The sequence below is a fragment of the Bos grunniens genome, chromosome 7 (genome assembly GCF_055505025.1).
Source record: "Bos grunniens cultivar Pamir isolate PY7600 chromosome 7, Bosgru_T2T1.0, whole genome shotgun sequence".
Lineage (NCBI taxonomy): Eukaryota > Metazoa > Chordata > Mammalia > Artiodactyla > Bovidae > Bos > Bos grunniens.
In genome coordinates this window covers 45,673,571-45,743,682 of record NC_141171.1, presented here as the reverse complement: position 1 = coordinate 45,743,682, position 70,112 = coordinate 45,673,571, and the positions used below count along the sequence as shown (strand labels likewise).

Here is a 70,112-nt window from a genome sequence, read left to right as displayed (position 1 = left end):
CCAATGTGCAACTGAACTGAATTTCACAGGCTAATGAGTTGGAGAATTATTTCAACTCTTGGAGAAGGGACAAACTTCCAGGAATTGGACCACTGCCTACTTTTTGGTTGATGGTTGGCCTTGTTCTGATCAGTTTATATTCTGTCCTTGGGCTGTGTCATTGATTCAAAGGTTGTGCCCTCCTACCCTTTCCTTCCTATTTTGGTTTTGGACATGTATGACTTAACATGGCTTCCTTGGTATCTCAGCTTGTGCAGAATCCACCTGCAATGAAGGATTCTGTCCAATAAAGGACAGAAATGGTATGGACTTAACAGAAGCAGAAGATATTAAGAAGAGGTGGCAAAAATACACAGAAGAACTATACAAAAAATATCTTAATGATCCAGATAGCCATGATACTGTGATTACTCACCTAGAGCCAGACATCCTGGAATGTGAAGTCAAGTGGGCCTTAGAAAGCATCACTACGAACGAACCTAGTGGAGGTGATGGAATTCCAGCTTAGCTATTTCAAATCCTAAAAGATGATGCTATGAAAGTGCTGCAGTCAATATGCCAGCAAATTTGGAAACCTCAGCAGTGGCCACAGGACTGGAAAAGGTCAGTTTTCATTCCAGTCCCAAAGAAAGGCAATGCCAAAGAACATTCAAACTACCACACAATTGCACTCATCTCACACACTAGCAAAGTAATGGTCAAGTCTCCAAGCTAGGCTTCAACAGTTTGTGAACCAAGAATTTCCAGATGTTCAAGCTGGATTTAGAAAAGGCAGAGGAACCAGAGATCAAATTGTCAACATCCATTGGATCATAGAAAAAGCAAGAGAATTCCAGAAAAACATTTGTTTCATTGACTACTCTAAAGGCTTTGACTGTGTGGATCACAACAAACTGGAAAATTCTGAAAGAGATGGGAATACCAGACCACCTTACCTGTTCCCTGAGAAACCTGTATGCAGGTCAAGAAGCAACAGTTAGAACTGGACATGGAACAATGGACTGGTTCCAAATTGGGAAAGAAGTACGTCAAGGCTATATATTGTCACCTTACTTACTTATACACAGAGTACATCATGTGAAATGCTCGGCTGAAAGAAGCACAAAATGGAATCAAGATTGACAGGAGAAATATCAATAACCTCAGATACGCAGATGACACCACCCTATGGGAGAAAGTGAAACCAAAGAGCCTCCTGAAAGTGAAAGAGGCGAGTAAAAAGCTGGCTTAAAATTCAACATTCAAAAAACCTAAGATCATGGCAAACGGTCCCATCACTTCATGGCAAATAGATAGGGAAACAATGGGAACAGTGAGAGACTTCTTTTCTTGGGCTCCAGAATCACTGCAGTTGTGACTGCAGCCATGAAATTAAAAGATGCTTGCTCCTTGGAAGAAAAAATATGACCAATCTAGACAGCATATTAAAAAGCATAGACATTACTTTGCCAACAAAGGTCCATCTAGTCAAAGCTAAGGTTTTTCCAGTGGTCACGTATGGATGTGAGACTTGGACTATAAAGAAAGCTGAATGCCAAAGAATTGCTGCTTTTGAACTGTGGTGCTGGAGAAGACTCTTGAGTCCCTTGGACAGCAAGGATCCAACTAGTCCATCCTAAAGGAAATTAGTCCTGAATATTCATTGTAAGGACTGATGCTGAAGCTAAAACTCCAATACTTTCACCACCTGACATGAAAATTGACTCATTGGGAAAGACCCTGATGTTGGGAAAGATTGAAGGCAGGAGGAGAAGGGGATGACAGAGGATGAGATGGTTGGATGGCATCACCAACTCAATGGACATGAGTTTGCACAAGCTCCGGAAGTTGGTGATGAACAGGGAAGCCTGGCGTGCAACAGGGGATCACAAAGAGTTGGACAGGACTGAGCAACTGAACTGAATGGCTTAATTTTTGTTATTCAGTCGCTGAGTCATGTCCGACTTTTTGTGACCCCAGGGTGGTGCTAGTGGTAAACTTTTGGGGTCCTTCAATGGACTGGGACCTGGCGGTCCAGAGGCAGCGGTAAGAAAGTGAAGGAGAGAGTCCTGGTTTACGCAGAAAACCAATAAAGCCCTTGACACACGACTTGCGTCTCTCACGAAGGCACCGGGCGCCTTCTTGAGAGAGTCTTAGAAGCCCAGGCAGGAAAGTGAGCAAGACGGGTTTCTGTGCTCCAAAGAATCAGCTGAGGAGAGAGAGAGAGAGATAAAGAAAGAAAGACAGACACGGGGACCCAAACTCTGATGGAGCAAAGGTGCTTTAATGATTTCTCTGTGAGTATATAAAGGCTGTGGTACAAGAAGTTTCTTTCGACAATGATAAAGATCAGAAAACCAAATGTACAGCACTGTCACCAAGGGAACAAGGGATTAATAATGGTCACAAGGTCAGGAGACAATCCATATCTCAAGAAAGGGGATTGAGACTAAGCAGTTTTGTCATAAAGAGAATGTTTACTAACAGAGATTCAAGCTTGTCTCACACAATGATCTCAGTTCCTGGGAGCAGCATGCTGTTCTGCTTAAAAAGAAACGAAGGACTTGTGAGAAACAGCACATAGGAATCCTCCTGTTAAACATTCCCTGACAGTAAACCCACCTGCCAATGCAGGAGGCATAAGAGACACAAGTTCAATCCCTGGGTCAGGAAGATCCCCTGGAGGAGGCCACAGCAACCCACTCCAATATTGTCTGGAGAATCCCATAGACAGAGGAGCCTGGAGGCCTCATACAGTTCATGGGCTCAAAAAGAGTCAGACACGCTTGAAGCGACTTAGCATGCATGGACTACAGCATGCCAGGCTTCCCTGTCCTTCACTATCTCCTGGAGTTTGCTGAAGTTCATGTCCATTGAGTTAATGATGCTATCTAACTATCTCATCCTCTGTCATCCCCTTCTTGTCCTGTCTTCTGTCTTTTCCAGCATCAGGGTCTTTTCCAATGAGTCATCTCTTTGCATCAGTGGCCAAAGTATTGGAGCTTCAGCTTTAGCATCAGTCCTTCTAATGAGTATTCAGGATTGGTTTCCTTTAGGATGGACTGGTTTGATCTCCTTGCTGTCCAAGGAACTCTCAAGAGTCTTCTCCCACACCACAGTTCGAATACATCAGTTCTTCAGTGCTCAGCCTTCTTTATGGTCCAACTCTCATGTCCATACATAACTACTGGAAAAATGATAGCTTTGACTAGATGGACCTTTGTCAGCAAAGTGATGTGTCTGCTTTTTACTTTTTTATTAATATTTTGTCTAAGTTTGTCATAGCTTTCCTTCCAAGGAGCAAGCATCTTTTCATGGCTGTAGTCACCATCTGCAGTGATTTTGCATCCACTATCGTAGTATGCAGTGCTCTCACTGCCCCAAATATGTTCTGTGCTCCACCTGTTCACAACTTCCTCACCCCACCCCATTCTGTTACATGCTATCTAAGTGTGATAATTTACTTTTCTCCCTGCTGGCCCAAATTCATTTTTGATCATACCGAAATGATCCTGGTATTCTATACTCTTTAATTAAACATCTGGTATTTTGTACAGGACCGTTGGAAACTAGTCAGTTGTTTAGGCTTTAACAAGGAGAGTAAGTGGAAGCTTCTGCTTGCTTTTCATCACTTAACAACCTCTCCTTTCTGAAGACCATTAACTTAGTTGATATTTTAATACTCATAGTAAATTCAAGCAGTAAAGATGTATACAAAAATCTCCCCCACCTTACATCCTGTGAGGTTCTTTTAATGATTCTAGATACCTCCACAAGCATACATACCAGCATGTGCCTTTTGTATGATGGTCATGCTATATCCCTCATGATAATCATGAAAAGTAAATTGCTTCCCTGGGAGTAACTTGGGTTTGCTTTACAATTGTCCTTCATCATCTCCTGGAGTTTGCACATAGTATTCTGTGTTACTCCTGGCCCTTTTCAAACAAATGGTCACAGACACTTTGGTACACTGCTTTGGTTTAGCACATTATCCAGGTTTTAACATCTTGGATATTGTGCCAACTGTATGCACTTCCAGTTATTTCACAAGTAACAATAGTGAGCTGGTGAACGTATGCTGGGCCTTTGATGTAGCTAAGTTTTAAACAGGGAGGCAAAATTAAGTTAATTCACAAGGTGTTTGTTCTGTTTTTTTTTTTTTTTAATATTTATTTTAAGATGTTTGAATATGGTAATAGTTGGGCACAGTTCCAACATAGCGTGTTTGTGAAGCCCTTGAGAATTTCCCAGGAAGCAGAGCTTTCAGTTTGAGAACTGGGACAGTTGGGCACCCCAATATGGGGTTCTGTACCTACCTCTTGTGCATACATAAAATCTCTCCTGCTCTTAGCAGAATCAAGGCTCTGCTTTGGCTGTCATCTGGGTTTCTGGTGGAGGAGTGCAGGAGGGGAGATGGTAGCTGGATGGATACATTCACACCTGAATCCTAAGTCCTATTATTGGACTGGTCAGCAGGAACCAACCTATATTTAAAAGCCTGTGTCTCTAGGGTTTACTGACTCCCAGCATTGCAAGCCTTGTTCTTTATTAATGCTCTTGTTTATAAGAGAATTTCAAGGCTCCCCAAGTCTTGAAGCAAAGGAAAGAGATACTTGTCCAAAGGGGAGATGAGAAGTAGGAGTATCACAGACAAGTGACAGGATGGCCTGGGGATGGGGGACTTAGGAACCATTTTGATGTCATTGCAGCACAAGGCTGTGTCCTTTCCTCATAAGACAACTGGATGGTGAAGACAGTGGAGAGTATACTGAGGCAGGCCTCCTGATTGCTGGTGTGTTGTCCTGCATAACTGTAGCTTTGAAGTTTCTTCATTAGATACTTCTCTTTTGTTAGCCAGGAGCTTCTTAAAATATAACAGACTTTGAAAGGGCAAAGAGATTTAAACACTCATTCAGCAACTACTTACTGAGCCACCTGTTAGGTGCCAGGTATTATTCATTTCCGTTCAGTTCAGTAGCTCAGTCGTGTCTGACTCTTTGCGACCCCATGGGCTGCAGCATGCCAGGCTTCCCTGTCTATCACCAACTCCTGGAGCCTACTCAAACTCAGGTCCATTGCCTCGGTGATGCCGTCCAACCATCTCATCCTCTGTCGTCCCCTTCTCCTCCTGCCTTCAATCTTTCCCAGCATCAGGGTCTTTTCCATTGAGTTGGTTCTTCGCATCAGGTGGTCAAAGTATTGGAGTTTCAGCTTTAGCTTCAGTCCTTCTGATGAATATTCAGAACTGATTTCCTTTAGGATTGACTGGTTGATCTCCTTGCAGTCCAAGAGACTCTCAAGAGTCTTCCCCAACACCAAAGTTCAAAAGCATCAATTCTTTGGCGCTCAGCTTTCTTCACAGTCCAACTCTCACATCCATACATGACCACTGGAAAAACCATAGTCTTGACTAGACGGACCACTATGCACCTGCCTTTTTATCCCCTATTTCTTATAGGCAAGACTCCAGCCTCCATGATATTCCCTGAGTTCCAAAGAGCAGATTCAAACAGTTCCTAATCAAGGGAGGTGGTTGTTATTTAATCGCTCAGTTGTGACCAACTCTTTATGACCACATGGACTGCAGCATGCCAGGCTTCCCTGTCCTTCACCATCTCCCAGAGCTTGCTCAAACTCATGTCCACTGAGTTGGTGATGCCATCCAACCATCTCATCCTCTGTTGTCCCCTTCTCCTTCTGCATTCAATCTTCCCCAGCATCAGGGTCTTTTCTAATGAGTCAGCTCTTAGCATCGGGTGGCCAAAGAATTGGAGCTTCAGCACCAGTCCTTCCAATGAATATTCAGGATAGATTTCCTTTAGGATTGACTGGTTTGATCTCCTTGCTGTCCAAGGGACTCTCAAGAGTCTTCAACACCACAGTTCAAAAGCATAAATTCTTTGATGCTCAGCTTTCTTTATGGTCCCACTCTCAAATCCACACACATGACTACTGGAAAACCCAAGAAAGTGAAAAGTCACTCAGTCGTGTCTGACTCTTTGTGACCCCATGGTCTGTAGCCTGCCAGGCTTCTCTGTCCATGGGGATTCTCCAGACAAGAATACTGGAGTGGGTTTCCACGCCATCCTCCAGGGGATCTTCCCAACCCAGGGATGGAACCCAGGTCTCCCACATTACAGGCAGCTTCTTTACCATCTGAGCCACCAGGGAAAACCCATAGATTTGACTATAGGGACTTTTGTCCATATAGGCAAAGATCAAGAGAGGAGCAGCCACAAAACCACCTGATTAGGAGACCTGACCAGCTAAAACCCTCCACCCTAACACCCCAGTCTTGTCAGAAACCCCACCCACCCTTTTAAATTTTGTAGAAGAGAATGCCAGACTGTTATTCCCTTGATCCTTATCACATAACCCTACCAGACTATGTAACCTTTCCTTATTCCTGGGGTGGGGGTTTGGGATGGCACAGTTCTTGAGGTTCTACCCTAGTGTTTTCCCCTTTGCCTGGCAAATAAATAAATCCACTTTTTCCTTCTCCTCCAAGACTCTGTCTCTCTATTTCTGTGCACCAAGAGCCAAGATTTGGGTAGCAGCAACATCCCCATCTGCAAGGAGATTAAACCAGTCAGTCCTAAAGGAAATCAGTCCTGAATATTCACTGGAAGGACTAATGCTGAAGCTGAAGCTCCAGTACTTTAACCACCTGATGTGTAGAACTACTCATTGAAAAGGACCCTGATGCTGGGAAAGATTGAAGGCGGGAGGAGAAGGGGGACTACAGAGGATGAGATGGCTGGATGGCATCATCACCTCGATGGACATGAGTTTGAGCAAGCTCCAGGAGTTGGTGATGGGCAGAGAAGCCTGGCATGCTGCAGTCCATGGGATTGCAAAGACTCGGACATGGCTGAGTGGCTGAACTGAACTGAATATCCCCAGAGATTTTTGTCTTCACCTGCTGGGACAGAGAGGTTGGGGGCAGCAGGACAGAAGCTGCTGAATGATAACCTGTTATAATCTAGCATGGGATTTTCTGACCAGAGCCTGTGGCTGAACCTGAGCAAGCAGAACATGGCTAGGGAAACTGACACAACTATACTGTAGGGACTCATACAGATGTCAAAGGGACTGTAGTTACCGCCAGAGGATCCCCTTCACTTCCTGAGATTTCTTCTCAGTCATCAGGACTGACACAGATTGCCAGCACCTTCCCTCCAGAACTCTGATGACCTTGCCTGTTAACACCAGCACAGTATAATCAGACAAGATCTCTTTCCTTCCTCCTGCCACCAGCTCCATCAGCTTATCTCTAATTTTAATTTCCTCAATTGGATTATTCTCAGCAGCATAAACAAACATGGCCCATTATCTTCAATCCTAAAAGCAAACTCCTTTCACCTCATAGCCCCCATAAGTGTCTGCTCTTTTTCTCTACTCTTCTTAGCAAAGCTCCTTGAAAGAAATGTTATCTATTGTTTTCATATTATATTCTCTTCTCAGTACACCACTTTGCTGAAATGATTAACTTTATTAAGATTACTTATATACTGCCAAGAACAGCAGATATTTTTCTGAATATTAAATTTCAGTTTCTTACATTTGAAGCAAGTGATCTAAACAGTTTCCTGGAAATAATTTATTCTTCCACCTTTACTCAGTTGGAGAAGGAAATGGCAACCCACTCTAGTACCCTTGCTTGGAAAATCCCATGGACAGAGGAGCCTAATGGGCTACAGTCCATGGGGTCGAAAAGAATCAGACACGACTGAGCGACTTCACTTTCACTTTACTCAATTCAGTTCAGTCACTCAGTCGTGTCTGACTCTTTGCAACCCCATGGACTGCAGCACGCCAGGCCTCCCTGTCCATCACCAACTCCCAGAGTTTACTCAAACTCGTGTCCATTGACTCGGTGATGCCATCCAACCATCTCATCCACCTTCAATCTTTCCCAGCATCAGGGTCTTTTCAAATGAGTCAACATCAGGTGGCCAAAATATTAGAGTTTCAGCTTCAACATCAGTCCTTCCAATGAATATTCAGGACTGATCTCCTTTAGGATGGACTGGTTGGATCTCCTTGCAGTCCAAGGGACTCTCAAGAGTCTTCTCCCACACCACAGTTCAAAAGCATCAATTCCGCCCCCTCTCCCCTACTTCAGCTCTTATTTTCTTCATGGTGCTTATCTGCTTAACAGTCCCTTATTTGTGCTTGTCACATTAGAAGATAGACTCCCTGGTGTCAGAAGTCTTCTTCTTGTTTACCACTGCCTCTAACATGGTGGGGTACAGCAGAAGCTACAGAGTATGAGATAAATACTCACTGAAGAACTGACACAGTCCATACACTGGCAGTTTTCTGGGCCAGTTAGTGGGTCACTAGTCACAGATTCTCTTGGGGAAATCCTTGACACTCAGTGGCCTCTTGGCTGATTGGCCTTTCTGCCTGGGCATTCAGTAGTCACAAACTGACACCTGCCTTGTAGGACCTAATCAAACCACACTTGCCTTCACTTCACTGATGTCTTCCTGAGTCTGGCTCATAGAATGCTCAGCATCTCAGGGCCTGGGCTGGAGCTCCACAGGCCAACAGCTAGCAGGCTAGGCTGCAAGCCTTTCAGACAGATTGCTCTGTCTGGTAGTCTCTGTCCCAGTCAGCTGGCTCCAGATTCTATGCTGGTACTGGGGTCTTCTGATCCCCCACATAGGCAAACAGTGGGAAGACACAGCTGGAGTCTGTAGGTCATGCCTGTCATAGTTTTGTCATTTGCATAAGAAACTTTGATGCCCTGCACTGCCCTGCTCCTGACTGAGCCTAGATGACTCCTGCTGCCAGGACTTGCTGTGTGTGAATTCAATTTCACAGACTGACACTGTGGTCCACAGGACTGGAACAACCACAGTGTGTGTGAAAAAGCTGTCCCAGCATTCATGCTCTAGTAGTCAGACCAGGGATCTGGACAGGATTCTGGGTCCAGAGGGGAGAGAGGGCAGGGCAAAGAGGACAAAACTTGGAGGGGAAAGGCTCAGTAAAGATGCTCCCCTTGGACAGCCATCTGGGCCCTCAGGCACTATCTGCTGCCTAAATCTAGTCAGTGTTGGCAGTTCTTGGGGATTCAAGACCAGCCTGTTGTTGTTGTTCAGTTGCTCAGTTGTGTCCAACTCTTTGTGACACCATGGACTGCAGCACGCCAGGCTTCCCTGTCCTTCACCATCTCCCAGAACTCATGTCCACTGAGTCGCTAATGACATCCAACCATTTGGTCCTCTGGCGTCCGCTTCTTCTCCTGCCTTCAATCTTTCCCGGCATCAGGTTCTTTTCTACTGTATCAGCTCTTTGCATCAGATGGTCAAAGTATCAGAGCTTCAGCTTCAGCATCTGTCCTTCCAATGAGTTTTCAGGATTGATTTCCTTTAGGATTGATTGGTTTGATCTCCTTACTGTCCAAGGAACTCTCAAGAGTCTTCTCCAGCACTACAGTTCAAATACATCAGTTCTTCGGTGCTCAGCCTTCTTTACGGTCCAACTCTCACATCCATACATAACTACTGGTAAAATCATAGCTTTAACTATATAGAATTTTGTTGGCAAAGTAATGTCTCTGCTTTTGAACATGCTATCTAGGTTGGTCATAACTTTCCTTCCAAGGAGTAAGCGTCTTTTAATTTCATGGCTGCAGTCACCATCTGCAGTGATTTTGGAGCCCAGAAAAATAAAGTCTGACACTGTTTCCACTGTTTCCCCATCTATTTCCCATGAAGTGGTGGGACCGGATGCCATGATCTTCATTTTCTGAATGTTGAGCTTTAAGCCAACTTTTTCACTCTCCACTTTCACTTTCATCAAGAGGCTTTTGAGTTCCTCTTCACTTTCTGCCAGGGAAAACCACTAGACCATTCAGGTATGACCTAAATCAAATCCCTTATGATTATACAGTGGAAGTGAGAAATAGATTTAAGGGCCTAGATCTGATAGAGTGCCTGATGAACTATGGAATGAGGTTCGTGACACTGTACAGGAGACAGGGATCAAGACCATTCCCATAGAAAAGAAATGCAAAAAAGCAAACTGGCTGTCTGGGGAGGCCTTACAAATAGCTGTGAAAAGAAGAGAAGCAAAAAGCAAAGGAGAAAAGGAAAGATATAAACATCTGAATGCAGAGTTCCAAAGAATAGCAAGAAGAGATAAGAAAGCCTTCTTCAGCGATCAATGCAAAGAAATAGAGGAAAACAACAGAATGGGAAAGACTAGGGATCTCTTCAAGAAAATCAGAGATACCAAAGGAACATTTCATGCAAAGATGAGCTCGATAAAGGACAGAAATGGTATGGACCTAACAAAAGCAGAAGATATTAAGAAGAGATGGCAAGAATACAGAGAAGAACTGTACAAAAAAGATCTTCACGACCCAGACAATCACGATGATGTGATCACTGACCTACAGCCAGACATCCTGGAATGTGAAGTCAAGTGGGCCTTAGAAAGCATCACTACGAACAAAGCTAGTGGAGGTGATGGAATTCCAGTTGAGCTATTCCAAATCCTGAAAGATGATGCTGTGAAAGTGCTGCACTCAATATGCCAGCAAATTTGGAAAACTCAGCAGTGGCCACAGGACTGGAAAAGGTCAGTTTTCATTCCAATCCCAAAGAAAGGCAATGCCAAAGAATGCTCAAACTACCGCACAATTGCACTCATCTCACACGCTAGTAAAGTAACACTCAAAATTCTCCAAGCCAGGCTTCAGCAATATGTGAACTGTGAACTTCCTGATGTTCAAGCTGGTTTTAGAAAAGGCAGAGGAACCAGAGATCAAATTGCCAACATCTGCTGGATCATGGAAAAAGCAAGAGAGTTCCAGAAAAACATCTATTTCTGCTTTACTGACTATGCCAAAGCCTTTGACTGTGTGGATCACAATAAACTGTGGAAAATTCTGAAAGAGATGGGAATACCAGACCACCTGACCTGCCTCTTGAGAAATCTGTATGCAGGTCAGGAAGCAACAGTTAGAACTGGACATGGAAGAACAGACTGGTTCCAAATAGGAAAAGGACTTCGTCAAGATTGTATATTGTCACCCTGTTTATTTAACTTATATGCAGAGTACATCATGAGAAACGCTGGACTGGAAGAAACACAAGCTGGAATCAAGATTGCCGGGAGAAATATCAACAACCTCAGATATGCAGATGACACCACCATTATGGCAGAAAGTGAAGAGGAACTCAAAAGCCTCTTGATGAAAGTGAAAGTGGAGAGTGAAAAAGTTGGCTTAAAGCTCAACATTCAGAAAATGAAGATCATGGCATCCGGTCCCACCACTTCATGGGAAATAGATGGGGAAACAGTGGAAACAGTGTCAGACTTTATTTTTCTGGGCTCCAAAATCACTGCAGATGGTGACTGCAGCCATGAAATTAAAAGACACTTACTCCTTGGAAGGAAAGTTATGACCAACCTAGATAGCATGTTCAAAAGCAGAGACATTACTTGGCCAACAAAGGTCCATCTAGTCAAGGCTATGGTTTTTCCTGTGGTCATGTATGGATGTGAGAGTTGGACTGTGAAGACGGCTGAGCACTGAAGAATTGATGCTTTTGAACTGTGGTGTTGGAGAAGACTCTTGAGAGTCTTGGACTGCAAGAAGATCCAACCAGTCCATTCTGAAGGAGATCAGCCCTGGGATATCTTTGGAAGAAATGATGCTAAAGCTGAAACTCCAGTACTTTGGCCGCCTCATGCGAAGAGTTGACTCATTGGAAAAGACTCTGATGCTGGGAGGGATTGGGGGCAGGAGGAGAAGGGGATGACAGAGGATGAGATGGCTGGATGGCATCACTGACTCGATGGACGTGAGTCTGAGTGAACTCTGGGAGTTGGTGATGGACAGGGAGGCCTGGCGTGCTACGATTCCTGGGGTTGCAAAGAGTCGGACACGACTGAGCGACTGATCTGATCTGATCTCACTTTCTGCCATAAGGGTGGTGTCATCTGCATATCTGAGGTTGTTGATATTTCTCCCGGCAATCTTGATTCCAGCTTGTGTTTCTTCCAGTCCAGCGTTCCTCATGATGTACTCTGCATATAAGTTAAATAAACAGGGTGACAATATACAATCTTGACGAAGTCCTTTTCCTATTTGGAACCAGTCTGTTCTTCCATGTCCAGTTCTAACTGTTGCTTCCTGACCTGCATACAGATTTCTCAAGAGGCAGGTCAGGTGGTCTGGTATTCCCATCTCTTTCAGAATTTTCCACAGTTTATTGTGATCCACACAGTCAAAGGCTTTGGCATAGTCAATAAAGCAGAAATAGATGTTTTTTTGGAACTCTCTTGCTTTTTCCATGATCCAGCAGATGTTGGCAATTTGATCTCTGGTTCCTCTGCCTTTTCTAAAACCAGCTTGAACATCAGGAAGTTCACAGTTCACATATTGCTGAAGCCTGGCTTGGAGAATTTTGAGTGTTACTTTACTAGCGTGTGAGATGAGTGCAATTGTGCGATAGTTTGAGCATTCTTTGGCATTGCCTTTCTTTGGGATTGGAATGAAAACTGACCTTTTCCAGTCCTGTGGCCACTGCTGAGTTTTCCAAATTTGCTGGCATATTGAGTGCAGCACTTTCACAGCATCATCTTTCAGGATTTGGAATAGCTCAACTGGAATTCCATCACCTCCACTAGCTTTGTTCGTAGTGATGCTTTCTAAGGCCCACTTGACTTCACATTCCAGGATGTCTGGCTGTAGGTCAGTGATCACACCATCGTGATTATCTGGGTCGTGATACAATGGATGTTGACAATTTGATTTCTCGTTCTTTGACCTTTTCTGAATCCAGCTTCAACATCTGGAAGTTCTCTGTTCACGTACTTTTGAAGCCTAGGTTGGAGAATTTTGAGTATTACTTTGCTAGAGTGTGAGATGAGTGCAATTGTGCGGTAGTGTGAACATTTTTTGGCATTGCCTTTCTTTGGGATTGGCATGAAAACTGACTTTTCTAGTCCTATGGCCACTGCTGAGTTTTCTGAATTTGGTGGCATACTGAATGCACCACTTTCACAGCATCATCTTTTAGGATTTGAAATAGATCAGCTGGAATTCCATCACCTCCACAAGCTTTGTTCGTAGTGATGCTTCCCAAGGACCACTTGACTTCTTGCTCCAGGATGTGTGGCTCTAGGTGAGTGATCACACTATCATTGTTATCTGGGTCATTAAGATCTTTCTTATATAGTTCTTCTGTATATTCTTGCCACCTCTTCTTAATATCTTCTGCTTCTGTTAGGCCCATACATTTTCTGTCCTTTATTGTACCCATCTTCACATGAAATGCAAGACCAGCCTGTAGCGCAACCCTATACCTGTCCCTGCCTTCACAGGGTACAGTCTGCCCACTCTGAGCCCACAGGGGCACCTACATGTTCCCATAAACTTTCCTTCCGGGAGAGAGAGTGGAACAGAGAAGAACCTGTGTTCTTCTGGGAAACCTTGATTTTTCTGCAGTGAGTCAGCCAAACCTAGGTTCAAATCTCACCTCCCCGCTTGTCTGCTGAGTGGCTGGGACAATTTTCATAATCCATCTCAGTCTTATGGGCAGGCCCACTCTGGCTTGACAGTCCTCCAGTCGAGCCTGTGCCCACAGCTCTGTGATGGTACTTGGTACGAATATGGATCAGGACATTTTCTCCTGTACCGTTTAAGTTGGATGCCCTTCTACTGAGAGCTTCCATGGCAACTTCCAGCGGGTGGGTCCATAGCCCTCCAGGGGAGACCCAGCGCATGGATTGGCTGTAATAGAATCAAGGAAGCCGACTAGTGGCCGTTCCCATAGTGTTGCCTAAGGCCTCAGTTAGATACTTCCACCCTGGGCAGATGAGACACAGGGGCCTTGCAAAACTTCCCACTTTCCTTCCCATTGTTTTTCAGTACTTTTGCAGACTGGCTTGTGGAAGGTTGGGTACCACGTGAAGGACAGGCTGTGGGCATGTGTGCTCAGTCACTCAGTCATGTCCGACTTTTACTCCATGGACTGTAGCCCACTAGGCTCCTCTGTCCATGGAATTTTCCAGGCAGGAATACTGGAATGGGTTGCCACTTCCTCCTTCAGGCAGTCTTCCTGACCCAGGGGTGGAACCCACATCTTCTGAGTCTCCTGTACTCTTTATGCAGATTCTTTACCACTTGAGCGATCTGGGAAGCCCTGAAGGGGAGGCTACAGGGGCTTGAAGTTCCATTTGGACTTGACTCTGGATCCATGCTAAGCACACAACATCCATTTTCATATACCGCCCCCCCCCCAACTTTTAAATTGTTATGACTTGTATACAATACACAAATATGATTATAGCTCAGTAAATTTTTATATGTGCATACACCTATGAAACTACCACCTGAATCAAGTTAGGTAACTGCCAGCATCCCAGAGCTTCCCTCATCAGTACCTGCTTTTCCTGGCAAAGGGAACTATTATTCTATCTTCTCTCACCAACGTTAGTGTTTGCCTGTTTTTGGTCTTAATTTCAGTGGACTCATAAAATAAGTACTCCTGTGTCTACCTTCTTTTGGTCAACATTGTGAGATACATCCATGGTTATATAAGAGGTTTCTTTTTCATTGCTGTTTAGTGTTCCATTGTACAAAGATATAACAATTTATTTTTTCATTTAACAGTTGTTGGATTTATTATTTCTATTTTTTTCCTCTTAAAAGTTACTGGGAACATTCCTAAACATATCTTTTGATGGACATGAGGACTTACTCATGTTGCAGATTAGTCCAGAATTGGGATTACTGAGCCACTAGGTATATGCATGTTTAGTTTTAGTAGATGTTGTCAATTTTCTGAAATATAGCAATTGGTACTCCCACCAGCAATGTGTGAGAGTTCCATTTGTTCCACATCCTTGGTAATACTTGGTATTATCATTCATGCTTAGCCATTCTAGTGATTGAAATAAGTTTCATAAAAATTCTGTGAGGTAGGTATTACCAAAAGCCCCATTCTACAGACATCGAAACTGAGGCTAGAAGGGAAGCCACAAAGCCCACCCAGATCACACAGAATGTGAAGAGCAAGTGGGCAGCAGCGGATCTATATGATTCCTGTGCACCCTGGCTGTATGAGATTTTGTCAGAAAATTTGGGTGTGCCAAAATGATAGGTCTCTTTTTTATATATAATTTTATTTATTTATTTATTTTTGGCTGCGCTGGGTCTTTGTTGCTGCTCTGGATTTTCTCTAGTTGTGGCGAATGGGGGCTACTCTCTAGTTTTAGTGTGTGGGTTCCTCATTGAAGTGACTTTTTTGTGGAGCATGGGCTCTAGGCCACTCTGGCTTCAGTAATTGTGGCTAATGAGCTCAGTAGTTGCGGCTCTCGGGCTCTAGAGCACAGGCCTAATAGTTGTGGTGCATGGGCTTTTTTGTTCTGCAGCATGTGGCATCTTCCTGTACCAGGGATTGAACCCACGTCTCCTGCATTGGCAGGAGAATTCTTTGCCACTGAGCCACCAGGGAAGGCTGATGGCTCTCATTACTTTCTATAGTACCTACTTCCATTTGACAGCAAAAATATAACCTGTTCATTTCAGACGGTTGTATGATCATTCAGTCATTTCAGGGGTCTGCTCAGTCAAGTTGAGGGTTTTGTCCCTCTTCTTCTATCCAGGGTCACAACTATATCCTGAGCTTATGTGATCATGGCATGGAGTGGGAGTTGAGGGGGCTGGAGATTGCCTGGTCCTTGGTCAACATCCATCTTCAACCGCTCATCGAGGCAAGTAGACTTGACCTCTACTAGCTGTGAACTGTCATCCTTGATTTCTACTGTGCCCACAGATGTCTATGTTTGTCCATGGTCTCTGGCTTGGATTGTTCAGATTCTTCTAGGTTCATTTGGTTCTGTTTATTACATCCCACAACCTACTGTCTGCCTATCTAGGCCCTCTTTGAGCAACTTACAGACCAAGCACAGATTCTCTTCACTCTCAGAGCTCCCAAACCTTTTTGGGGGGTCCTATTCTCCCCTTATCCCTGGGTAGAGGGGATTGGGGGAGGAAATGAGAGAGTCTCTTCTCAGAGACCCACCCCAGTAGCTAACTGTAATGCTCTCTTTGATATAATTTTTCCCCACCCCCATTCTTTTGGAAAACTGACTCTGGTATTATCATACCTTCTTCCTGACTCTGCTATTGCTGATGTAAAATATAAGATATGAGTCCTTCAGCCTCTTGGATTTTCACTGCTCCAAAAGAATTTTCTTGCTCTAAACAGCTTTGGGTTTCAAGAGTCCATTTTGCAAATCAAGATCCAAGAATTTCACTCTTTTTTTCTTTGCATTCAGCACTCTCTCCACAGGAGTAATAAGGAAGTCTTATTTTAGGTGATTTTAGATGGAAGACTTAAGAGTTTGACAACAGGGAAGAAGGAGGGGCTAAGCAGAGGAATGTGAGGCTTAGAGAGGTGAAATAACTTGCCTAAGGTTACATAACAGTCAACAGTGGCTGTGCTCACCACTCTATCAGGAGAGCAAGACTGAGAAAGTTGACACAGCAGGAGAGTACAGCCAGTGGATCTCTGACCATGAAGACTGTGTTACTTCTTAGCTTACATGCTGTCCTATGGGCTATAGGTAGTTGTCTGAGAAAGGGAATGTGATTGAATTCTGGGCAGGAAAATCTGATTTTAGATCCACTGAGAGGGCAGGTCTTCATAGGAATGCTGTCAACCCTTTTCAGCAGTGAAACTATTTACAAAAGGAGATCATCTCTAGAAATGAATTCGCCATAAAAACCAGATTTTCCCACCTGGACTGTTTGAATCCCAGGGCTTTAGCTTCCCTGGAGGTATAATATGCTGGGTATGGTTAATCAGAAAATATTCCTGGCATTTGAGGATGGGGCTAAAATTCAATATCTGGTTACAGAAGCATAGCTGGTGCTGGAACCTCAGCCCTGCTCTGCAGTAGCTTTGTGACACTGGAAAAGTCCTTTCTCCTTCAAAGATCCTTTTTGATCACATGGTGTGTGGAGTAATTGAAGTAAGCATGAGACCTCAGCCTTCTCGATGCCACTGTGGAATCAGCAGAACTCCGCCTCACACCCCCATATTCCAAGGGGACTGTGTGGAGGCCAGTCCTTTCTGATCTGGTGATTATGTATATGTGCTAAGTTGCTTTAGTCGTGTCCGACTCTATGCAACCCTATGGACTGCAGCTCATCAGGCTTCTCTGTCCATGGGATTCTCCAGGCAAGAATACTGGAGTGGACTGTCATTTCCTTCTCCAGTGATTATGTATAAATGAGTGGAAATTCGTGTTCCCCAGCCTGTAGCTCACAGTCCTGCAACTGTCTTATCTCTCCTGAGTGGAGGGTAAGGTTGATTCAGAAAATGTGAAGCTAAATGAGTCACCCTTGACAGACACTGCTGGCCCCTTCTTAGCAGTGCTTCATCACTGAGTTCCTACCATAGTGGTTTCTCAACTTACCCTTTAAGAATCACTTGAGAGAACTTGTTCAAAGGCAGAAAAACCTGCCCCCAGGGAGTCTGATTCATTAGATCAAGACTGGACCCAGGAATCCTCATTTTTCTTGACCTGATGCCAATTTTTTTGAAGTAAAGAAAATTTTGAATATGTCATACATTTATATGGATCAAAATCCAAAAGGTAGAAAGGGCATAAAGTGAAAATGACCCGTACCCTCTTCTCTCTTCACCTAGTTCCCCTCCCCTGAGGCAAACAACTACTTGTTTATCTTTCCTGAGATAATCTATGCAAGGATAGCTGTAAGAGTAATAAGATCTGCATTTAAAAAACAAGACTTTCAGGGAGTTCCCTGGTTAAGACTTCACCTTCCAATGCAAAGGGAGCGTCCCTGGTCAGGGAGCTAAAATACCACATGTCTCCGGCCAAAAAGCCAAAATAGAAACAATACTGTAACAAATTCAATAAAGACTTTAACAATGGTGTACATCACAAAAAATTTAAAAAAAAAGATTCTCTTTGTGATTCTAATGCTGAGGGAGCACAGACATACTTGGAAAAAGCATACTCTTACTTTATGCCAGGCCCTGTGTGGGATCTTCAGATTAGATGTGTGATTGGCACTGATTAGTATGCTCAACAAGACTAGCCGGTGCCACCTGGTATGCCGTAAGCAGGGGAGCAAAGGGACTCCAGTGGGCCTTGACTAGGAGACCAGAAACTGGAGCTAGTGAGGGCAGGGTTGTGCTGTGACAAAAAAAGTATGAGGCCTGCAGGTCCTTTGATCTTCCTGTCATCAGCTGTGGCACCTGGCAGACACTGGATACCACAGCTTGCAGACAAAGACCTGGTAACCCAAGGAGCTGCTTGGCCTCCCTGCCCAGTCCCATCCCACAAGAGCTGTGGGCCTCTGCTTTCTTTAGGGGCCCCTGTGTGGAAGTGTCTTTTGTCTCTTTGGCGTCAAGAATACCAGTCACGTGCTTGTTGGTTAGGTGAGCTGGCGCCTTGTCTCCTGGGGTGGAGTGGCTGTTGTTCCCTAGGCAGAGCAGGGTAGGGTCAAAGTCCCTGACTGGCGAGGGTGGGGGTGGGAATTTTCAGACTTATCCCTTTCCCTTAAGGGTTCAGTTCAGTTCAGTTCAGTCGCTCAGTCGTGTCTTAAGGGTTGGGTTCATCCAAAGCAAAATTATCAGGGAGCATCCCACACAAGTGTTCAGAGCGGGTTGGACTCTGGCTGCCTAGTTTGCTGCAGAGCTCTTCCCCATTCCAGTCCTCACCCCCACCCCTCAACTCCCGCCCCAGGCTCAATACACTTATGCAGAATGGATGTTCACCGGTTGAGACCTCCACTCTAGACTTGGGCTCTCCCTGGTTATTTTGGACTAGAGGCCTCTTCAGAAGTCCTTGGCAGGAAATAACGGGTTAAGAGTATCAAAAACTCCTTGCACTGCCTCGTTCTGAACCTGTTCCCTCACAAATAAAAAAGGGAATAACGATATTTCACCATATGGATTATTGTGAAGAGTGAGGTAACTCATGTTAGGTTCAGGGGAGGGCACGGAGGCCCTAAGCAGAATCTCACAACGCTGCCTGCCAGCTCCATTCTGAGTCCCAGTTTCCCTACCCTGAAAGGGAGTCACAGCCCCTCCCAAACATCACCCACCCAAGAACACCTCTTCCTCCCTCAAACTCCCCTTCCCCACCTCTATCCCCACCCTTCTCCTCCCAGTTCACTCCCTTCCCCCTCCTTCCCCTACGCCCGTGGCTTTTAGGCTTTTCAAGACCTGGGTCTTTAATTCAGTTTAGGACACCCCCGCCTGAAGGACCCCTGCAGACCGTGATTTACCGCAGCCAGTTCGCCGTTCCTGTTTTGAGGAGAGCGAGCCGAGCTTTCGAGGAAGTGGGTGAGAATCAAGGCCCGCTGGACCTCGCCCAGCCGCGTCTCCACCTTGCCCGTCCCGTTGGCCTCCGCCTGCCGTCAGGCGATCTCGCCGGCCAGCCCCGCCGGTTCTGTGACGTCACGGGCCCCAGGGTCCTCGGCGCCTGCGCCCGCTCCTATAAAGCCCGACGCCGCGCCGCCCCGCCGCGCTGTAGTGGCCTTGTTCTCCGCTTTTCAGTGTTGCTGTTTGACGACGTTGCCCTGCTCACTTCAGCCTCCGGTCCGCCATCTCCTTGAGACCTACCACCGTAAGTGGACGCCGACGGGGCTGGAAGGGGCGGGTTGCGAGCTGGTGGTCATACCGTTAGGGCTTTGGCCAGGAGGAGGCGGGAGGCACCTGGGCCTGGCCTCACCTCAGGCCTGGTGGAACAGTTGTCGACCCCCATTCTCTGGGAGGTGCCAGCGGGCCCAGTTCTCCCACCCCTCGGTTCGACTCGAGGAGGCGGCCTCTAGTCGCGCGTCTTCACGGCGCCCCGGTGAGTGCCCGGCGGGCGGGAGGGAGAAGGTGCGAGTCGAGCCTGGGATTGGGCCTCCTCTCCACGGGGCGACCATCAGCCGCCGCGGTGTTCGGCTGCAGGCCCAGTCTGGGGCCGGGGGCCTCCCTTGTCCGTAAGCCTGCCGGCCCCAGGACCCAGGGCGAGGGTGGCGGTGGGGCTTTTAATGGAGTTCCAGGGGTTGTCGTGAGTGTGGGCGTGTGTCCATGTTTATTGTTTTGGTGTCCGGAGCGAGCGTGGCAGTGGTAGTCCGGGAACGCTGGATTCTTGGTTCACATCCTTTCTCGCCCGTGTATCTGGCGTCACTAGTCACCGGTCCTACCTAACTGCTGGGACCGAATCTTGACAGAGAGCCGCCTGCTCCTTCAGAATATTTCTGTTTTACCACAGCTAGGGATTGCTGAAACGGTTGTTGTAATAGCAGATGCCATCGTCATAGTGGTGTGGTTTTTTAGGTGCGTTAACTCCAGGTGCCTGGCTTTTTTTTGAAAGGATATTCATTCCCTGCTTTGGTTCACTTTTTAATGGAGACTTCACGCTTAGATTTGGGGTCATGAATTTTTTTCATCAGAGCCTTATTATAGTAGAAGGTTTCTGTGTTATAGAGCAATGCAGGTTTCATTCTACCCCCTAAAAGGTGTTAGAATTTCGAGTCACTTAAAACAGGCTTTTCCCTCTTTTTCCTCTATAAAACCTACCTCATAGAGGGTGATTTAATTTACAAATACCGGAGCATAAGGAATTGAAGGAATAGTCTTGAAAGCATTTCAAACAAAATTTCATCCATTATTAAATTTTGCTCTGAATTCCAGATGTTTGACCCTAAAAAAATTTATTTGAGTATCAAGTTTAGTGTTACAAAGGGCATCGAATTACAGATTAAGCGATTGCTTCCTTGCTGTTGAGTAAGATCTCAACTCTTTTAAAAGTAACCTAATACACGAATTTGACTGTGAGTAAGCAGATCTTGCTGTTTATCGAAAGTTATTTGAAATATGCTTAAACGTAATTTTATCAGCTGTTTTGCCGGACTTGGGGTTGTCTAATAATTTTCACTCCAGTACATGGAAAGTAAAAAAAAACAACAAAGAATGTTTCATAATTAGAAATTGAACTCACATTAAAATACTTCTTTTGGGGATACCTTTTGTTAGCACCTTGTTACAGAGAAGGTCCTCTGCTCTGGGTCTTTACCCATGGAACTTGACAACTGCATTATTGGCAGGTACTGAGCAACATGGAGAAAACAGACATATTTGTGAAATGAAAAATGAAATCTGATTCTCTCCAACCATGGATGAGGGAGAGCTGGGTATTTCAATGGCTTGTTTTAAAACAACTTTACCTTTTTGCTTCCTTGTGCTAATTTGTCTCTTTGGGAAATGGGGATACTTATCTGGGGAAAGCAGAATGAATATTTTAACTGTTTTAATGGGTTTTAAGTCTTGGGACCTTAACAAAGGTTCAATCGGTGTTTTCAGTGTCAAATTCTATGTTTTTAAGTTGTAATGATGTCACAGGATTGAAAAATTTATACTTGAAATTGAAAGAGGTCTTGAATTTTTAGGGTCAGGTATTGCTACCATTACCCTCTTCCCTGAACCACTCACCCAAAAATCTGAAGATGGTAAGAAATTGCTGGCTTAGACGCTTAGAACGTTTCAATTTTAAAGAGGTTTTTTTTAAAAAAAATTTTTGTCAGAATTCAGCTCTTTTGAATTGTTTAATTTTATGTAAGAGGTGTCCTTTTCCTAATGACTCATAATTAACATTGAGTTAATAAATTTTTTTTGGAGCAAATAATAGGTTATTACTCTGAGGATTTTGGAAGATCTTAAATTGGGGATACCTGGACAGTCAGTAATAATGAAAGATAAAAAGAAAATTTAAGTTAATTATGTTTAAGTCATTAGGACAACATCTTCTCATTAAATATTATATTCACTTGTATATGGTCTTGCATTGATCCAAACATAAGTATATCCTGATCTACTCTTTAGATCTGAACTCATTTTTCACTGAAAAGTCTCACTGCTGGGAAAATTACTATCTTATTTGGTAGCTTTGGGAGGGATTGGGGGCAGGAGGAGAAGGGGACGACAGAGGATGAGATGGCTGGATGGCATCACTGACTCGATGGACTTGAGTCTCAGTGAACTCCGGGAGTTGGTGATGGACAGGGAGGCCTGGCGTGCTGCGATTCATGGGGTCGCAAAGAGTCGGACATGACTGAGTGACTGATCTGATCTGATCTGATCTCAGGTGTGCAGGTGGTTAATAGTGGCAGTTAACTATTCAAATAGGGGTAGTCAGTGAGAGCAGAAAGGCAGAGTCAGTAAGTCCATTTTAGATGTATTTTGCATCAGAATTATAAATTATTTATTCTAAATCTTAAACCAGTGAGAGCAGGTGTGAAAAGCTTCTGTACCTAGGAGTTATACTTAGAAAAAAGGTTTCTACCTTTGTGTGCTAGCCTGTGAATAATCAGAGTGTTTACAGTGTTATATACTATAGGTCCTTAGGATTTTATGGTTAATGAGTTGGAAGGGCTCTAACAGGCTACAGTTGATGAAATGCCATATAGAAGTATTACCTCTTTTTCAAATTCAGTATGATACCTTTTTTTAGATGCCTTCAATTAAGTTGCAGAGCTCTGATGGAGAGATATTCGAAGTTGATGTTGAAATTGCAAAACAATCTGTGACCATCAAGACTATGTTGGAAGGTAAGTTTATTAGAAAACCTGGGTCAGGGGAAAGGGGAAGAAATATGTAGTTTGATATAACCTGTAAACATAGTCTGGAAGTAACATTCTGTCAAAATTGCTCAAGGGTATGAAGAGGTAAAGTTTTTTCTTTAAAGTATTAACTACATCTATCTGATAGAGGTCATTTTTTCAGCATTTTCTGAGTTAGTTTTTTCTCTTATTAAGTAGATAATATTGTAGGCTATTAATAATATGGAAATGATTTCCAAGACTCAGATAATGGCTCATTTCTCTTCCAAGTAAATTTGCATTCACATTTCTAATGGCAAAAACTAAAGCCTTTGTAAAAAGATACCTTATATATGGTAGTTAAATAGAACACCTTGTTTCAACAGAGGGAGTAAACTGAGTAGATTGTAAACCAAGTAAAAAAAAACCAAGGTGTTTTTTTTAAACCAAGTTTTCCCTTTTATTTTGTCATTCCTTTGAAACTGCAGAGCATGAACACTACATAAAGAAGGCAAGAAAACAAATCCTGAAGCGTTTTAAAACTTTTACTATTAACATGGATCTCTTACTAATATCATTGGGTTGGTAGACATCAATAATATATGGAGATACACAAATCAGTTTCTAGAACTGGTGGAGAAAAATACTTAGAGTGGTAAAAATGTTCTTTAGTACAGTTGTCCCCATATCTGCAAGGGATTGGTTTCAGGACCCTCTGTGAATACCAAAATTTATGGATACTCAACGGTCACATGATATAATTAATGCATTAGTCCAAGCGGTGCTATGGAAACATCTTGGCTGCTGTTATTCTTTAGGCTTGTGGAGAGTATAGTGTGTAGTCCTAGTGAGGTGATACTTCAAACTAGTAAAGATGTTTTGGCAGAGCATTCTGAGGTAAACTGAGACAGGATGTGTTTAAAATTCGAGGTTTTTTTGTTGGGGTTGTGATTGTGATGCTGTACTTGATAGAGCTGAGTAACAAGTTTGAGGGGAATGGAAAGTAAATGACTTTGAGCTTGAACATGTTGTGTAAGAGATTCCCTCAAAAGATCTTTGTAATAACCTACTGGTCAATTGACTGTTGGCTCTTGGTCCCTGAGTTATAGATCACTGGAGATCGACTTACTTTGTATGGGGTGTGTGTGTGTGTGTGTAAGTAAATGAGATTGGCAAGTGGCCATATTGAGGCAGGGTGGGGTGTTAGGAGTGGAAAAGTCAGAAGTGGAGAACCTGGAATAGGATTTGTGAAAGCCAAGGGAAAAGGGAGGATTATCAGATTGAAGACTGATTAGGATTTCAGAGATAGTTTAGACTTCTAACAAGTCAGATACTAGGTGTGGTAGAGATGGAAGCTGAGAGGCAGAAGGTTTGTCTTCTGTTTTTTTTAAAAGAAAATAAAATCTGAACATACTTTGAGATTTTTCAGTTTTTTAGTTTGGCAATTGACAACAGTAATGTGGCACTTAACTATGTGGTTAACCAGTCCTGTACACTGGTTAACTTACATGGATTACTTCAGTTAAGTTGTAAACCCCTTGATACATCCCACAATCACTGTTCACCAAGTACGTGTTGAATGAATGAACTGTGGTATGGTCACATAGGAATGTGAAAGCTAACCAAGTATTCCTAAAGGCAGATGAGTAAGGCTTTATCTAGAAGATGGAGAAACTGATACCAGAATTACTGCCTAAATACTTGGCTTTGGCAATGAAAGTGTTCTTTACTTCATCTTAGTTGGTGCCTGGCACCCTAATCGGTCCTTTGCTGCTTCAAAGAAGTATTTGCCAGTTAGAACGAACATAGGACTTCTTGGGTTTTCTATGTCAACTTTGATCATGAAGCAAGTGAATAGTAGACAGCAACAGTTCATTTCTTCCCATAGTCTTTGGGCTTTGGAGGTGAATGGCTTCATCTAAAGTACCAGTGGTTTATGTAGAAATCTAGTCTCTTGAGGACTGGAGTGAATTGAAATGAAATCTAATCACTGTAAAATCAGAAGTAAAAGTGTCATGTGTACACATGAATTGACTGATTTCTTCAGGTCCAGGGTGTGGTATCAGGATACAAGTGTTTTTCAGACATTCTTGAAACTAAATAGCTTAAAGGAATGACTGTTGGTACTTGAGCCTTCTGTTAGCAAAAAAACATTGCAAATTCTTGGTTTAAGTGCTAGAGAAGTGGATCATTACAATTATAAGGCCCTTATTTCTAACATGAGTTAAGGCTTCCAAATAACATTTGTATCTTCTAAACAAGCTGGGTTTCTGCATTTCCTATAATATGTTCACTTCCAAAACCACATGTATATTACATAGTAGAACTTCTTTCTCTCGCCTCTGATTTAAAAATATTTCATACTAGTTCAAGAAAAGGGTAAGTGGTTTGATCCAAATTGAAATATTGTCATTTTGTAGTTTTACTCTCAGATGGGATCAGGGAAAGGCATTGGTGGAGAGCAGAGGGGAGATGAATGAATGCATGCATACAGGAAAATAGGATTCTTTTTGAATCTACTCTCATCTTTACCACTTGATTGGAGAAAGCTCATTGAGCTCCATGTTGTCAGGTGCATCATTTCAGTTCTCATCTATACTTACTGAGAGCTTCTGCCATTTGATCAGTCCCTTCTAGATTTGACATTCAGCATACTTACTACTTTCCTCACTCACATCCTAACTCCCCATTTTTAAAGCCTTCAGTTCTCCAGGATTTGCTTAATCATTGTACCTCTTCACTACATCAATACTCATTCATTCCTTGGTTACCTCAGCTAGTCTTATAGTGTTAAGAATGATTTACGCATCAATTCCCACCTACAGTTCTGATTTCTTTGGATATTTGTAGCTAATTCTTCACTGCCTAGGATAGCTGTAAATTAGGGACCCAGAAGTTTGAGCCGTGTCAGCATAACTGATCCTGTGAAACAACCAGTATAGCAATGCAGTAACTTTTGACTTAATCTTGGCACTGTTACACGTTTCTTTGGCAACTCTGGAAGACAGACCCATTTGGTTTGAAAAACATTCTTTCTTAGAATCTGAGTAACATAACAGAAGTTTTTTCTTTGGAGCTCAGCATCCACTTTGGTAATCTGAAAGTTATGATGACATCTGGAAGCCTGTGTCCCCAACGTGCCATATGATGTTTAGTTGATACATTCAGAGAAACTTTTCGTCCAAAGAAATACCAAACAACTATTCTACCAAGAAACTGAGACACTGCTGTTCTTTGGAATAAGGTTTCATACTGAGATAATTCTGATATAAGATGCCACAAAAGAATGCTTTAAAGCTTGGGAATAGGAATAACATAATTTGGGAAAATCATTCACTTCCTGAGTCATTCCAGAAAAACCCTATCTTTTTAAAATTTTTGCCTTACAGAAATGATGAAAGACTTTTTTGTTATAGAAACCTGTATATTACTTTAATATTGAATCATACCAGTAAGTGTGGAGCTGCCTGCATTGTTTTTGTCAGTGGCTGCATAATCTGTTGTGTGTATGTGTGTGTATGTACATATTTGGGCTTCAAATTTTAACATAACATTCTGAGAAATAAAACAATAATTCACATTGTTTTATTTTCCTAAATGATCTCCGTCTAGAGAGTTTGGTATCAAGAGTAAGGGTAGGAGTCTGGCTTTTATTTTTTCCCAAGTGGTTGCCAGTTATCCCACTTATTAAATCACTTTTCCTAATTAAGAACTCTACTTATATAATATTCCTGTATTTGTTAACTCACACATTTTTATATAGTTTTGGGTAAACTTGTTTTAATAAGTAAAATACTTTTTTGAGTCTTTCAGATAAACTGGTCTTGCAAATTACTTTTTTGAAACAGCCTGATTGTTATAATGGAATTAGATAATAATGGCAACTCCCCACTTGTTTTCTTAGATTTGGGAATGGATGATGAAGGAGATGATGATCCAGTCCCCTTGCCAAATGTTAATGCAGCAATATTGAAAAAGGTAAGGAAGCAAACTATACACGTGAATACATACGTATCCTTTTTTTAATTAGCAATATCTTGGTGATCTTTTTATAGAGATATATAGTGTCCTTAAAAAAAAGCTATAGTAAGATTATGACTAAGGTATTTGTTTTGTTAACCAACCCTGTGAATATTTAAGATGTCTTTTTCATTAGCAGATTTGAATTATTGATATATGATAGTATAATGTTAGCAAAAAGGAAAATATTTTTGATTGCTTGTCTACTAAGTGGGTGTGCCTCAAAAGGAGTTTGAGAACATGATACGTGCTTTTTTTTGGTTTGTTTTTTTCTCAGTTGATCACCTTATCCTATGCATAAACATCCATCTACATATTAGTGTTTCAGGGAGTGTGGCTTCTTAATAGAGCCTGCTGTGTAATTAAATGCTCTTCTGAAGAAACGGCATCCAGTTTCCATATTAGGGGGAAAACTGGCTAGGTTTAGAGATGGGAATAGTTGGTTCCAATTGGTCCCTTCTTAAGGAGTTTTCAGAGTCATTAACCATACACAGTTGGATTTTATGTATTCTCTTGAGCTTGGCATGAGATGCAGCTATACTGCATATTTTTCCATATTCTCACTGTGATTGGCTGTTACCAGTCTTTTTAATGTCCCTAGTGTAGGTAAAAAGTGTCTTAAAATCACTATTCTGTGTTTTGTGTATGAATTTGACTCTACTGGGTATCTTTTAAAAATGGGATCATAGAATATTCTTTGTGTCTGGCTTATTTCACTTAGCATAATGTTTTCCAGGTTAATGCGTTTTATAGTCTAATAGACTTTGTAGGAGTTCTTAATGAATTTTTTTGACCACATGCTTTTTGTTCAATCACAAAGTCGTGTCTACTCATTGCAACCTCTTGGAGCCTCCAGGCTCCTCTGTCCTACACTGTCTCTTGGAAAGAGAAAGAGTTCGTTGCTCAGTCATGTCCAACTCTTTACAACTTTGTGAACTGTAGCCTGCCAGGCTCTTCTGTCCATGGAATTTTCCAGGCAAGAATACTGAAATGGGTTGCCATTCCCTTCTCCAGAGACCTTCCCGACTCAGGAATTGAACCCAGATCTCCTGCACTGCAAACAGATTCTTTACTGAGCCATCTGGGAAGCCCACTATCTCCTGGAGTTTGCTCAAATTCATGAGTCAGTGATACTATCTAACCATCTCATCCTCTGCCGCCCCATCCTCCTTTTGCCTCTTTAATCTTTCCCAGCATCAGGGTCTTTTCCAGTGAGTCAGCTCTTCCGCATCAGGTGGCCACAGTATTGGAGCTTCAGTTTCAGCATCAGTCCTTCTAATGAGTATTCAGGATTTATTTTCTTTAGCTAATGAATATTCAGGGTTGATTTCCTTTAGGATTGACTGGTTTGATCTCCTCTCAAGAGTCTTCTCCAGCATCACAATTCAAAAGCAGCAGTTTTGCTGGCAAAGTGATGTCTCTGATTTTTAATACGCTGTCTGGGTTTGTCATAGCTTTTCTTCCAAGGAGCAAGCATCTTTTAATTTCATGGCTGCAGTGATTTTGGAGCCCAAGAAAATAAAATCTGTCACTGCTTCCACATTTTTCCCTTTTATTTGCCACGAAGTGATGGGACCAGATGCCATGATCTTAGTTTTTTGAGTATTGAGTTTCAAGCCAGTTTTTTCACTCTCCTCTTTCACCCTCACCAAGAGACTATCTGTCATTAGAGTGGTATCATGTGCATATCTGAGGTTGTTGATATTTCTCCCAGCAATCTTTATTCCAGATTGTGATTCATCTAGCCTGACATTTCACATGATGTTCTTTGCATATAAGTTAAATAAGCAGGGTGGCAATATACAGCCTTGTTCTACTCCTTTTCCATTTTTGAACCAGTTGCTCCATATCTGGTTCTAACTGTTGCTTCTTGACCCGCATACAGGTTTCTCAAGAGACAGTAAGGGGATCTGGTACTCCCATCGCTCTAAGAATTTTCCAGTTTGTTACAATCCACATTCTCAAAGGCTTTAGTGTAGTTATTGAAGCAGCAGTAGATGTTTTTCTGGAATTCTCTTGCTTTCTCCATAAGGCAGCGAACGTTGGCAGTTTGGTTCTTCTGCCTTTTCTAAATTCAACTTGTATTTCTGGAAGTTCTCAGTTCACATACTGCCGAAGCCTAGCCTGAAGGATTTTGAGCATAACCTTGCTAGCCTGTGAAATGAATGCAATTGTACAGTAGTTTGAACATTTCTTTGTCATTTCCTTTCTTTGGGATTGGAATGAAAATTGACCTTTTCTGGTCCTGTGGGCTTTGCTGAGTTTTATAGATTTGCTGGTTGAGTGCAGCACTTTAACAACATCATCTTTTAGAATTTGAAATAGCTCAGCTTGAATTCAATCACCCCCACTAGCTTTGTTCATAGTAATTGTTCCTAAGGCCCACTTGACTTTCAGACTCCAGGATGTCTAACTCTAACCACACCACCGTGGTTATCTGGGTAATTAAGACCTTTTTTGTACAATTCTTCTGTGTGTTCTTGCCACCTTTTCTTAATCTCTTCTGCTTCTGTTAGGTCCTTACTGGTTTGCTGTTATATAAGATCTTCCATCCTCTAGGGTTGTGATTGTCAAGCTTGGCTACTAACTATTCAAGCTGACGTATAGCCAGTCCCTGTGTAGGAATGAACTTGCCCCAGCAGTTGGAAGTACCTTGTTATAAAATGCCACATAAGAATAAACTTTTTATGTTGTAGGTCATTCAGTGGTGCACTCACCACAAGGATGATCCTCCTCCTCCTGAGGATGATGAGAACAAAGAAAAACGAACAGATGATATACCTGTTTGGGATCAAGAATTCCTGAAAGTTGACCAAGGGACACTCTTTGAACTTATATTGGTATGTTTTTAATGCATAGTATAGGATATTTTTGGCATAACCTTTAGCACTTTTCATTTGTTACATTCATTGATACTGAATTTTAACTTTAAACTTGTGCAGTGCTATATTTAAACTTACGTATCAATAACCACGTTAAATGTAAATGGTCTATGGAGAGGGAGAATGGAGAATTAAATGTTTAATGAGGACAGAGTTTCAGTTTAGGAAAGTGAAAAATTCAGGAAATAGAAGACGGTGAGAGTTGCACAGCAGGGTGAATGTAGTTAGTGCCCTTGAACTGTGCAGTTAAATATGGTTAAAGTAATATGTTTTGTATTATGTGACTTTTTACCAGAATAAAAAGATGTAAATGGTCACCACAAGTAATTGGATAGAAAAATAAGACTTAGCTATTTTTACCAGAAAAACTCACTTTGAATATAAAGACACAATTAAGTTTATAAACGGTGGAAAAAATATGCTAACAGTAATAACCAAAAGAAAACTAGAGTGACTATATTAGATTTCAGGGTGAAGAATGAAAGGATTAAAGAGGTTCACTATATAATGATAAACGATCTGTTCATTATTGAGAGGACATAGGAATCCTAAATGTTTTTGTACTTTTAAGAGCAGAATTTCTAGAAAGTGAAACAAAACCAGTAGAAGGATAAGTATGTAAATCCACAATCATAATTGTAATCTCAGTTGAGATCTCAACATCTGTCTCTGGTGAAACAGATAGACAGAATCCACAAGGATGTAGAAGATTAATGACAGCAGAATATGCTTTGAAGTGTATACTTCCAAGATAGACCTGTTTTGGGCTTTAAGATTTAACAAAGTCTTTAATTTCTTAAAATTGACTAGCTTTTTAAGCTGAATTAGATGTTCATTTTAGTCACTAACTTTGGATTTGATTTAAAGCATCAAGTATATAATAAAAATGACAATTACTTTACAGGCAGCAAACTATTTAGACATCAAAGGTTTGCTTGATGTTACCTGCAAGACTGTTGCTAATATGATCAAGGGCAAAACTCCTGAGGAGATTCGAAAGACATTCAATATCAAAAATGATTTTACTGAAGAAGAGGAAGCCCAGGTAGGTAGCTAACAGCTTGTTCTTAATCAAATGCTTTTAAAGAAACTAAAAACCCATAGCATGCTAGGAATAGAGGTGTTTATATCAAGAAGTCTTTACCTTACTTGAGGGAAAATAGGTCCCTTTGGTATGCTAAAAATATACTGGTGTCTTAGCCTAAGCACTTAGATGATACTGATCTTTTATAAGCATAACAACAATTAGTTCTTATAGTGCAGTTTGATGTTTGTTCCTTAGCAGTTACTAGTTTTGGACCTGGGACCTTACATGTAAACCATCAGTATTTTACTTCAGAGGAGCAGGCCCTATGGATTGTATGCCAGGATAACTAGCGTACTGAGAAGAAATGAATAGATCAGAATGATTTTGTTGACACAGGTCATGACTAAAGCTGTAATTGCCAATTGTCTTTGCTTTTTTTGATAATTTCAGCAGGGCACAATAAAAAAACTCAGGAAGGAAAGAATGGCAACCTGAAAGTATACTCTTAATCTGTTTTTTTTTTTTTTTTTTTTTTTTTTTACTAGTTTTCAGTCTGTCTTTCTAACCTACCTCACAGGCTATTGATGAATCATTAGGTAGTGGTTTTAGTAAAGACTACTTAAGGTACTTCCTTATATGTGTCTCTTCTAGGTACGCAAAGAGAACCAGTGGTGTGAGGAGAAGTGAAATTTCGTGTCTAATGCTGTAACACTGTAAGGATTATTCCAAATACTAGTTGCACTGCTTTGTTTATAATTGTTAATATTAGAAAAAGAGTCAACAAATGCAGCAGCAAGTCAATTGTATCAGCAGAATGTTGTCCTCATTGCATGTGTAGTTTCAGTACAGTTCCCAAACTTAAGGCCCAGTTTCTTCTAGTGTGATTGAAAGTTTCTTTTCTTTGCTCTGAATAAAATTGAACTGTGGGTTCCCTATAGAAAGTGGCATTTTGGGCTTTCCCTTTTTGTAAAGCAATTTCTGCCTAGTTTATTGTCCAGTTAATTTTAGTTCAGTGACTTTTAAAGTTGGCGTTGTAAATAAAGCAACTTGCAAAAAACCTTCTGAAATAGAATTTAACAACGTATTATCTTTATTCAACTGGAAACTGGATAAAGGCTACTTGAGGTAAATGCTTTGAGTGGGGTTATCAGAGTGTCTTTAATCTTCCTGGAGGAGTAAGTACCCCTGGTATTCATTAGCCTGTATGTAGCAGGGCTTCCTTAATTGGGTCTGAGGGCTTATTTTTGCATTTTTAATCCTCTCAGCTTTGAAGGCTCAGTTACTACTCAGTTAGTGGTTTGGGAGGAGATATAATAATTAGTTTGCTAGCTTTTCAGTTAAAAAAGATAGCCTATATGGTGTGTCATCTTTTTATAATCAGTGATCCCATGTGGGGGAAACTATTCATACTACTTGCATGTAGAAAATAATTTAACCTTTAATGTTAAAATGTGTGGCATAACCCAGAAAGCATCCATCATGAATGCAAGATACTTTCAATAAAGTTACCTAGTAGGTAGTAAATGGTTTGCTTTTTGTGTATTTAAATGTTTCTCTTTACTTAATATTGAAAGAGTTAAATTTGTGTGTGGTTGTTTAGTTGGAAAAGACTTGGAGGCAGTTCTTGTCCTAGTTCTCTGGAGGCTGCTTACATAACTAAGGTTCTGATAGACTTCTGCCTCTTCTAATTGTCATTGATACCATTCAGGGGAACCACTGGCTCAGTTTTTTACTGGTGTACTCCAAACTGCTCTGCTCTGGTTTCCAGCCTCTCAACTACAGTTGAATTAAGTTTTTCTTGGTAGTTTGAGATAGCTCACAAATTTTTAATTTTCTGTCTTCCTTGTACTCCCTGTTCTTCTTACTTTAGAATTATCTGTATTCACATGTAGTTTTAATGTGTTCCCTTCGTGTAGCTCTTGTGGCTCAGATCATTACTAAACAGTAGTTTGCCTTTATTTCATCTCTTATTTGTCTCATATCTACCTCTACAATAGTGTGTGTGTGCTCAGTCATATCTGACTCTTTGTGACTCTATATAGCCTGCCAGGCTCCTCCGTCCATGGGATTCTCCAGGCAAGAATACTGCAGTGGGGTGCCATTTCCTTCTCCAGAGGAATAATTGACACACCAAAGACTATACCTGACCAAAAAGCCTAAAATATTTACTCTATGGCCCTTCACAGAAAAAGAATGCCAACCCTTTGATTACTTCTGGATCCCTGATTCCCTTTACTCAGGAATTAAGCTATTTTTCCATTTGTGCTGGTTTTAGTGGGGAAGGTAGCAGCATTCAGTCTAGCTAGAGTATCTCATTTCTATTTCCCAGAAGAGAAAGGTCTTTCTGAATATGTAAGATTGAGTGGACAGACAATATGATTGTTCCCTTCCTGACTTTCTGTAGACCTTGACCACAGTCTTTAAATCATGATTAATAGAGATCTAACAGCTCATCTAAGAAAACAGGCAATTTACGGACACTATTAAGAGGCCCTTCAGTTGAAGAGGCCCTTCAACTGGCTGCAGCACTTCCCTAACCTTTTCCCTCTTTCTGCTGTATACTCATTATTTCTTGAATGTGTCTACCAGTTTTCCACCCTCTCATTTTTATCCAAAGAAAGTGAGGGGCCCTTTGCCACAGCATAACAGCAAACCTGTCAACCTGTCTGCCTTCTCATTTCCGAGTTATTCTGAGCAAATACTGTAGTATGAAGTCAAGCTGTGAGGCTGGAGTCCTGCCTCTTAGGACCTATATGGTTTTGGATAAGTTGAAAACAGTAGCTCCCTGCAGTGTAATGCTGTTGGTGAGTTGTTGGTTAAGGATATATGCCCTCTAAGAATTCTTAACCTCTTTTGAAGTGCTATTATTAGCTTGCCTTCATAAGTCCATCTTTAATATACAAAATAGATATTACTTAGTTTTGATATTTTTCCAAAGATTCACAGAGGTATCCCTTATAAAAGTTAGAGATCCCAGAGTGGCATTATACTGTGATTTGTTTATTCTACAGTTGTTCCTACATACCTGCTGCTGGAATTAAGCAAAATCTATATTGTAACTTGTTGGACCGCATGATGTCATGCTAATTCTTAGTCTGGAACTAGCTGGAGAAGGATGGTGGCAGTGAGTCACTGGGCATGTGACTCAGGGCATATGAAGTTTTCTTGGTAGTTTGAGATAGCTCACAAATTTAATTGTCTCCTCCCCTTTTTTTTCTCTAATTCATGGGGGCCACTAGGCATAGACTCATTCTTACCCCTTGGACAGAATTTGCCCTTTCCAGTTAACTCCATTCTATACAATCCCATACTATTCTTCAACATCTCTTTGGACCTAGGCTGGGCTTTTATTAGTGGGACTGTCCCCATCTCTGTTGTACCTCTCCCTGCTGTACTCGTTGAATATATTCAGTTATGGCTCCTCTGAGACCCCCACTGCCCATTGTGGACAAGCAGACCAATATAGAGAGCCTGAGGTCCATGGTAATTTGAGGTCTGAAATAGGTGATTAGAATAGTTGGGATTGGGGAGGTGACACAACCTAGGAACCTGTTCTGCTTTGGTGACTGGCTCTGTTTCAAGAACCCATGTGTGTGTGAGCGTGCTCAGTTTTGTCTGAGTCTTTGTGACCCCATAGACTGTAGCCCTCCAGGCTCCTCTGTCCAAAGGGTTCTCTAGGCATTTGCCGTGCCCTCAGGGGATAGGCATCAAACCCCAGTATCCTGCATAGGCAGGCGGGTTCTTTACCACTTGCACCACCTGGGAAGCCCCTATGGTGAACTCTTAAAGCTCTCTGGAGACTTGACAGTTACACTAAAACAGCTTTTCTAACCTGACAGAAAAGGCAGTTTAGCTTTTTTAATATAATGAATTAGTTTTTGGTTTCACATCTTATAGGCCTGGCAAGTCTGTGTTACCCTTGCCCACTCTTTGTGCAGTTTTTTCTCCCTAGAATTGCATGCAGGAACTAATAGCCTTTCTTTTTTAGAACAGTGTAGAGAACCATTCTGGCCTTCTTTAGCCAGGCTTACTAAACACTGAATAAGGTTGGGCAGCATAGCTTCTGGGCTGTTCAAAGTGTAGTTACAGTTCTGAAGTTAAGCCACAGGGCTTCCTATAGAGGGGGAAATGTCAATTTGGGAGGCTTGGGGAGATTCTGCTAGCTTGCTGGGCGGAGCCCTCACCGAGTGTTCTAAGCCCAGGAGGGCAGGGGAGCAGCTTTAGCAGGGGATGGAACAAAGCTCTGTATTTCAAGCAAATCTGCCAGTTGTCTAGGAATCTGTAAGGGAAGTTCGGGTGTCTCAGAAATATCTCAGAAAATGACTAGTTTTTGGCTGGAAATGAGGTGGGACTGCTGTGGTATTTGAAATTGAATTTGAGGCTACACTCTCAAGTCACCCTGTGGCCTCACAGGAATGTGCTGGTATGATCTCTGAGGATTTGAGTTTCCTCTTTGAAGTCAGGTTTTTTTTTAAATTTTTATTTTTAAGGCTGGTTCAATTTTAAGAATGTTGCCAAAGCTCTCCTCTTTACCCTCACATACACAAAGAGTGCATTGTTATGTGTCCCGTGTGCTCTTAAATAAGACACCAGATCAGATGCAGCAGCCCGGTCTTGCATAAGCCTTGGTTAAAATGCAGTTTTTTGAAACAACTAGGCCAGTAGCCAGAGAGGATTTCTTTAAATGGGACAGATGTCAAGAGAATGGCTGGTCTCCTCTAGCACCCAGAAAAAAGCAAGTCTAGGATTACAACTTCCAGTGGCCTACTTCAATGATACTACCCTGGAAGATGACTTTATATTTTTAAACATAAAGTCCAAAAAATTAACTGCATTAAGTGAAAATTGTAAAACATGATGGTGGCCCAGCCGCTGGCTATTGTGATACACTTCTTGGTCAACATTTGTATCTAATGGTTGACTGACCTTTTGAGCTGGCTCTGTAACTTCAGAGGTTTTGTATAAAATGAATACTTCAGGAAATACATCACGCATCTTGTCGGTTTTTGGGAGGAAAGGGTGCTTAAAATATCCGTCTTTTGGATTTTACGAGAATACCAACTTATAAAAGATTGCTTTGTGTTCATGTTTTCCTTAGAATAGGATATGCACTTGTCTTCTCTTTGCCTTCAGAGGGAAATTAAACCCAGTGATGTGTGCCTGTTTCTGGTTGGGTTGACTTAGGGGCTGTGGGTGGCAGTTTCCAATCCATCCCCATATAAGCAATGGATGCAGGTTGGCCTGTGCCTGCATCAGTGTGAGGTCAGAGGACTAGCGGGGTTAAGAGCGCAGCTTGGAATAGGGGCTGTACACCTAGCATGAGCTCTCTAGGTTGGAGCAGGCCCCAAGTCCCTTAAGGAGAGGTGACCAGAGTAAATCCCTGGCTCAAGGTCTTGAACATGTGTAACATAATAGAGAAGAAACCCACAGTTTTGTGACTGTGGAAAAGAAACAAGTGGCATACTGTCAGTGAAACAGCTTATTGTTCAGAGGCAGGATTTGAAAAAGAAACCCAGTAAAAAGTATCTTTATTCTCATATCAAAGTTTTTCTGTGATATGCATTAACAATACAAAAATATCTTGAATATTACAGTGGTCATTTTTCTCTCAAGACTTTTTGAAGCACTACACTAGAACATACGATCTTTGGATTCTGAGAAGTCAGTGGCTAAAGTAGGAACTAGGCTTTTGTTGAGGGGTGTGTGTGGGTACAAGGATAGCCCTTTATCTTTGGATTCAGGCTACGTACAGTGAAGTGGAGGCAAGAAGAAAACAAAACTAAATTAAATTAAAACATGTTTGTTTTTTAAGGCTCAGGGTTGAAGCTTGGCTCAGAAATGGGTTAAAGTAGGCTGTGGTGAAAACCCGATGTTCACCACTAGAGGTTTTCTGGGCTCCTGCTTTAGTTATATGGTCTTCCTTCCTGCAGCCCCATAGGGAAACTGAAGCTGGCCTGCTTACACGCTGGAAAATAGGTACTGGCTGTCCTGAGGTTTGGTTTGCCCTTTCTTACAACTGTCTAAAGAGCTGGCTAGACTGATGTGGATAAGCTGGAATTGGATCGGACAAGGCTCTCAGAAGTGGGGAAGGATGCACACTGGTTTTGAGCCACAGCTGACTTGAACCAGTGACTAGGGCATTAGGTATCAGGGCTTCTTAGGTGGTTGAATTTCTCAGGAAACGTTTCCAAGTAATTTGAACTATAGCCACAAACGCTCACCACCCACACTTGCCTGTAAGGTAGTGTCAGGTTATTCCTGTTGCTGGGCTGATAGGCCTAAATCTAACCTATTCCATTCACTTATTGAAAGCTGCTAAAAAGAATGTGGGTAGAAGCTTCCCTTGGTTCAGCTTACAGATAGCAGATGGTTTTCTGTAAACAGGGCTTCTCCAGGCCCTTAAGAGAGAAGCACTGTCATCTTGAGCTTTGTGGTTGTGACCATGCTTACATGTTGTTTGGTAAACCAGCTGGTTCTTGGTCCATGAAGTATCTGGTACAGGGAAGGTGGGGCAGTGGTGGAGGGGAGAGTACGGAAAGCAGCTGGGCTCAGTCCAGTCCACCTATGACCTATGGAGGAAAAGCAAGGGGGGCAGGGGCACCTGGCTGTCAAGACAGGGAGGGAGCCTGCCACAGGCATGGGGGATGCCCCTGACGAAATGACACAACACAGATCTGCTTCCCATCACTTGGAGCAGTTTGGATTGATGGCCCCAGGTTTAGGCAGAAGTTGTGCAGACTCTGAAATCTCCAGGGCCTGAGCTGTGAGAGGGAGCCAACAGGCCCCCTGGCCGGTTTCCACCTGCTTTGGGACTCTGTCGTCTCCTCTCAGAGGGTGAGCCCCTGGAGGAAGCCATGTGTCCTGTGCATGCTAGGATGCCTGTCTCTGAGATTCCTGTTGCTGTACCTGTGTACTCTGCTGGTCGCTCTGAGGGGGCTGAGAGGCTGAGAGTGGCTGAGAGGCCTGGTGATGTAGGCGCCGGTTCTGCAGGGCTAGCAAGCAGTTCTGTGGGGAGGTGGGGCAGCAGGAGGTACGAGGGCGAATCCTGGGGAGTTGGGGACCTGGGGCAGCCTAGAGCACTGTCATCGGAAGGAACGGGGCTGGGGCAGCGGCCTTCTCCGGGTAAGTACCGAATGCATTTCTTTTTCCTCCTAGGAATAGTGAAGAGAGTTATCTGTAAACAGAGGGTGAATTCATAGTCATACACCACAACCAAAAAATGCTGTCCTTGCACAGGCCTATTTCCCCATGACTTACATACATATGCCTATGCCTTAGGACTTAGCCTGACAACTGCTGGGCCTGGCCCAGACCATGGACAGGTGCAGTTCCCAACAGAGCCACTAGATGGCACAGGGACCTTTTGTAGCTCCGTGTGTGGGCTGCCTGCTATCTTCCAGGACAGCTGTCTCCTAATCTAGGCTGTTGCAGCTCTGCTTCACGTGTCTGTGAAGCTCAGATCTGATTAATGTGTGCTTGTGGCTTCTAGCCCTGAGCATTCCAAATACTTAGAGCTATGCTAGGAGCAGAGAAGGGGAAGAAAGGGAATTGTCTCACCCATTCCTACCATCTTATTTTCTGTTTGAGGACAGGGCTGCCTCCCATCATGTGTACATATGTACACACACTTACTCCCCCAAATTCCTCTTTGTTCTTAGACAGGGAATGTAGGGGTACCCTTCGGGGCTGAACAAGTATTCCCTAGAGTCAGTGAACTTAATGCCTGGAGCAGCCTCAGCCTTGGCCCCGGCAGGCCTGGCCTGAGCCTAATATATATAGGCCAGGCCTGAGCCATTTGGTAGGTATATTTTCTTTTCCCATATACAAATATTGTATGGTGAAACACAGGTTTAATGCCATAGGATCTGAGTATGGGTGCCAGGGGTACCTGTGTTCACCTCTCCCTACCTCTGGTCTCAGTAGGTCACATGCCTATTGGGCATTTACCTTATTCAGGTTATTCTCTACTATAGTACTACTTTGTTGTTCTTAGATGTGAGGCTCAGTGTGGTACAACAGGGATCCCAATTTGACGTGAAGGAGCTGGTGGTGCACAATGACGCTGAGGCCTGGGGACAGGGCTTTGAGCCACTTAAATGCTGTGTGTGAGATTTGTCTAATATGGACCTGCTCGGCCTGATTAGCACATCCATTACCAGGGAACCCTGGGCACAGGGCACCAGGCACCAGAGATGCCTTTTAAGCCTGCCTTTCCTTCCATCTAGGATATTCTCTATTCCTTCCACTTAGACCCAAGTGATCTTCCTCACAAGCTGTGTTCATTCTCACTCTCAGGAGGCATTGGCTTCCCAGTCTGTGGGTATGTTGGGGGGCTAGAGGCCAAAGGAGAACAGCAGGCCCAGCAGAATCTGTGCAGAGTCAGGGAAGCAGCTTGAAGCAAAGGGAGGGTGGTGGTGGGGACAAACCCACCTGCACGGACCACACCAATCCGTCTGCTGGTTGAGGCCAAAGCGAGCACGGCATTTCTTAGGCGAGCCAGGGTCTGCTCACAGCCATGCCAGAGGGGCAGAGCAGGGCAGAGGGCGGGCAGGCAGGCAGCAGGGCAGAGCAGGGCCCAGAAAGAAGAGGTAATATCAGTGTTAGCCAGTCACAGATACCCCACAGTCCCTACAGGCAAGGGCCTCTCCATGGCCTGTCCAGTCTTAGTGGGAGGCCAAGGGCCCAAAGCCAAGGTATCAGGAAAGGCTGGCACCCAGCTGGCAGTAGAGAGGCAGGGGAAGAATGGTGGGGGTGGGAGGGAGGAGACCCTATCAGGCTGGCTCCTCTCTGCCTTGTGGGGCCCCTTGCAGCAAAGGGGCTGAGAGAAGGGCCTGAGGGGCCCATGGGGATCAAGCTTCTTCTGCCTTAGGCCTTCCCATCCCCTCCCCCAAGACCCTGCCCATTTTGTCCATCTATTTTAGCCATCAGTTTTTCTTCATCTTTGCCAGTGCCCAGTCTTGCTTGACTCATTTCCCCTTGTGTTGTCACTTAAAGCCTATGCTATACACGATTGAACATTGTCCAATCTTAGAGAAAAGACTGAGGACTCTGCTGAGCCCCAGTACTAGCCCCCTGTGTGGATATGGATATATTCATGGATATGGAGTGTGAATTACCAGAGTTGGGACAGGAATTCACCCACAGGAAGATTACCTGGAGCAGGGTGTGGCTTTCCTGGGTCCTCTATACAGTGCACTTGGCACCTCCATGAGAAAGAGGGGCTGGGGCGATAGAGAAACTACTAGGCACCAGCCAACAGGCTGTGTGACTATAGAGCTCGGGCCTGGAGCGTGGCTCGCACTCCACCCAGACAGCCTGATGCTCACCTCCGCAGAACTAATCTGGATGCAGTGTTTGGGTTTAGTCTTGATTCAAACACTCAGTTCCTCACTAGGTTCTCTGGCAGAGGGTGGCTGTTAGGAGGGCTTACAAAGGAGTGTATGTTTGTGGTGGGTCACAAACCATTGCTACAAGAATTGGCTTCGGGCTTCCCTTGTGGCTCAGTGATAAAGAATTCACTGGCAATGCAGGAGACGCAGGTTCGGTCCCTGTCCTGGGATCCCACATGCTGCAGGGCAACTAAGCCTGTGCGCCACAACTGTTGAGCCGGCGCTCGCAAGCTGGGAGCCACAACTACTGAACCCTGCATGCCGTAGAGCCTCTGCCCCACAACTAGAGTAAGCCCTTAGGCGGAAATGAAGACCCAGCCCAGCCGAAAATAAAATTCTGCTGGTCTTCCCTGAGACTTAAAATAGTAAAGAGTCATGTCCAACTCTTTGTGTCCACTCATGATGCCAGTCTCCTCTGTCCACGGGGTTCTCCAGGCAAGAATACTGGAGTGGGTTGCTGTTCCCTTCTCCAGGGGATCGTCCCGACCCAGGGTTCAAACCTGGGTCTCCTGCATGGAAGGCAGATTCTTGACCATCTGAACTCCCTGGGATTTAGTACAGCTCTTATTCTGGTGGGGCTTTGATTTGTGAGATGCAGGCCTAGCTCTGAGGGAAGGCCTCACCTGAGTTGGATTCTTGGTGCTTTTCCCTCGACCGTCTCTTCTTCTTCCCCTGCAGGGAACAAAGTGGAAGATGCTCAGGACTCTGGGTGTGAGTGGTTGGGACACCTGCAGCCTACTGCCTAGTCAGGCTGCCCCTGGGGTTCCTGGCCCACCGTCCCCTCTGACCTGACCTGGGGCCCTGGTGTTTTCTTGACACCAGTTTTTGCTAGGTAACCACAGGGAAATTAGGGGCTCCTCCTCCCTTCCCCACGCTGGCCTCCATTTTGAAGGAGGAGGTGACTTCAGGCTCATTTACTTCTTTGTGCTGACCTAATCAAATACTGCACAACGGCCCTGTGTGGAAGCACATCCTGGGGAGGGGATGGGATGCGAGCCTGCCTTCACAGCCGGCTCCCCTCATCTGAGCCTTCCTGAGCTAGCCATCAAAGGTCTTGAGCCTCTCCTCCACCCTGTCCCCTCCTCCTGTGTGCCTTCAGGACAGCAGTCCTGACTTCCTCTGGGGTATGGCATGCAGAAGGCTCCCCTACTGCATGTGTTTGGCCACTCACATAGTTGTCCCGCGCCGACCAGCCTGGGTATAGCTGCATGTGCAGCTGCCTCTCCTTGCGGGCCAGCTCATAATACTTGGCCTGCTCTTCCCGGGACAGTGCATGCCACTGCAGTGGGGAAGGGGGGCAGATGGAGGATGCATCAGAGAGTTGGCAGGCTGCTCAGGGTGAAGGTAGTCAGGGTAGTCACCCCTACCAGCCCACTTGCCCCCGTGGCCTCACCCGACGGCCCAGGATCTGGTTGATGGCTGCACTCTCCTTGAGCGTGCACTCCGCAATGACTTTGGCTCTCATCTCCTTCATGTATAGCATGAAGGCGTTGAGTGGCTTCTTGATGGTTGGCTTCTTGGCTTCCTTCTCTGCCTTGGAGTCTGCTTGTGCTTTCCTGAGGGACAGATGAACACTCAGGAGCCCTCACGGTGTGCACCTAATGCGCCCCTCTCCCGTGTCCTGTGCGTCTGTCTGTCTCTGTGTGTGTGTGGTTGGATAGATATACTAGGGTTTTGTAAATGGTATCTTATTTTAGCTGCCCCAAAGTAGGTGAGCAGAGCTCACTATTGTTCCTTATAGGAATTTTGTAGCTAAGTAAGGAAAGCCCCTCCTCTCTGGGCTCAACCTAAATCCTTGTCCCCCATTCTGTCCACCCCACTCCTGCTTCTGAGGGTCAAAAAAACTGGTCAGTGGTAGTGGTAAACTGCCACAAGATGGCTTGACAGGGGATCTCCTGGCAGTCCCTGGAGGGAGGGCTTGGCCCTGGTGAGAGGCATGTGTCCTGGGGTCTGCTTATTTTCCCTGCCCCCCCCCCCCCCCCCCCGCCAAGTGTTTGTTCCACTCACAGGCTGCGGTCATAGGGCTGTAGCTCCTGCTTCCCTGAAGAGGGCACGATGGCTGGGTGGGGGATGGCTGCGGGGTGACCAGGGACACCAGAACCTAGCATCAGGGGTGGATGGGTGAACCTAGAGGCAAAAGAAGAGTTAACACTGAGCCAGGCATGTACGGCCCAGATCTATGGACACACAGAGGCCCCTGCACAGCACACGAGGACAGGCGAACGGTCACCCAACCCCACTGGCTGAACAAGTACACAGAAATACAGACACCTGCTCCCAACACTGCACAGACACTGCGAGAATCTACATGTGCAGCAGATTCAGGTGCTTCCTGGAGTCCTGAATAACTTCTGAATCAGTCCCCTTCTCATCTTCTGCTCTCACCAGCTCAGCCTCAACCTGTAGCTGCCCTGTGGGCTTCCTTACTTTCCTCACTGACCCCTCCAGGTCTCCCTCCATATAACAGCACTTGAGTGCTGTTCCCCCCATTGCTCATAGAATAAAACCCAGGCTGCTTCTTAGGGATTGCACACCCATTCCCCACCCCATTTCCCATCACTTCCTGCCCCTCAGCCATCTCCAGCTGGTTGCTGTTATCTTTGTCCCCCTCGCTCAAGAGCTGTCCTCACGAAGCTTGTCCTGACCCATCAGACATGGCTGGGTCTCCTTGGGGCTCCCCCTTCACCCAGATAGCTGCTGTATCTCTCCCTCCCCCGCTGGGCTGGCAGCTCCAGTAGGTCTAGAAGTGTCTGCTGACAAACCCGTTCCATACCCGGACAGGTCTGTCCCCAGGGAGGTGATCTAAGCAAGAGGACACGCAGGGACACAGTCCCCACTTGAACAGTGTGGAGTCACTGAGCAGGTGGCCCCTGAGACGTGTAAGAGGTGCTGCCTGAGTTTGGACAGAGCTCCAGGAGTGTCCAAGAGAGGTGTCCTGACTTGCCTTTTCAGGATGCACAAGAGGTGAGTGCACACACACCTGCACACGTGTGCCTGCACTCTCTGGCTGCTCTCTGGTGCTTTGCACAATACAGCTTGGGCTTAAGCCTCCTACACTCCCACTGGCTTCATTCTCAGTCACAGGGCAGCTCGGGGCTGGAGAATGACAGACGGACGGATGGACAGACGACTAACAGAGGGCAAGCACTGGCCTGGGCATAGCCTCTTGTGGGCACTGAAGCCTGGGCAACAGGAAGCAGGAGCCTGGCTGCAGGGTGGGGGACTCACCTGGGGTAGGGGGCGCCAGGGGCTGCGGTGGGGGCAGGGAAGTGCTGTCTATATCCGCAGGAAGGGGACAGGGGGTAGAGAGGAGGGCTGGGCCTGTGGTTGGGAGAGATAGCTGTTAGCAGTCTGGCTACTGGCCAAATGTTAGTCTGACTACTGGCCAGATGTGGGGAAGGACTTCCCCCCTGTGCTCAGGCCTGACCCCTAGTGTAATAAGGTAAACTGGCTTCCGTTTGGACCGCTCTAGTGTATGTTTTAAACATCTGCCACCAGAGGGCAACCTTTCTCTCTGCAGGCTAACCTCCTTTCTACTGGTGTATAAGGGCCAGAAATGGCAGCACTCTCCTGGCACTGAGCTTAGTAGATCCCTGGGTCCCCTCCAGTCTCATCTTGTGAAATCTGGGCTTATTTCCATACCTGCCATAGGACCTTTATGCCCACTGTTAACACTTGGGATTGTTCTGTCCCACTTTGCTTCAAACTCCTGGTCATCTGTCAAGGTCTTACTTTGCCAAAACAGCCTTTCTTCTGAAACAGCCGTGGGAATCCCAAACTGGATGAGGTGTCCCCCCAGGCTTCTACAGCCCTCAATCAAAGCACTGCTACCCATGCTTTGTAACTGGCCTCTTGTCTAAGTTGTACACTAGGTGGACTGAGAGATGGGAGGCAGGGACCTGAGGATCAACCCACTGGAGCAGTGCTTCTCTGGTGCCCAGAACTTGCCTGCCACACGTCAATCCTGGGGATAGTCCTGATTTGTATTCAAGGTGAACCTTTATCCAAGGTGAATCTGGACATGGAAGAGTGAGCTGAATGTGGATAAAGGACAAGTAGAAAGAGGCAGGCAGGCCCAGGGAAGCCAAGCTTTCCTACTTTTGGGTGACTGTCGCAACCTGGAGAGGCCTGAGACCTGCTTTGGTCAAACTGTGGTTGATGAGCAAAAGGTCACATACCCTGCCAAGACCCTGCTCCAGCCAAAGACAGGCCCTTTGGCTCATGGTTGGATTTGCTGCATAGGATCCAGGTTGGCTTTTCCTGGCCCAGCATTAGTGGACTCTACAAGCAGGCTGCCAGGAGTTTGGACTGAAGCAGGCACCATATGGGCAAGACAGACCCTGAACTTCGAGCAACTCTGCCAAGGAGGGGACCAGCCGGCAGTAGACACAGAGGCGAGTGGGTAGCATCCCCCTGTCCGCCAGGCCACTGAGAAACAGCGACCTCTCCTGTGTCCTGCAAGCTGCCACCTCCCTGCTCAGGCCTGCCTTTCTATCTCACACACTCATATGACCCTAAACAGCCCAGGGTTCCCCCATTCAAGTCTCCTAGACATTAAGGTGGAGCGTGACAGGGCTGGGTCTCCTGCCTTTCCAAAGGGAGTTTGTGTGGCTGGCTGAGGCAAGGCTAGAGTGGCTGGCCAGCCCATTACTTGTATAGAGCTGGCAGCAAGGTGCTCCGCACAGAAGAGTGGAGGAGGAAAGTGGAAGGGCGGGTATGGGTCCAGCCAGCACAAGGGGCCCCTTTCCCATTAAACCCTCACTTACCAGCTCACAGTGTGGGGGAGCTGTCCCATGCTGCCTGAGGTCAGAGAGTAGAAGCCAGAGAGGTCAGGGGTCTGCAGAGGCCTGTGAACTCCTGCAGGGGAGAGGGCAGAGTAAGTGAGCTAGCCTGACCCAGAAGCTGCTCCAGCTGGTTCCTGCATCCTAGAGCCTCCTGTGGGGCCCTCAAGATCCCGTGTCCCTGTGCTAGAGGCCCAGACATACTGGTCTTTTCAGGATTAGCCTGGTGTGATCAGAGTGCCCCATTTGCAGACTGTGGGCATCAAGGGCAGATGGTTGGTGTGACTTGCTTGTGGACAGTGGCTGGGTAGTGGCAGAGCTGGAGTCATGAAGGAGTGGAAGACCAAACCTTGCCGCACCCTGGCTCATTGCTGGTCTACAACTGGGGCCTCTCTGCTGGGGACTCTAGCCTGGCTTTCTGGGCAGGAGGCAGACCCCCTGGCCCAGGAGCCCAGGGATCCACCCATTCCTCTTGCCCCCTCCTCCCCTGGGTTGAGTCAGCAGGTTTCCCACAGCCGACAGTGGCTGATTTCAGAATGACTTTGCCCGAGGCTGAGGTGAATCAGCCATCACAACCACCACTTTCCATTTTCTCACTGTGGGGAGGGAAAGACTACAAGTTCTCTATCATCTTCACACAGAGGCCTACTCCCATACTGGCACTGGTTAGCCACTCAGGATTCAGTCTCCTACCTAAACCTCAAACTTTCACATTTTGACCTGGTACCACCTTGCCCACCCCTTTGGTGCCTTCAAAAACTATCTAGCCTCTTGCTCTCAGAAGGCAGGGACTTGATCCCCTTTCCCCGCCACTCCCCAGCTCTGGGTCTTGTTGGGCCCTTCCCATCCAGGATCCATACCTTGCTTCTGGCTGATGTCGGCTGGTGCAGGTGTGGGGTGTGGGCTGCTGAAATGGTCATAGAGAGGAGAAAGTTGGGGGACGCCATGGGAAGGCTGACTGGCCTTGTTGTGCTGAAAAATGAGGAGGGTGGGTGGGTGAATGTGGGGGACCTGAGGGAGGAAGGCACAGGACTGAGATGCACATATAAGAAAAGTCGCAATTTGCTGTGTGGGGGTAGCCCAGTCATCAGAGGAAAGTGGAGGTGGTCAAAACCACAGGCTTCACTGGACAGGACCCCACTCAAGCTACCCTGTGTCCAGTGGCTCTCCACCAGCCTCACCCCAGACTGCCCAAAGAGTCCAGTCTCCCAGAGAGTCTCTCAGTCTTTCTTTGCCCTCAGCTCTAGGAGGCATTTTCCCCCTGCCCAGGAAATTCTTCCTGTCTCTTGGTTTCAGAGATCCCCCAGTTTCTCTGAGGCCCAATGGCTTGCCTGGTGAGTTGCTCATGCCTTCAGCCTTAGGACAGCCTGGAGCTTGCTTTTCTCCTCTGGCCCCCAGACTGAGGGGCTTGTGTCTGACCCTCTGGAGCCACCGCTTAAGAGGATTTGATGACATAGTGGAGGGAGCCTTTTCTTCTTCAAGGGAGGTGGAGCAAGCTGGCTCCAGGTGTGGCTAGGCTCCCTCCAGAGCCAACCCACCCAGCCTCCACACTTCCTGTTTCCTCGGCACCACAGGACTCTTACTTTTCACACTGGTCACATGGATTTGTCATGAGATGACTCATTCAGGCTGGGACGGGGGCTCCCCATCAGAACCAGCCACAGGGAGTGTGCTGCTCAGGGCCACGGCTCAGCTCTGCATATCCTCAGTGCACACCTTTGCTGGCCGGGGCCCTGGAGACATCATCTAAAGCTCAAGGTTAGCACCACTTGTAAAAGCCCACCTATGGGGATGCTGCTGGCTGGGCTCACAGATGAGCGACCACTAACCCATGGCACAGAAGTATCTTTGGGACGTATCTGGGGCAAGACACTAATGATTATAGAGGTTGTGGTCTGGGCTTCTTCCCAGCCCATAGGTGAAATTTCTCACTGGATGAATGTAGCCAGTATAATGGCTGGGGCTCATGACCCTTCATCACCAGCTTTGGGGAAGGTTAGGGTCGCTCTTGGTGGGAAGACTTGGCTTAGGTCCTTTGGCACTGGCTCTTGGCAGTCCAGGTGAGGCTAAAGGGACGGGCAGGTATGAATCACACTGTAGCCGTGGCAGGAGGCTCCCAGGTGGGCACAGGATCCCATGCGTGTCTGCAGCAGTCCTGGCCACCATCTCCCCCACATTCCTGCCTCCAGGGAAGCTTCAGGCTGGGCTACAAGCTGCACCCTTCCCCCCAGATGTTGGTAAGTTGCCGACATTACCACCTGTCAGCCTCCCTCTCATCCCTCTGCCGTCCACCAGGAGGAGTCTTAGATCCCAGGGCTAATCAGTGTCTCAGGAAGACAGGAGTTACTGTTAATAGTGCTGGCTCCTTTGTGACTGGCATGGATTTGACACTACACCTACTTCCTGAGGCCAATGCCTCACCTCCGACCAGAGCCTGCTCCTGACCGCAGGCAGGAGAGCTTCCTGAGGGCTCTCCACTTGAAGCCTGAGAGTCTGCCAACCAGGTTCAGTTCCTGGAGCTAACTTTATTACCATACCCGCGCACCCGTTGCCTTGTCGGAAATGGCTGTCATGACGACATGTAAGAAGCCCCTCATTCACCCTGAAGGGTAAGGATGAAACACTACTCATAGTGCCTCCCTTTCCCTGTGGTGCCTGGTTCCACAGGGGCCAGACCCTTTGGTCTTATTATGCCAAAGGAGGCCTGCCTGGAGATGGCAGACATGCCTGGCAGCATCGCCTGGGGAGACTGATGACAGGGCCATGTCATTTCCAGGTTTTGGTTGCTGTGACCTTCCTGTTGCTATTTGAAGGCCAGGCTTTCTGAGCAAGCTGGGGAAAGGAAGGTCCTGTCACTCTCAGCTCCTCTTTTATTCCCAGCACAGACCCAAACAACAGTAACAGGTTGGGATTGTGTAGGGGAGTTGAAGGTAGGTTTCTTAGGCCCGCAGGTGTCTGGCAGGAGAGAGAGGAGACTGGGACAGATATGGGATATGTGGGGAATGTGATTTCTTCATGTACTGAGTTTTAGCCCTGTGCTAGACCACTCTTTATTCCCACTCAGGGGACCAGCAGATTGCCATGTCTCCAAGCTGTCAATGTTCCGGGTGTCACCTCTTTTCTTGCTTCCCTTTATTGCACATCTCAGCAGAGCAGTCCTTGTCCTCTACCTCCAGTCCTCAGCCCTTGTTATCCCTTCATCCAAGCCAGCCTCTTGCCCCCATCACTTCACCAGATGACTTGTCAAGGTCCCCAGGGACTTGCACGTTGCCGAACTCAAAAGTCAGTTCTCAGTCTTCATTGTACTTGGCTTCTCGGCACATTGAACACAACTAACTTCTCCCTCTTCCTCGCAATAGGTTCTTCACTTTGATTCCAGAATGCCACACTTCCCGATTTTCTTCTAACCTCTGAGGCCACTCCTCCTTGGCCTTGTTTCTGGCTCTTCATCGTTTTCCTGTCCTGACCCAAGTCTGGCCCTCAGTTCTTCTGTATCAATCCTCACCTCCCAAGGGTGCTCTCATCCAGGCTCACAGCTTTAAACGTCTTCATCTGATGACTGCTACATCTGTATCTCCGCAGCCTCTACCTCTCCCCGGAACGCTACTCTCCAAATGCTCCCAAATGCAACATGTCCAAAGTAGAACCTTTGACTTTTTGCCCCAAACATTCCTCTCCATCTTCCTCAGTTAATATCAACTCCCTCCTTCCAGTTGCTGAGACCAAACAGCTTGGAGTCATCTCTGATGCTCCTTTTTCTCACACTCCACCTCTAGTGTGTCAGCAAATCCTAATGGCTCTACTTTCAAAATATATCAGAACCCAACCATTTCTTCCTTTCTCCCTGTCCCCACCCAGTCTAAGCCACAGTCACTTCCCACCTGGCAGACACAACAGTCTCCTGCTCTTCCATCCAGCAGCCATATAAATCAGATCATGTCAGCCTGGAGCCTGCACCAAACTTCCCCAGGCATATACAGCCCTAGGATCAGACCCTAATCACCTCTCTAACCCCATTACCTTCCTCTCTCCTTGCTCATTATGCCCAGGACTTAACCTCGTTGCTTTAGCCTTCAGCCACCTCTTCCATTTACTCCAGTGGTCATCTCTTAAGTGTGCCTAGGATATGAAGTGGGCTGGGAAGCACAGCTACTAGGCTTGCTGACCTTTTCAGTAACCTTACCTCTGTAGGATCCCAGGCCAGTTTGCTCCTTGTAAAATAAGCATGAGCCTATTCAACCCTGCTACCTAATTGGTCACAGATGCAAAAATCCTGTTATACCCTAGAATTTTGGAGGCAGGAGCCCAGGGCCTATGAAGGTAGAAAGCTTTCTGGAAACCTCAGGGGCCTCCTTAACCTGATAAATTCCTAGGACAGGGATTAGCCAGATCCGAGGCCTCGTGGCACACAGGGAAGACTAGCCTCAGGGACTCCCTCAAGAAGCTGGGACCTTAGTGGGGGCATCCCACCATTTGCCGTCTTAAGGGCACAAATGCCTGGAGCCCAGCGCAGGTGGTGGAGTGAACAGGTCCCTCCAGGCCATAGGGCTTTCAAGTTTAAACCGCTTCAGAGAAGGCCCTGCCATCCCACCTTGGCACTGGCTTTTCAGCCCTCAGGGGTAAAAGCCTGGCTGGTGGAGTGGGCAGCTCTGAGCTTGGGAAATCTTAGGAGCAGAGCCTGGGGTCCAAGGTGCCAGCTCTAGGAGGACAGTCCCAGAGTCCCACCCTTCCTGGAGTGGGAGGTTGAGAGGGGGTATCTGCTCCAAGGAAAGAAGAGGATGGCTCCACAGTGGATTTCTCAGCAAACCACCTTCCCTGTAGACGGCTAGCATGGGCCAGAAGTCCTAGAGAGCTCTCTCACCTGACAGATGGCTAGAGCCAACCCTCCTTGGCCAGGCTAGTTAAGCTCCACGTTGTATGTAGCACAGCTCACTCTAAGCCGAGGAACCCTCAGAATCTAGCTCAGCCTCAAGCCCGGTATGTACGTGTGCAACAGCGGCAGGTGCACTGAGGCCTCATCCTGTCCACCAGCCTTCCCTGGGAACTGGGGAAAAGCCTCATTAAACAGGAGTCTACTGCCAAACCACAGGAGAGGTGCCAGGTGGGCAGAGGGGGCACTGAGAACCTGCTGGCAGCTGGAGGACCCGAGGTGCCAGGGCTCCAGGGCAGAGCACCGAGGGCCTGGCTGGTCCTTCCCACGTTCATGCAGGCTGCCTCTGAGTTCACTCCCCAGCCCCCTCCACGCCTGGTGGTGGTAGCTGGGGTGGGGGGTGGGGAACTGTCTGGCGCGGGACCTGGTGCCCCATGCCCCCCTCAGCCAACAGAACGTCCCGCTCCACGGCCTCAGCACAAGGCTGTCCCAGGGCTAGGCTGCCCAGACAGCAGGGTGGAGTTGCCTGGGGCCTGCCTGCGTCTGGGGAACTTAGTGACTGGAGCTTCTCTCCTCCCCTGATGGTGACTGTCCCGTTCCTAGGGAAGGAGGCAGGCCTTGATGGATTGTCTGCCACCCCTCATCCCCGAATATCTGGACGGCACAGCCTCTTCTAACCTCTGCAAGCAGAGAGCTGGGCACTCATGGTGGGATGTATAAGCCAATGACAGACGGGACAGCAGACTGTATTCCTTGACCAGCACACTCCCACACCCTTGTTTTGACTTCTGCATACAGCCCTTTCCCGTTTCCCTCCAGACTGCAGCACTCAGGACGAGTCCAGGACTCTGAGACCCCTGGGCTGGGAGGCCATGCCTGCTGAGGCCTTAGCACAGGCGGACCTTCCTGCCTTGGCATTGCTCTTACTGTTCGTCCCACGCCACTTCAAAATCCATCATCCCAAAGCGGGTCCTCATCCTTCTGGGCTTAGCCCATGTCTGGAGATTCCTCACTCTGGTGCCCTCACATGCCCTCCTCTTGTTGAGCAGGCTGGAGCCAGGAAGAGGCCCTAGGGCAGGGCCAGGCAGGAGGAGGTGGAAATAAGGGACTCCTGAGGTCGGTCTCCCCTGCTCTGAAGGCGAGCTTGGGCCTGGCTGCTCCTGCCTCCCTCTCCCCACCCCCACTTCCTGCAGGCTCAGGTGAAAAATAAACACAGTCGGCATTTTCCCTGCAGACCGCAGAGGTCCGCTTACAGGCTGTGTGCACCCTGAGAGCCCTTGCCACCGCCAGCAGAGAAACTCCCTCGCCTCTGACGGTTGACTCTGAAAACCCCCAAACGCTTGAGCCCCACAACACTTTCCCAGCGAAGAAAGTTGCTGCTTCCTCTGGTCTCAAGCCTGGGGGGGTGGGGAGCGTGTCAAGCCTGACAAGGTCCTCCCAAGAAGACCTCCCCTTGGCAGGGGACTGTGCCAGGAGAAGCACCCCCACCCTCCCTGCCCCCACCCAAACACACACATAAACACACTGTACCAGAATTCACAGTTGATCATTATCAGCAGAGACATTCAGTCAGGGTGTATTTACTATGCTCCTACTATGTATCAGGCAAAAGAACTTTCTCGGCTAGAAGAAAGCATCTGCTAATGGCAGATGATTATGAGAGGCACAGCTGTACCCTGTGCCAGGCATAGTTCTGAGCGCCTTGCAGATTTTAACTCACAGACTCCTAAAACAAACCTGTGATACAGGTGTAATTATTATCCCCATTTGATAGATGAGGAAACTTGAGGCAGAGACATCACATAGCTTGCCCAAGGTCACACAGCTTGTAAGCGGCAAAGCTGAGCTTCCTTCCACCCATGGTGCTGCAGAGGCCCTCTGGTCGCGGACCAACAAGGGGGAGCAGGGGAAGGAGCCCTAGTCCTCAAATCAGTCTCCCTGCTTCAGCCTAGTTGGTCAGTCACCTAAGTCAGTGCTTCCCTGACCCTAAAAAATGCTCCTGTAAGTTCTGAGACCCCACGCTGGGAGCTTCCGTGACGGCAGTATTTAGACACGACCCCCAGGGCCCCAGCTCACATCACTCCTCACCCTCTCACAGCCACACCCCAGCCTTGTCCAGCCTCACAGGCCTGCTTTTCTCTTACCCAGGCACCCAGCTCAACTTCACCTCAACACCTTGCCTACCCCTTGCGCGCTGCGCTCTCCTGCTAGCTTTCCATATTTCCTTCTCCTCTTTGCCAGATTCCTTCTCATCCTGACCTCAGTCTAAGGGCCACTTCCTTAGAAAGGGCTGTAACCTGGGAGGGGCTCCAGCAGCCCAGCAGGTGGAGGTGCCTACTTGCTGCAGGAGTGGCTGGCGGTCCCGGAGGGCAGAAGGGGCTTGTTGGTCCTCTCTGCCTCTCCAGGGTCTGTACTTGGCTTATTCACTAAGACTTTTAAACAAAGGCCTCTAGAAGTTCTGGTGCCCCAGAACTTCTGCACGCCCACCCACTCATCCACCATGAACCTGACTCCAGTCTCTTGGCTCCTAGAAGGCAGGGGAGGGAATTCCTGATGCCTGCTTTGAAGCTGGGGAAAGGCCTTTGGGGACAAGTCCACAGCAGGAGTCCGATCCACACCTTGAACACAAGGTGGCCTACTGAGAGTGACGGCTCTCTGTGCCAAGGGCACACACATGAAGTTGAGAACTGTAAACGCCACACTTGACAGCTCATTTGAGGCCAGCATTATCCTTCCCATTTTACACATGAGGGAAGTGAGGCTCAGGGACACTGAGAAAGTTGCTCAAACATACTCCCTTGAGTCAGTGCTGGGGACCCCTTTAGAACTCTCGGGGTCTTCGGCGATGTCAAACAGTCACAGTCTCATCTCTCCCCTCCTCTCCCTCTGCTCCAGCCACTGAGGGCTGCTGGCTCAAGGGCAAGGCTGTTCCCTCTGCCTGGGGAGCCATCGTCCACAACTTGCTGGGTCCTCTGGCAGTGTATGCAGGCAGGGCCCAATACAAGTCAGTGTTTGGGGAGAATGCGGCAGCACTGGACAAAGCACCCTGGCTGGACACAGCAGCACACAGGAGGCTGGGAGGAGCTGGGCGACTGCTGGGACTTCGGGACATCTTGCCTGGCACCTGGGAACCCATGCCGCCTTCCATCGCATCTCCTCCTTTCTCCAGACGGTCAAAGCCAGGGTTGCCAACTTCATACGGTACCTTTGTGCTAATTGGAAAAAGTACCCCCTCTGGAGAGACACCTGGGTCCATACCAGGGCACACGGCTTGGGGAGCATAGTGCAGGCTGGATCTCAACTCCTTGGCCCAGATCCCCTGCGTAATCCCAGAGTGGCCCTGCTCATAAGGCCCTCTCCAGTTCTCACTTCTCTTCCCTGCATTGCCAGAAACTACGCGTGTCAACTCTGAGAGTGCCCCTGAGCATCCACTCTGGTCTTGATCAGTTCCTCTGGATGCCTCCCAACTCCAGGGTCCCTTAGTGCCTACCACAGCTCCCCCAGACCTCTCTATCACCGATGGTGTGTAAGTGCCAAGGAGTCTGGCCAGTTGCTGAGTGGGAACCCCCCCTACCCCTACACACACACATAAGGCCTGGGACAATGAGAATGAACTTCCCAGAAGGAAGCAGGTCCCCTTTCCAAAGGGGAATTCACCTGCGTATCAGCCAAGCCTTGAAGTGTGGGCTCCCACAGATCCCACCTCTGCAGATACACCCTAGCTGGGCTCATGCCCCTTTATCCCCACCCCTACTCTGGGCCCTTCTGCCCAGGACATGGCGCTCTCCAGGGGATGGCCCTCCAGCTCCCCGCCCCTCACAAAGCATGGAGCGGTGGCACTGTGGCCCGCAGAGCTGGGGGACTGGGGGATGGCTGGGCCACCCGCTAGTAGACCAGGAGGCTTCAGTCCTCCCGCCAGCACGGGACTGTTGCCAGGGATGCACAGAGCCCCACCAGGCCCCTGTGGCCAGTCCACCAGCTGCCTGGTCCTGACATCAGATAGTGGGGCCCTGCCACAGCAGAGGTGAGGACCAGAGAGCCACAGGCAGCCTTGGCAAACCACAGGCCTGCTCTAGACCCAGCCCAGCCCTGAGGCGCCCTCAGAGCTAGCGGAACCTCACTGAGTGGAGTGGCCTGGCCCACAGCCTCCAGCGGTTTCTATGCATTCGTTTACTTTTGTTTTCCTTCTTCCTCTTTGAGGTAAACGCCCCTCAGGACAGGATGTTTTTAGAGGAAAATATAAGCTTCCGGGAGCTGCTGCAGCGGAGCTGCTAGTTGATACACCGACACATTTTTGAGGACTCTGCAGCAGCCCTGGGGCTGGGCATCCCCCGGTCCAGGGAGTCACTCTCCCAGCTCCTCGATCTCAGTGCCCAGCCACCTGGGACCCCGCGCGGACTGAGGCAGGCCAGGGGCACAGCATCAGCTCAGGCTGTCTGAGGCAGTAGGGAAAGCTGGGCTCTGGGAGGACAGCATCTGAGGAAGTCAGAGGTTTTGTTACCCTAGGAGTGAAACCAAGAGGCTTTGTGGAAAAGTCCTGAAGAAGGTGAACATGCAGGTTTAGAGATGGCAGCCCCTACTAGTGACAGCCTCCTGTATGCTGGGCACCCCGAAGAGTCCCACCCTGCAGAGTCTTCCCAGCCACTGCGTGATCTGTGTGTACAGACTGTACAGACGAGGAATGGAAGACAGGAGAGGGAAAATGACTTGCCCAAGGTCTCAGAACAAGTAGTGATAGATCTGGATTTGAATCCAGCCTCTTGGGTTCCCGGCCAGAGATCTTTACCGCTCAGTGACAGGCCCCACAGGCCAGCTGGTGGTAGCCAGCGAGGACACCACACGTGTTAGGCCCAGGGGCCGAGTGGTTGCCAGATTCTCCCTTGCCCACACCAGGTCTCCTCACTGAGACCTCCACCCACCCAGGACCCCAGGGATCACCGACTTCGCCAGCAACACCCTGCCAGTAATCTCTCTTGGAAAAAACTGACCAGCTGTGTGACTCTGACCCCCATCTCGTTCTGTGTGAAGGGCGTTTTCACCCTGCCCTCTAGGTGGTGATTTTGGTCCTCAATTATAAATGACTAAAGGAACCATGAGAAATTCTTCCTATGGGGTCTGGCCTCTGTTTTCCCAGTCCGCGTGCAGCATTTGCGGGGGTGGGGATGGCAGGCAGGGATGGCCACTGGCAGAAGAGTGAGTGTTCTGCATAGGAGCAGGAGCCAGGCAGGCCCTGGAGAGGTGGGGGCTGATGGTTAGCAATGGCTTGAGGCTGGGAGGTGGAGACTTGGAGATCTCATCCCCAACCTTGGCACTGCACTCCTGCCCCAGTTAATTCCAGCCAGCTTCTGAGGACCAAAGATAAGAGAGGGGTCTGTGAATTCCTCGGTCTGTTTAGCTGCCTGTACCAGCCCCGGTAGGACAATTCTGCCATGGGGCCCCAGTCAGGAAGCTCACTTGGGTCTGACCCTGGCAGCTAAGGCCCTTGGGGCTCTGCCTAGACTCGGTCCAGCTAAAGGTTTATCCCCTGTGAACAAGGAGTGAAAAGGAGTGGCTGGAGGCTTCGGGGCCCAGGATGCTCCCCTCCCCAAACCCTCACACCCAGTGTAAGCTGACAGAGGAGGGCAGGGCTGCTCCAACTGCCACAGAGGCCCTCGTGAGGTGGAGCACTCTAAAGAGGTTGAGTCAGGGGGTTCTGAAAAAAGCCACACCAAACAGCTTTTACAGACACGCACCTGCGTCTAACAGTATAAAAACAGAGGAGAGGGTGAAATACTACATTCTTGGCGGGTGGGGAGCCAAGGGGACCCAACTGTAGCTAAAAAACCCAATTTTTAAAAGAATGAGTGGATAGCTATGTTGCCTAAGAGGCAGAGTGGCATGTGATAAGGGCAGGGAACAGAGAGGTAGATGTTGGAGATCATGTTTCTCCTCCAACACGGGCAAGGTACATGTCTCCATGCTTTGGCTTCCCCATCTGTACCATGTCCATATCTCATAGGGATGAAATGAAATAATATTTGTGTCTGGTAATTATTTTTTTAATTAATGAAGAAGAAAACAGAGGACAAAGGAGAGCATGTTCCCAGACCAAGGCTTTTCAGGAAAGCTGGCCTTTGTATCAGGCTGGGGCTGCTGGCCCTTGATCTCCTTTGGACTGCTGCCAGATTGCTGTTGGGCCAGACTGCTGAGCTCCTGCCTAGCCTTCAGTGACAAGAGCCGGGGTGGAACTAGGGTGGGAGGTGCAGAGGAGGGCAGCAGTAGAAGCAGAAACTCTCAAAATGTCCTAGCAAGGTTGGCAGGTGGATCTGGTTCCCAAGCAACTTTCCCAAGGGGTTTGGCAAAGGGACACCCACGCCCAGGGATGCCCTCAGATTTCTCAGTCCAGCCAGTCCCACTGTCTTAGAACCGAGGATACCCTCTAGTCCATTCCTGGACCACACAGAGGAGGGCCCCTGGGCCAGAGAAGTCTAGCAATGAGCTTCCAGCTGAGCCCAGACCAAAGTTAGAAAGAGGGAATCCACTGATACATAATCCTAAACTGTCCTTGCATCATGCATCAGAACCTGATGCAATCTTGTTTTTTATTTGGCCCCGCTTAGTGGCTTGAGGAACCTTAGTTCTCTGACTAGGGATTGAACCCATGCCATTGGCAGTGAAAGTGCAAAATCCTAGCCACTGGACCGCCAGGGAATTCCCAAACCTAATGTAATCTTGAATGTCATTTATAAACACTTTTCCAGGTAAAACACTTTTCCAGGTAATATTTATTCTGGAAGCCCCGAGGTCCTGCTTTCAACCAAGAAACACAGCTCTTGGCCCTGGTAGCCCTGACCTTGCCAGGCATTGGTCCAGCCCTGACCCAAGTCCAGAACTTTGAGGTCATGCCCAAGGGGGGCAGGAAAGCACCAAATCTTTCCTTGAGGCCAGAGGAATCCAGCTCATAAACTCAGCGGGAGTGGGGGTAACATTCAGCTTTGCAGCCTACAGTGACCCCAACTAACTGCACAGATTTGAGAGCAGAGGGACAGAGCAGAGTCTGGGCTCTGGGGGAAAAGAGTCCACGTCCTGACGCTGCCAGGTACTAGCACATTCTTAACCTCTCTGAGCCTGAGTTTTCCCATCTGTAAAATGAGAGCTATATAGCGACTACTTTCTTGGCTTCTGGTAAGGATCTTGATATCGGGATTAAAGGTCCCTGGCACAGGTCTGGCACTTGGGAGGCTCTTGACACATGCACTATTACCGTGGCTGTTGTTACTCTCTCAACAGCTGTTTACGAGCACCTACTATGTGTCATGCTCTCTGCTGGCCACTGAGAGAGTCTAGCAGTGAAGAGGACAGATGTGGTCCTGGCCCTGTAGATCCTCTCTCGCCCTTTTGATCCAAACCACCATCCCTAAACCCCTATCCCAACATGGTCATCAATCCCTACGGCCTCTGCAGTCCCAGCTTCATCTGTCCCACACCCTTTGGTCTATGTTCATGCCCCAGCCCCACCCAGGGGATTGCCCACCACAGCTGGGAGGTTCCTGGGCTGCAGACTGCTTCAGAGCCTGCCTTCGAGCTCTGGGCTGGCTGCTGCAGCACAGCATATACTCAGGGCTGCCCTGCCTGGACCCCAGCTACAGCCAGCAGAGACCTCACTGTAAAACTCTCCAGAGGCTGCTGCTCAGCGTCCCTAAGGGCCCACCCACCCTCTGCCTGCCTGGCCACCGGGCCAGCCACAGAGCCATCTGATTTGAATGAAACTTAAAACTTAATGACTTTCATGCTGGTTATTTAAAACGCAATGTAATTTTCTTAAACACCCTATTATTTCCTTTGATAGCTACAAAGCTTCCCCCAATCCCATAAGCATGTTTATTTTTAGGGAAAAGAGTGGTTTTGCAGTTGGTCATAGAGACCAGAGGGAAAGGAGCCCACAGAAAGTAGGGCAAAGAGTCAACCTTGGCAGCCTGGAGACCCACAGCTGCCCTGCCTTTGTGCTGGGACAGATTCCCCACTGACACCATGGGGTCCAGGGCAGGACCCTGCCCTTCTCATACCAGCACATCCACCAGTGGCCCTCCTGTCCACCATCTGACGGCAGTCAAGTCCCCCTTCCCATGCTTCACCTCCACAGGGCCCCAGTGTCCCTCCTGTGAGACAGTTCCACTGGCTTCCACAGACATGCCAGCCATATACAGGTCTGGGGAAGGGGGCCTGCGGTTACTGACACACTCTGGGCAGCCTCCTCCTGGCTCCTCCAGACATTGTGCCCTAGGTAAGGCCTTGAGGCCTGAAGCATTGACCAGCTGGATGAGATCTGTGCTCAGATAAAGTGGCCTCAGGCAGTGGCTGCCCACACTGGGAGGGTGGGTGGGTGTGGCCCTGCCAGTCGGGGCTCCCTGGCAAAAGGGACAGCCTAGTGGTGGGTGTGCGTGCGGAGGTCAGCTGAGCCCCGCCAATGCGGGGCGTCCTCTGGGAGTGGCTATTTTTAGATCCCAAGCTTTCATGTGGCCGAGTGATGTGCAGTTTACAAAGCATTGGTAATGTGTTTCAGATGGCGGCCCAGCAGACCGGGAGGCTGGGCCTGCTGCCACCAGAGCCAGGTCAGAGTTAGTCAGAATACCCTCAGCTGGACTCCTGTCACCTGTCCCTCCCGCCCTCCAATTCCCTCTTGCCTGATGGGGAGGCTGGGTCAGGAGCAGTTCTTGCAGTGCCCAGCAAAAAGCCCCAGCTGAGGCCCACCGGAGCAGCAGGCCTCTCCCACTAATGCTTATCTGACCTTCAGGAATCCTCATGGCCAGGGCTCCCTACCCCCATTTACAGAGGGAAACTGAGACCTAGAGAGGTTGACAGATTTACTTGAGGTTACACGCCAGGGAGGAGGTGGCCTTGGCTCCTGGCTTCCTTGCCTATCAGAGCCTCCTCCCATCATGGGCAAATTGGGCTCCCTGGGAGGGGGTGATCTGCCCTCCCTGGCCAGGCTGCCCTGGTGGTGGGCTAGGGCAGCTCTAACCACGTGAACCCCCAGAACTCACTGTTCCCTGGGGCCACATCCTGCCCATCCATGCCTGCAGCCCTAGCCACACATTCGTCGTTATTTGCAAGCAGACAGTGTGGGGCCCAGACAGCCTCGTGTCCTTGGAGAGAAGAGATGGTTGTTTCAGTGGGAGGGGTAAAGGGGTTGGCAAAGCATCTGCTTTCTCTGATCTCCAAGGAGCTCTGGCTGTGTAGTTGGCTGTGACATGAAGGCCGTGTGTCACCATCTCCCTCTGCACTCTAAAGCCATATCTGCTGGTACAGCCCAGGCAGGCAGGCTCCATGGGTGGGACAGGCTACAAGGCAGCCTCCCCCAAGAGAGGGCCACACTCAGGCCCACCTTGGCCAGGGACCCTATCCAGTAAGGGACAGTCCCTTTTCCCCCCAGGGAATGGGAGCCCCATGTCCTACAGGACCCTCTGACCAAGACAAACCCTCCAGGCTGCAGCTTAGAGACTACATGTGCCAAGGCTGATGAGGACCACTCCTCTTTAAGGGGAGGGAGGTGGCACCCACGTCCAAACCCCAAGTATCACAGGTCTGTGAGCTGAGGCAGCAGACTACCTGAAGGAAGGAGATAATAATGTCCTGGGTTCTCAGAGACCTTCCACAGACTCCTGGGGCCTTGGAGTCCTGCTAGAGACAGAGCTGATGAGGGGGGCTCTCCAAACCCTGGCCGGGGTTCAGTCCCCTCAGGGACAGGAGGCGAGGCCCTGGCCTCGTGATCCTGGAGACAGACTGAGAGTCCAATGAAGTAACACGAAACTTCCACCTCTGAGGCACTCCTTCCTGGCATGTGCCAGCCTGCTCGGGTCTCCCCTGCCCAAAGCCCACCCCCTCCCTGGCCCTGCCCGCCTCCTCCAGTCACCCTGTGCCTCCCAGCATCCGCCTGCCAGCCTTACCCTCTCTGTCCAAGTCAGACCATTTCCCGTGGGCACCATGCTGCCCTTCATGCTGCCAACTCCTGGGCTGTGGCAGCAGCACCGCCTGGGCACATGCTAGGCCTTCCATGCTGGCCCTTCTCCAGCCTCACAGACCCTGGGCTTTGGCGGGCCCTTCCAGTGGCCAAGAACATACTCATTTCTGCCCCTCCTCCTCTGTTCCAGCTGTCCCCCAACCTAGAGCGTTCCCCCACTCCCGCCTTCACAGGTTCTGGGCCTGCCAGAACAGCCCCCTGCCAGGAAACCTTCCTAGCTGCCCCACCAGCCCCTCTCCTCAGCGTGCTTTATCCAACACGGCCGGCACTGAGCCCCCAGGAGAGTCTCTCGGCCTTGCCAGAACTGAGCCCTGGAGCGGGCAGAGGCAGCCGTCCCCTCTGTGCTGAGCCAAGGCCAAGTACCCGGAGCGGGGGGGTGGGGCTCAGTGAATACCAGTTAGGGGTCTGGACCAGGATTCTAGATATAGCGGGCACCACGTCGTTGACCAGCTGAGAGCCCTCGGGTTGGCCAGGTGGACAGCTGTCCTCTTTGCTCTGCCCCAGGGGAGCCGGCTGAGGGGCTGAGGATGGAGAGCGTCAGGGGCTTCAGTCCAGCCCCCTTCAGGGGTAGTTACTGCACCTCCTGGCATGGCGTCCTTTACAAAGGCCATTCCCCACAGTGTTAACAACCCCTCCCAGGCTGGCACCTACTGTGTGGCAAGAACTCCACATACATCAGCTCGTTCCATTCCACAGCAACCCAGGGAGCTAGGAACCTTCACTATCCTTGTTTTTAGGTGAGACAATAAAGCCCAGAAGAGTTAACTTACCCAGAGCCACTCAGCCAAGGAGTGGAAGGTAAGGCGTCTGAGGGTAGAGCTTCCCAACTCAGGCCTTCCACCTCCACTCCTCTAAGGGGCCATGGATAAGTCCCTTCCCTGACACGACCTGCTGTCCCCACCTGCAGAGGAGGGCTGGCACCCCAGGACCCATGCACTGTACCATGGGGGAGGGGGAGCCCTGTGACCTGATAAAACACCTGTTTCCTCCACCGGAGTCTTGTTTGTCCACAGTGGCAGGAAGCAGCCAGTCACAAGGCATGAGGGAGCGTGACTGTATGGCTTCGGGACCGCAGCTGCTCCCCCTGCCCCTCCACGCGGCTCTGTGCCCACCCTGCTCCACCCGGACCTCAGCTGTTGTGTGACTTGAAACCACTGCCCCCAGACCTCATTCTCACAGCTCAGCTAAACCTCCCTTCATGCGGGGACAGGGGGTGGGAAGTGATCTCAAGAGGACCCAGGAGGGCATGGGCTGCCAACTGCCCATGAGAAGGGACCACCAAGACCCCGCCTCCCACTCCAACCCCACTCATATCTAAGTCTCAGGGCACCTGGGGAGGTGGGCAGAGCTGGTATGGACAGCCCTGTTTACTGCCTGTGACAGATGGTTCGGGAAACCCTGTTCAGGCCCGGGGAGGAACACCTGGGTGCTAGCGGCCGACACAGGGCTCGCCGTCAGCCCCTCCCTCTGCTCCTGAGCTGGAGGCACGGATGGGCAGTCCTAAGCTGCGGCAGATGGCAGGTGGGGCAGGTCTGCAGGACGGGCGGGCCTCCTTCAGGGTGACTTCCTAGGCCTGAAAGGCATCACGGAGGCCCCCCTGAAAGTTTCCACCCTAGGGGTATGCGGGTGTGGGGGCTGCAGATTTTCCAAATACCACACAGCCCTCCAAGTCAGGAAGGAATCCAAGTCAAAATTACTTTTAAGTCTCACTGCCCAGCTCGAACCTATAAAATGAACAACAAAAGAGGGGAAACGCCATGTGGGCTGGGCTTGGGCTCTGCCAGGAACCCTCTGTGAACTGGGGCCATGGGGAAGCAAAGCCGCGATTCCTTCCTACCTCTTGAGCCCACAGTTCTCACACTTTGCTCCAGGAAAACAATCAGTGAGCATCATTCCCACTGGTAAAGAAGGCAACCCGTGTGAAAACTAGAAGTCACATGAGGGAGAAGCGAATAATAAACATGAGGGGAGACAAGCAAAGAAGCCACACGTGGGCACTGCCCGGGGTGCACCCCACACCCTGGAAGCACTGGGACGAGACACAGGAGGTTGTGCACAGGGGGACCGTGTGAGAAGAGCTCGGAATGGTTCAGAGGCTAATGGCCACAAGGGTCTTTCCCCTTTTTTCCCTTACAAAATAGCTTCAGCCCCTAACATATGTAAAGGGCTTCTGTATGGCTAGGGAAGGAGGGGCCTCTTTCAGACAAATCTCTAGGGTGGTAGGAGAGGATTCTCAGGACAGAATGAGTGGCTGTGGCTGTGGCTCCCAGCCTGGTCCCAGGATTCACACTTTTCCTCCCAAGAATCCCTGGGTGAGGAAGGCATCGAGGAGGGGCCCATATACCCAAGTCCCCACTCCAGCGTTCAGACCCCAAACTCTGTGGCCCAAAGTAGAGTTAGTACCACTGAGCCACCACTGGTCCCAGAGGGGCCAGGGCAGCAAAGGAAAAGGGATCAGTTGTGGCCAAATCCTGACCCCCAAGCCCACGTACACTGGCACCTTCCTGGGCACGTCCCTGATACCCCTGCCTCTAGTCCTCACTCCAACTCTGGGAGGAGGGCTTACTACTCTCGTTGTGCTGAGGAGGAAACTAAGGCTCAAAGATATTTCTGACACATGGGCCACCTCTGGCCTGAGCATGGCAACTGCATCATAAACCAGTGCCAACCTCCTTGGCCTGAAATGCTACTAGGGTGGGCAAGGCAGCTGAGGCCTGGGGCGGGGTGTGATGGAGGGCCCCACTTGGATGGTCAGAGCCAAGTATCTCTGAAGAGGTAACATCTGAATACGCCCTGGGTGAGGAAATGAGAAAGTGGCAGTGAGGTGAAGAGCTGAAGAGAATGCCAAGCTGAAGGAATGAGTGTGAAGGTTTTGAGGTACAAAGAACTCAGTGTCCTGTCAGGGCACTGGGGGGCTGCTTTTTAGGGAGAGAGGAAGAGTGTGGTGCAGATGAGGAGGGGCGGTCAGCAGGGGCTGGCCACCTAGGCACTAAGGCTGTGCTGAGTGGCTCAGATTTTACTCCAAGACCAATGGGAGCCTCTACAGGGTTTAATCGGGCAAGAGGTGCGATCTGACTTTTGTTCAGCTCCTTGGGGATCCTGGATTGAGGGTGAGGGTTAGGGTGGGGACCCAGGTCTGTCAGAGGGACTATAGAGGCGGCTGCCCTCCTAGGGGAGGGATGGTGATAGTTTGGGCTTGGGGGTGGCAAATTCAATAGAGAAGTAGATGATCTGGGATGTCTGGAGAGGAGCCCAGATGCCTGCCAGTCCCCGGTGTCTTTATTTGGCAGACTACTCCTTCAAGGAGCTGCTCAGCAGACCCTCTCCCACAGCTCAGGAGGGGCCAGGTATGCCCAGGACACTGCCAGCTGGCCCTTTTGTAACAGGACTCTTCTGGCCAGGGATCTAAGTCTATTCATCTGTCTCCTCCGCTCAGCTGGGCACTCTCAGAGAGGCTGCTTCTGGTCCATCTGGTACCCAGCCTGGTGCCAAACTCATTCACCCCAACCAGGGCTAGTGACCAACCATCACTAACCCTCCCCCGCAAGGCCTCAATGCTTGTCTTCTGAGGGGTGTGGAGGGCTGGGTGGGTGCATCTCTGCAGAGCTCCCCAGGACAGGCTGGCCATGCGTCAGCAGCACTTCCTTCCTCTGCTCAAGTCTTGCTATTACCCTCACCTCCTGCTCCCCCAGGCTCGCTTGCACGATCCTCACTTGGACTTCAGACCTTGGAGTCAGAGAATGTGAGCCCAATGGCCAGGAGCCCAAGCATGAATCCACTGCTTCAAGTGGGCACCTCCACCTCAGAGGTCTCGGGGCATGCCCAGACACCAGGATGGCACAGGGAAACAGCCCCAAGTCCCTGCAAGAGCCAAAAGGCTCAGCTCAACTATTTTTTTTGGGAATTGAGATGTAATTTACATACCTTGAAATTGACCATTTTAAAGTACACAATTCAGTGGCTTTTAATATGCTCACAAGGTTGTGCAACCATCCCCATGATCTAATTCCAGAACATATTCATCACCCCAAAAAGAAATCCCATACCCATTAGCAGTCACTCCCTATTCTCTTCTTCCCTGAGCCCCAGCAAACATTCCCCTACTTTCTGTCTCTGGATTTGCCTATTCTGGGCATTTCATCTAAATGGTGAAAGGCCCACCAGCCTTCTGGGCCACAGACAGCAAGCGGAGCCCCTGGAAGGGGCCAGAAGAGTGATGAGGCCTCATATCCTTTCTGAGATGAGAATTTGCACCAAACTGTCAGTTCTGCACATCCTAGAGTCTGAGTTTCCCTAAGGAGTGATGCCTCACTCATCCCAGAAATCCCTTAAAGTCTGGCCCAGGACCAGGTCATTGCCCTCCCCACTACAATCCCAGAGCGGAGCAAACAAAACAAAACAAGCAGTGGCTACGGGGCTAGGTTTGTCTGCAAACCTACATGAGGCTCCTGAAAGACATTAGCTGTGAAATTAACTTTGACCTAATTTCCACTTCCAAAAACAGAGTTTGCGAGGAGCCAAGTACCAAAAAGAAGAAAAATCTCCCTCTACACCCCTCTGGTAGCTCCTGACAAGATTCCAGTCTGCCTACTTTGAGGTATCCAGCGTAGTAGCCACATGGGCGTTCCATCCAGACAAGGGCAGAGGAGGTCCCTGGCATGGGTTTTCCCTACTGTCAGGGAAGGTCAAGCGATCGGCCTTAAGCTCCCCAGCACAATTGTTGACCAGTTGATTCTCTCAGAGAGGGCAAAGAGCAAGAGGGGCCTAGTTCCAAAGCCCATGGGCAGGGGCTGGGCAGCGTGTCCTCTGTTCCCTGAAGATGGCCTCAGGAAAACACAGCATTGGGGGAAAAAACCTCCAAAGGCAATCCTTCCTGAGGACCTCACAAGGGGCTCCTAACCCACTGTAAGAGTATCTTTCCTCATTCTAGACACAGGAACCTTGAATCACATGATAAATGGGTTCCCAAAACACAGGGTCAATTAATTTTGCCTTTTAAAAGCTCACCATATTTTAAATGTCCACATAACTCTTCTAGTAACACAAACACCTACTACTCTTCTAGCTGTTCCTTTGTAACAGGTTTGCTTAAAGGAGGGCCCCCCATATTCACGTACATCTTCCTCACCCAGCGTCTCCCCAGTGCAGGCCCTCCTGTGCCTCTGTTCTTGTCTCCAGCCCTACGGAGCAGCCAATGCCAGGGCACAGAAAGTCAGCTCCAGAGCCTGCCCTCTTCCTGTGAGCCCAGAAGCCAGGCTGTGGGAGGCAACGGCAGGCTGGGGAGGAGGACAAAAGGATTCGCCCCTATAAGAGAGAGTGTGACGCACAGAAACGCATCTGCTGCAGCTTGAGAAGGATCTCAAAGTTTAAAAGATAGCTGATCCAGGCAAGGGGAGTGGTGGTGTGCCTGTTCCAGCCCCCGCTCCCCCCTGAGTCCTGACTGCTGGAGGCAGCCGGCCATCTGCGACACTCTGACCAGTATAAGCTAAAGGACACCAAATGGTTCCATCACCACACCCTTGTGGAGAACAAGGCACTCCCACTCTGGGCACTCCCCTACCACTTGCCCAGACTGTGAAAGGAACTCAGAAACACCGCCTTTTCCCTGCACCTCTGTGGCATCACAAGACGCTGGAGGGAACCTGCCTGCGAGGTCTGTTTTGAGCCTTTTCTTTAGTTTTGATTATCAGCAACCCCAGCCTCCCGTCAGCAACTCAGCTACTGGTGTTTAGGCAGTGGTGGGTTATGTCCCACCACCTGGGCCCAAGTCTAAGAGTTTATACCTTGTAGGGAGCCCCCAAAGTATATTTGTTAATAGCAGGCTCATGGAAGGTAGAGGTCTCTGGGGAGAGAGCTACTGTGTCAGGTGGCAAGGTCGGAAGGCAAGCAAGCCCCTTCCCCCACAGACTTGGAAGGAAGCAAATACCTCACAGACAGGAGCCAGAAAGCGACAGACCACTCAACCAACCAACGTGTTCCTTTACAGATGAAGGAACGGGGGTCCAAAGGGCAAGGAGCTTATTTCCAGTCAGCTGTTTACCAGGTTTTCCATCTTGGGTTTCTGGAGAGAAGCCCCAGTCTACTTTTTCACGCCCCACCAGCTTCAGCATGAAACTGCTTTCAGAACCTACCCTCCTCGCTCTTGATCGGAAAGAGCCTGGCAGTCACTCTCCACCCTCTGGGTGACGGGTGACCCCCCACCACTAGCATATGAGCTTCCCCCTGCTGGCCTGACCTGCACGAGGGTCTATGTTTGCACCCAACACCCACCCACCACAGACCCCAGGGCCCTTTCAATGTATTCTCGAAGCTCTAATCTCACCCCTGACTTGGGCCAGCTGAGCAGTCTGGAACTCTAATCTGAGTTTATCGTTAAGCACAGCTTTACTGCTGCCCCGAAGCACTCAGAAAAGGCTCTTCACACTTTAGGTCATCTGCACCAATGGGCAGAAAAGCACGGTTTGTAATGATCTTGCAGTCTTCTCAAAGCACTGAGTATTTGCAAATTGATTAAACAGGCCCCTAACTGACACTACTGATTTGAAACACCTTTGCAAGCCCTTCCTGGTGCATTTGAGACCAAGCCAGCTTCTTAAAAACCTAATTTCCCCACATTGTGGTCGGGTTCTTTCTCTGGGAAGGCCACATTCATGCCAACAAGGACAGAACGAGTAGGAGATGTTTCTCCTGTACAACCAGAAGACCTGAAGCAGCCCAGCTTTTCTACCCATTCCCCCCACCTTGGGACTTAGTGGGAGAAGGCTAACAGCAAAACTCAAAACTCCATGCCACTTACACCACCCTGAGGAGGGGTGGGTGATCTCAGCTTAAAAGTTCTTCAAGAAGATGCCACCCCAGCATCACCAAGCTCCAAGACAGAGCCAGCACCTGCTAGTGACCAAGCTGGGAAGACAAAAGCCAACCGCTGGAGGTAAGTGGGGGTGCTTGCGGCTGTCCTCTTTCCTTCAGGAACGATCTCTTTCTGGTTCAGATCCCACTGGGTGTGTATGGGGAAAAGGACGAGAACAGCGTTCTCCTGTATCTATTTTGTTCTAGGTAAAAGTCACTTCTTGCCCATGCCTCACATACCTGATGAAGGAGGTAGCAGGCACAAGGCGGGATGGGCTGCTGGGGCCACTTACCAGCGGGGGCTGCGGCTGGGGGTGCTGCCCTGCTCCCGAGGGGGGCGGGTAGTGCATGAGCAGATTGAAGGCGGAGTAGACGGTGTCTTTGTACATGCCGCTGGTGCACTCCGGGGCCTTCAGGCCTGGAAAAACCACAGCTGGTCAGAAGCGCCAGCCCGGGGCGGCTGGGGCTGAAGGCTGTCTGCTCGATGGAGAGAAGATCAGAATTGCCAAGGGGTCCCCTTCAAGTTCCTGACTTGAAGGGCTGGGGCGGGGGGGTCCCCGCAGTGCCAAGGTTTGACGAAGGACCCCGAGTTCGGGCCTCCCTTCCTCGACCCCAACTCTGCCCTCCGGCCAAGGAATCTTGGCCAGCGCTTCCTCCTCAAGACGGGGGATTAGTCAAGTCACCTGGACAGGAGGGGAGGCGGAGATGGCGGGGGTCTGTTTACTCCTATAAAGGTCAGGGCACCGGAAGTGACTCGAGCCTGGCGGCGCCCGGGAAACCCGCCCCCCACTCCCCCACCCCCTCGGTTTTACCGCCTCCTCGAGCTGCCGTGGGGGGCGGAGGGAGGCACCCCCTCGGCTCCCTCCCGTACTCGGCGGCCCGGCTCTCCCACCGAGGCCGGGCCTTAGCGGGAGGAGGGGAGCTGGGCCGGGCAGAAACTCACCGTCTTCCAGAGACTCTGGAAGTTTGTCGGGGAAAAGTCTCTGCGAAGTGTGTTCCCGCCCGAGAGCCTGCGGGGAGATCCAAAGGGGCCTTGAGAGGGCTGGGAAAGCTCGGGGCTCGGGGCCCGGGGCCCGGGAGGGGTCTGAGGGATGGGGACCCCTGAGAGCCGCGGGAGGGAGGGGCGGGGCAGCGCGAGCCGAGCGCCAGGGGCGATGGAGCGACGCGGCTTCTTAGGAGCAACGGGGCGCGGGCCAGCGCTCACCTCCGCCCCGACCTCGGCCTCGCCACGGGCACCGGCGCCCGCCCCCGGGACCCCCGCGTCGCCGGCCGCGCCCTCAGACTCATTGACGAGCGACGACTTGAGCTCAGCCAGGTCGCGCTCGGGGCCCGCGGCGCTGTCGCGGCTCTTGTCGTCCTGCTCCTCGCCCTCGTCCTGGAAGGCCAGCAGCTCATCCGGCGCGCCGAGGTCGTCGCCGCCGCCCGCGCCACCCCCGCCCGAGTCCAGCTGCGGCATGGTGCGCTCAGCCTGCGGGGGCGCGGGGCTCGGGGGTGCAGGGCGCGGAGCCGGCCCGGGAGGCGGCGAGCCCGGAGACCGGACCTCCGAGCCCGGATCGCAGCGGGCGGAGCGCGGGCTGACTCCGCCTGGGCGGGCTGCGGGCGCCGGGCGCGGGGCGCGGGCGCGGGGTTGAGAGGCTCCGGGAGCTGGCGGGTCAGAACATCAAAGGCGCCGCCGGCGGAGTGCCGGGGGCGGGGCGGGGACGCCGGGGGGCGGGCCCGGTCGGGGGCGGGACCAAAGTGCCCCCGCCCCTCCTCTCCTGGGAGAGGCCAGGACGCGCCCAGTGGGCGTAGTCTTAAAGGGCTAGCTCTCCCATGAGTAAATCGAATGGTGCGTCGGAGGAGCCTGAAAAGCATCACCCTTCTCCTGAAATGCGGGGAATCTAAAGGGGGTTCTTAACCCCGATTCCTCACCTACAACCAGGGATTCCCTTCCTGCGCCCAGGTTTCTTCCTCAGCTGTGTAGTGCTCTGGTCCCCTAGGCCTTTGGGGTTTGGGAGTGCCTTGGATAGGGAGCCAAGTTGTAAACAGTGTGTGTACCTGGGCTCAGTATAGTGTGTCCTGGGCTTGGAACTGGGGTCTTCCTTGAGCTTAGGGGCTGCTCGAGGCTATGCTCGAACACCGGGCCGGCAGAGTTAGGACTCCTCAAAACTCCATTCTCTGGGTGCATCTTCCAGCCCTCTGCCAATCTGGGACCTCCTTCCAGGTTGCCCTCACACAGCGCCAGCGCAGGCAGTATACTCTCTCACACATTTATTGAGTGCCTCTTATATGAGGGACTCATACATCGCATAACTGTGACGGGCCTCTCAGCCACGTGGCGGCTCAGAGGCGCGAACGCAGCCAAGAGGGCAAGAAAGAAGTATCCCTCCAGGGCCCATGCCAATCCTCCAGACCCGACCCACCCCCCACCCCCTACAACAACTCGTCCAACTGAGTTCCATGTCCGGAACCTGTGGCCCGGCCCGGAAGGCGAGGCTTTGGGCAGCTCCGTGGGCTGCCGGATTGTGATGAGGGGTTGGCGGTCCCAAGCAACTTAACCGGGAAGTGTCATTCGCGGAGAGTCCATTGACTCCGAGACTGGCGCAGGCCGGCCCTCAAAAGATCTAGGCTTCAGGGTCTATACGCAGAGGAGCGCCGGAACGTGAGCCAACTTCCATCTGAACTACCGGGCCCCTTGGGTCATGTCCATGCGGGCCTCCTCAGCACACTTGACTTCAGCTCAGCCACTGTATCTAGGCAAGATACAGGCCCTTTAGAATCGCGGTGCAGTAAACCGCAGACCCGGCAGGTTTCCGTGCGGGATTCAGTGTTGACCTTACCACGTCTCCCGAAAACAACCGGTGCAGAGGGTATTTGGGAGGAGAGAGCGTCTTAGACGCTTGTCCGGTTCAGAGTCCCAGAGGACTCCTGCAGCGGCGCAAAGCCTGGCCGGAAGAGGGCCGAGCCGCCCCTGCGTGTTCAGGCCCAGCCGGGCTGGCTGCGGATCAAAGAGCCGCCCTTCTCTGCGTTCAGATCCTATCTGCACCCGCCCAGCGGGGCGCCTCGGCCCCTCACTTCGGGGCTAGAGTGCCCATTTTTCCTCCCTTCCTGTTGCTGCGGGTGGAGTAGTGGGGGGGGGGGCTTTTGGGCACTAGTACTCAGTTTGGTGATGGAGATGTGGGACGACCCTGCCCATTAGGTTTCCCCAGACTCCTATTTTGGGTGTGAGCTGTCTGCTCAATCTCACTCATCCCCTCTAGAGAGAGAGAGAGAGAGAGAGAGCGAGAGCTAGAGACAGTGTGTGTGTGTGTGTGTGTGTGTGTGTGTGAGCTCACTCATCCCCTCTAGAGTGTGTGTTGGGGGCGGGGGTTGCTTCAGCCTAACTCAGCCCAGTTGGGAGGGGAGAAGGTACTGGAGGAGGGGCTCGCAGCTTCCCCCACCTCCTCTGCCCCTGAGGTCGCTGGGTCTGACCTTTGACTGAGCTTCCTCTGGGAAGCTGAATGGGAGTATAAATCTGCCCAACCCAAAAGCTTTGGAGGTCCTCCTCCGTTTTCGGGTGGCCCCAGCTTGGCAGGAGCCTCCTCTGGCACAAAGGTCTGCAAACCCATGCGGTCTCAGCGGACGTAGACCAGTGGGGATTGAAGATTTCTCCATGGAGAAAGGAGAGAAGTCAGGGCAACAGTGAAGTGGCTGGTTTGTTTTTCCCAATAAGGGTAAATTTTTTTTCAGCTTAAAGTATTAG

The 70,112-nt window shown here is 48.7% G+C and overlaps 2 protein-coding genes across 11 annotated transcripts; one reads left to right on the top strand and one right to left on the bottom strand.

Annotated features, from left to right (window-relative positions):
• Positions 1–19,509: 19,509 nt before the first annotated feature.
• SKP1 (S-phase kinase associated protein 1) lies at positions 19,510–32,026 on the top strand. 3 transcript variants are annotated; one of them, XM_086411603.1, is made up of 6 exons: positions 19,510–19,611; positions 22,486–22,582; positions 26,478–26,551; positions 29,290–29,433; positions 30,380–30,520; positions 31,154–32,026. In XM_086411603.1, exons 2-6 carry the CDS (start codon positions 22,486–22,488, stop codon positions 31,187–31,189), a joined length of 492 nt encoding a protein of 163 aa, XP_086267729.1. In that variant the 5' UTR covers positions 19,510–19,611; the 3' UTR covers positions 31,190–32,026. The 3 variants fall into 3 exon arrangements, with proteins under 3 accessions (XP_086267729.1, XP_086267730.1, XP_086267731.1); XM_086411604.1 differs by having other exon boundaries at positions 22,468–22,582; XM_086411605.1 differs by lacking the exon at positions 29,290–29,433.
• Positions 32,027–36,013: 3,987 nt separating this feature from the next.
• TCF7 (transcription factor 7) lies at positions 36,014–68,073 on the bottom strand. 8 transcript variants are annotated; one of them, XM_086411578.1, is made up of 12 exons: positions 67,596–68,073; positions 67,335–67,401; positions 66,685–66,809; positions 45,533–45,644; positions 44,658–44,748; positions 43,120–43,212; positions 41,899–42,018; positions 41,285–41,447; positions 41,063–41,170; positions 40,515–40,563; positions 38,933–39,005; positions 36,014–37,676 (listed from the first exon to the last, which is right to left on the bottom strand). In XM_086411578.1, exons 1-12 carry the CDS (start codon positions 67,845–67,847, stop codon positions 37,673–37,675), a joined length of 1,257 nt encoding a protein of 418 aa, XP_086267704.1. In that variant the 5' UTR covers positions 67,848–68,073; the 3' UTR covers positions 36,014–37,672. The 8 variants fall into 8 exon arrangements, with proteins under 8 accessions (XP_086267704.1, XP_086267701.1, XP_086267705.1 ...); XM_086411575.1 differs by having other exon boundaries at positions 36,014–37,653; XM_086411579.1 differs by lacking the exon at positions 38,933–39,005.
• Between the last annotated feature and the right edge of the window lie 2,039 nt (positions 68,074–70,112).

Bases quoted from the DNA above. Each gene is read 5' to 3' on its own strand.
- SKP1 (XM_086411603.1), top strand. From the start codon at position 22,486: ATGCCTTCAATTAAGTTGCAGAGCTCTGATGGAGAGATATTCGAAGTT. The intron at 26,552-29,289 runs GTAAGGAAGCAA...TTTATGTTGTAG, and splicing joins ATGCAGCAATATTGAAAAAG to GTCATTCAGTGGTGCACTCA. The intron at 30,521-31,153 runs GTAGGTAGCTAA...TGTCTCTTCTAG, and splicing joins CTGAAGAAGAGGAAGCCCAG to GTACGCAAAGAGAACCAGTG.
- TCF7 (XM_086411575.1), bottom strand. From the start codon at position 67,847: ATGCCGCAGCTGGACTCGGGCGGGGGTGGCGCGGGCGGCGGCGACGAC. The intron at 67,402-67,595 runs GTGAGCGCTGGC...ATCTCCCCGCAG, and splicing joins AGGCCGAGGTCGGGGCGGAG to GCTCTCGGGCGGGAACACAC. The intron at 42,019-43,119 runs GTGAGTCCCCCA...TTTTGCCTCTAG, and splicing joins CCTGGCGCCCCCTACCCCAG to GTTCACCCATCCACCCCTGA.